This window comes from Thunnus maccoyii, chromosome 2, assembly GCF_910596095.1.
Source record: "Thunnus maccoyii chromosome 2, fThuMac1.1, whole genome shotgun sequence".
NCBI lineage: Eukaryota > Metazoa > Chordata > Actinopteri > Scombriformes > Scombridae > Thunnus > Thunnus maccoyii.
The window spans coordinates 29,191,558-29,252,505 of record NC_056534.1 but is presented as its reverse complement, the minus strand read 5'-3'; the positions used below and the strand labels follow the sequence as shown (position 1 = coordinate 29,252,505).

Sequence of the window (60,948 nt, the reverse complement as noted above, 5' to 3'; positions counted from 1 at the left end):
AATATGGGCTTCCATACTTTGGTGCATATGAGGAATAGTCCTATGCAACTTTTACGCTTAGTTTTTCATTATATGAGGTATTGAGTCATTATTATGAGATACTAAGTCATTATTTTGAGATAGTTTCTCATTATTATGAGATAGTAAGTCATTATTATGAGATACCAAGTCATTATTTTGAGATAGTAAGTCATTATTTTGAGATACTAAGTCATTATTATGAGATGTTAAGTAATTATTTTGAGATACTAAGTCATTATTATGAGATACTAAGTCATTATTATGAGATAGTTTCTCATAATAATGACTTACAGGATTTTTTTTTTCATCACAGTGGCGGAAATGGGCTTCCATAAATATGTAACTGGTTAGCAGCGATGGATTAATTAAGTAGCAACACCACACCGTAAAAGTACTTCATTACAGAGTACAAGTCGTGTAAAAGTGTCAAATTTATTGAAATATCAAAAGAAAAAGTATGAATTATGCAGTCAGTCATAGCCCCATAACAGCTATTTTATGTTATTTTAAATAATTGGATTATTTCTGATACATGAATGTAGTATTCAGATGGCATAATTTCTAAACTTGAATCTGCAAAGATGTCAGATGTAGTGGAGTTAAAAGTACTACTAGTATGCACTGAAATGAAATGTGGTGGAGTAAAAAGTACTAGTATGTACTGAAATGTGGAGTAAAAAGTACTAGTATGTACCGAAAAGAAGTGGAGTAAAAAGTACTAGTATGTAATGAAAAGTAGAAGAGTAAATAGTACTAATGCTGAAATGTAGTGGAGTAAAATGTACTAATATGTACTGAAAAGTAGTGGAGTAAAAAGTATTAGTGTGTAATGAAAAGTAGTGGAGCAAATAGTACTAGTGCTGAAATGTAGTGGGGCAAAATGTACTAGTATGTACTGAAAAGTAGTGGAGTAAAAAGTACTACTAGTATGTACTGAAAAGTAGTGGAGTAAAAAGTACTAGTATGTACTGAAATGTAGGGTAAAAGTGCAAAGTTGCATAAAAATGGAAATACACAAGAAAAACCTTACATTTTACTTCAGTAAATGTACTTATTACTTTGCACCACTGCTTGCTAATATAAAAAACTCACTATTATGTATTTGCTTTTTACAAAGACTGATGAGAAAACAAACCACAAGAAATAACCAATGAAAGACACAAAGAGACAAATCCAGCAGTGGGGACAGGAAGTAATTTCATGATAATTTTTTTGATGACCTCAAAACAACTAAGACATTCTTAGCAAAGATTGTGATTTTTCTTCTTCTTTGTGTGTGTGTGTGTGGGTATAATGTGCGTGAGAATCATAGAGGAGAAAGCACTCACTCGGATTGTTCGTTGAGGATTAAGTAATCTGTGTGGGATGGGATGGGATGGGATGAGGGACTCATTGATCGCTGCTGTGATTGGAAGTGTAATCCCATCCCTTCCTCTCTCTCTGTCTCTCTGTCACCGCCCACAGTCTGGATTATTTCAGCAGGGATGATACAGCACACAACAGAGAGGCAAGGAGACTGTCTGAAACCTTGATGAACTGATGGTAACAACAGGATAACAATGAAAGTGATGAATCGCTGTGTAGGAACATGGTGAACTGCCACTGCAAACGTCTAAACGTGTTTAATCTGGAAGCTGCAATTTGCAACTCGGAAACTTGGTCTTGACAGGTGGGTAAACTTATTCACTGGCCTATTTTTCTTGTCAGAAAAGTAGGTCCTTATACATCAAAAAATAATTGAATTAAATCAGAAGACTTAACCTTGACTCTGCCTCTCTGCATTTAGGTAGTGACACGCCAACAAATTGGGGAGAAATTAACTGTGAATGTGATGGAATAACTGTACACTGGAGGAAGCGGAGGCTCCTGCTCTGGGGAATATGGACAGCTTTAACTACACAGATGGAGGGCAGTCACTGCAGTATTTGGTTCATAATGTGGAGCCTCTGTACAAGGAGTACAAGCCTCCGCCTAGAGACCTCATCCAGCTACCTAAATCTGTAATCTACCTCCTGATGGCCGCCCTGGTCGTGGTCGCTGTGGCTTACGCTATTGTAGGTCACCTCATCAAAGACCTCATGCTGGATATAACAGGTAATCATGTCTGTTAGAGGCAGCAGTTGACTCATCTTATTTGAAGATTACTTATGTGCCAGAACTCCTTTTGACCTCTGTATAACAGTCTGTCAACTTGTGCTGAGATGGAGGTGTTAGTTTGACTGGCTGCATGTGAGAATCATTTCTACAGGTAGAGCAAATGTCTGAGACATTGATACTCACTGATTTTTGACTGAATTAAATAAATATAAGGGCTGCCTCAGTGTTATGCACTTCAACATTCAATTTTGCCATGTCAAATAGAAATGTGACACCATGTTTTGAATTTATATGTAAATGTTATGAATGATGATGTGCGTTTTGCAGAAAAGGTTTACCTGTTGCAGCACAAAGCTATGTTGTTTTTAACAATATTTCTGTGAAAATTTGAAAATTAAATAGAAAAACTAAAAAAGTAATGGTGCTGTAGTATTTCAGTGCACTAGCTGTGAGTGTGGTTTTCCACAGCAGCCACTATATGTTTTTAAAAATTGTTGGGAACTATTGTGCAGTAAATTTCTCAACCTTCTTTCTCTATCTGTCCACAGACTGTTTGCTGGGCCCAGTCGATGAGGACATGAAAAAAGAAGGCGAAGCGGAGGGACTCAGCCCGCTGCACATGCCACCTGCCCTTATCCACTCCCACCCGAATGCCTTCCATGTGTGGGACCAGGACGACGTCATCATCCCCATGACACCCACTGGTGAGGGCCCCGTGAGCAGCCCTCTGATGTCGGTCATCCCATACATACCTTCATTTTTTCCTGCCTCGCTCAACATCAACAGCCCGTCCTACAATCAGCCAATTCCGAAGGAGAGTGACGCGTAATAGAAAGGGTTTTCACATGGTGGATCTCTGTTCATACACATCACATATTTCTACTTTTCCCTCTCTTGCTTTGGTTTTCTTCTTTATTCACTCACTTGGTTTATGAATCTTACCAGCAGCAGCTCCTTGTTTGCACCTTTGAAACACCTTTTTACCTAATTTATTTGTTAAAAGTGAAAAAAAGTTAAACTATTTCTGGGAAAGATCTCATGAAAAATCAGTAATTGTAACACATCCAATAACATTGTAAGACCTGCAGAGATTTGCAGACGATGCTTGAAGACTTTTGATATTTTCCACATCAGACTGGAAACATACAAACGCTTATCAAGGCCAGTCCGGACATTTGGATTGACTTGTGCTAGCTGGACAGCTATGGACAGATGGGCAAGGATACCTGGTGCTGATCTCTTTACCGGATCAAGACGGAAACAAAACTCACATTGTCTCAGATAGAGACTGGGATGTGCAGTGTTTATTTTCCCAATGGATTTGTGCCAAGTTAGCATCGTAATCGCTCTCCTTCTCCTGTCAGACTCAGCTGTCAACATAAAATAATCCAATTTTATTAGTATATATTAGTTTATGATTGGCCATGGTGTGTCTTTAACCTCAGTGAATGACAGATCTAGTCCAAATCTTGTCTTAATGCTTCACTGATTCACTGAGTGATTCTCAAATGTATTATAAGGTATATTTTATGAATATATAGTGTTATGAATACCTGAAGAGATTTGATGAAGAGAGCACATTACAGGACGTTTGTGTTGAATTTTTGTGTTCAATAAAGGTGAAAAATGGTGTCTACCAAGATAATGTTTGCTAACACTTGTGTCTCGGTCTTATTCGAATACTAAAAATATTTCCAGTCCTTAGGCGGATCGGCCTAACATACTTGAGTTAATTCAATTAGTGGAGGGGACCGCTTTAAGGCGACTGTGATACCTTTTATGGACAGGTAGACTATACAAAGAGTTAATTCAATAACACATGGAAGCTGCAAAAATAGAGTGATTACCTCCCCCAAAATACTTTTGGTCACTTAAAAATGACGACAATAAATCAGGAAAAAAATTATTTAAGTATTTTGGCATTTATAGTGCGATAGTAATAGTGTGCGCTAAGGATGTAACTGCACAAGGTCGGCTGCTTTCTCTATTGTTGTTTGTTGCCATCAAAAAACACATGTATTGTTACACAACTAAAAACACTGATTTCAGGGTCCATTTTAAGCAGTATATTGGCTGAAATGCAGAAATCCTGGGATATTAAAAGCACATGAAGGCAGTCACATCACACACCCACACCACACACACATGTTATCCTAGGTTACTTCAGTGGACATTACATAGACTTACATTCATTTCCTGGAGATTTACCCTAATCTTAACCTTAACCTAACATTAACCACTGACCCAAAATCAGTGTTTTACCAATTGTTGGACAAGCCGTCCCCAATTAACTGGTTTTTAGTCTGAAATTTGTCCTCAAGAATAGCCTATTACAGACAACACACACACACACACACACATTTGCACAGTGTCAGCACTGTGTATTCATGTTACATGTCACTATTTGTGTTTCTCATTTTCTCCATTTCTGCACTTAAAACTAAATCGGATATTATCCCACCATTCCTGTCTCTCTCCACACAAACATCACATACCAAGTATTAACTTGATTTTTTTTTTATTTTTTATTTTTTTTTAATTTTGGGAACTCTCATTGAGTTCACATTGCTCATTCCATCTGCAAAGCAGAGTGCCTGTATTCAGTGAGGGATGGAGATTAGGGAGAGAAGATTAGATGAGCAGCTTAGCCTGTAACACAGAGTCCTTTTATTACTTTTGAGCTGTGGAATTAGATAATCGGACAGCAGCAGCCCAATCTGAGTGAACAGACTTCAGAAACCTGCATTGTTATTTTGTTTGTATGAGAGGATTGATTGGATTCAGGCTCTGGTGTGCAGAGACAGCCAACAATGAATTACCTGAAGGAGTGAGGAGCAGAAAGGAGGTGTGGGTTCAGTGATGGACGGGAAAGGGAGAACTCGATGTAGCAAAGTGGGTCTGATTTAAGTGCATTGCAGTATGATTGATTTATGTGTGAGATGTGGGTCTTGCGTGACAGTTGGCTGTTTAGATTATTGGCAGCCTGGGCAGAGGTCTGCATGATGTCGATGCTGGTGTTTTACATGGTGTGATTGACAAAGGGTGGTGGGGAGTCATTAAATTTATTGTATCTAATGGACATGAGCTGATGTTTGCAACAATATGAATGGAAAATGCACAGATGTAGAGTTGACTTTCATCTGTATTGCAGTTGTACAACAGAGTTTGACACTAGAAGGCAAATTTCACATTCATCTGCTGAAGAGTTTCTCTGTGCTCACCTTAAATCTTAGTTTAAGACGTGTATGTACAAGTTGATTTTATGACATCACAACTAGTTTTGAAGCCAGAGAAGTCTAGACATCTGGTGTCCGGCAGTTAAACTTCTGAAATGAAAAAAATATTTGTATATTCATCGAGCAGATGAAATTTAGGTAGAGTTCAATGAACATTTTCATGACCATATCAGACACAAATTATTAATCTAAGTAGAGCATTTTAAATGTCTTCAAAATATATGGAATAAACCCAGTTTTCATGGGCTTTAACACCAATAATATATTGTTGAAAAGTCTCACCCCTTCACATCTCAATGGGTTAGTCAATCGAAAGTTCCCATCTCTCCTAATTGATATCCCATTCTTGCACAGTCATTCCCATGTCTGTGTTGGTAAAACACGTGTTTCAAATAAGTAAAAATAAATCAATCAATCAATCAATCAATCAATCTTTATTTATATAGCGCCATATCACAACAGAAGTCATCTCAAGGCACTTTTCACATAGAGCAGGTCAAGACCGTACTCTTTAATTTACAGAGACCCAACAATTCCCCCATGAGCAAGCACTTGGCGACAGCGGTAAGGAAAAACTCCCCTTTAACGGGTAGAAACCTCAAGCAGACCCCGGCTCTTGGTGGGCGGCCATCTGCTTTGACCGGTTGGGTTGAGAGAGAGAAAGAGAGAGGGAAAAGGGGAGGGGGGACAGAAGAAAACAATGACAACAACAAACAACAACAAGCACAAGCAGCAACAGCCAGGGAAGGATGCCATCAGGACTGTGAAGGACCGCGAAGGTTCGGCCCGGGAGTCAGGTTTTTCTGTGAGATGAGAAAGCACAAAAAACTCCGGGGAAGAAGCAAAGTTAGTGACATGCATTGATGTTACATGAATGCATACAGATGGAGAGGAGGAGGAGGAGAGAGGAGCTCAGTGCATCATGGGAAGTCCCCCAGTAGTCTAGGCCTATAGCAGCATAACTAAGGGCTGATCCAAGGCGAGCCTGGTCGGCCCTAACTATAAGCTTTATCAAAAAGGAAAGTTTTAAGCCTACTCTTAAACATAGAGAGGGTGTCTGCACCCCGGACTGAATCCGGTAGATGGTTCCATAGAAGAGGAGCCTGATAGCTGAAGGCTCTGCCTCCCATTCTACTTTTAAAGACTGTAGGGACCACCAGTAAGCCTGCATACTGGGAGCGCAGTGTTCTAGTGGGATAATACGGTATTATGAGCTCTTCAAGATATGATGGTGCCTGACCATTAAGGGCTTTGTAAGTTAGGAGAAGGATTTTAAATTCTATTCTAGATTTTACAGGAAGCCAATGTAGTGAAGCTAAAATGGGAGAAATGTGGTCTCTTTTTCTAGTTTTAGTCAATACACGTGCAGCTGCATTCTGGACCAGCTGGAGAGTCTTTAGAGACTTGTTAGGGCAGCCTGATAATAAGGAATTGCAATAATCCAGCCTAGAAGTAACAAATGCGTGAACTAGTTTTAAATAAAAAGTTAAAATTTAAATTTTACTTTACACAAATGGCTTATCGTTTGTGACTTGAAGAAAGATCAAGGGTTTTACTAATCTTATTTTCTAAGGCAGGAGATCCTGGTGCTCTAAACTCCACAATGACTCTGTGGGAGATGCACTGGTGGCACAGGAGCTCTCTCAGTGGTGCAGAGAGGTTAGAGATTAACGTGGAGCCGATAAAGACTCAAAGAAGGTCGGGCTGCAAGAAGTGATACACTAGAAGGTTCCAGACCTAAGTGCTTTGCCATGTTATCCCACTAAAATGGTAAAAACCAAGGGGACTTTTTGGTAATTTAAATATTTGATCAGTTTTGTCTTAACCTATCATGTTTTTTTACAGATTATTTGTAGGAACATGTTAAACTGAGTAGTTGGGTTTATTTAATTTTTTTCTGGTTTATTAAATGCTCTCTTTGAGGTTATCAAAAGTCCTGCTTCCTTCCAAAAATGATGCTGAGGCATATTTTTTTGACACAGTCTGTGCTCAAATGCAGGGTTTAGAAAAGGGTCATCCTGGGGTTAAGTGTAGCGTGAAGACTGCTGCATTATGTCTATGATGGTAAATGAACAGTTGGTTTCAACATGAGTGAGGTCAAAGCAAAGCTCAGGTTGTACTTGCACGCATCCTACAGTACATAACTCCACGTGGTGCGATGGCATAATGAGCAGTATGATCTACAAATGAACACAGATGAACATAACATACAGTCTAAACTCTGCCTGTGAAATCAGCCTTTCGTTTGTGCTCACCAGAGACATTTTAGGATTAGCTGTTGTCTGGATTTTGAGGTGGAACATGTGAGTTCAGGATTACTGTGCTGCAGTTTTGGACATTTGGTGGCAGGTGGTAAAACGTAAAACATGCAGCTACAACTCTACACCTGTGACAGAGGGTGCTGAAAAACTGCTCAAAGGCCTAACATGATCACGCAAATTGCAAAATTGCACTAAATAAATGCAGCAGCTAATTTCTATTTGAATATACTGATCTGTATTGTGCGGAAGAGGACTAGAGCCACATGTGAAAAATTTATTTGAGTTCTGAGTTTAAAGTCAGAATTCTGACTTCTGACTTCTAGTATTGATATGTAAACAACCTGTGTGAATATAATCAAAAGGTCTCTGAAGTATCTGAATCACCACTGCAAACACTACAAGGAGCAAGACTCACATTATGTTGCATGCTATGTAGCAGTATCAGTGTCAGTCAACACCCTACTGTACATTGTCTTCCTTGTGAACTTGTTCTTCTTTGTAAATGTAGCTTGTTTGCATTTGGTAAAATATTGTCCTGAGATTTCCCCCTTAACATATTTAATAAGTCTTCAGATTTTTAACTGATGTTCCTTCAAGGTGGACAGAGATGATTTGGCATCGTTGAAATCTCAAGTGCTGATTGGCGAGTATCTCTTTAAGGATCACTACTCACATTTAGTAATGTAATTAAACTATTCCCTGCTTGCTGCCAACCTACTGGGACCCCTGGAGGTGAGAGATTACCACATACACGCATATAATTTCTGCAAATCCAAAAGTGCCTGATCATCAGTCTGTTTGACCTGACATGTGCGACCATCAGGTCAGGTGAGACTCTTGTGGTCTGCAGTGGGTTTACGTCAGTCAGGATTAAGTGATCCTTGGTTGTCCTTTACCCTCAGTTGACAGCTTAACCTCAGCTGATTGCGTACTGGCACTGACTCAGTTCTGTCAGTCCAGCTCTCAGTCTGACGATGCGTGACACCAGCAGACTGTAACTCATCCTGATTAGATTGGGACAACACACATCAACAGTCAGTAACTCTATAGCTGCCAGGCTGTGCTTAAGACATAAAAAACACAGAAAAAAAAAAAAATATGTCTACAGTATCGCATTATATAATACAAGAAGAAATCATTATGTGTCCTGGCCTGTGGGGGGATTTATGGGTTATTTGGATAAATAATACATATTTATTTTCTCTGCACAATCTAAAAAGGTGAAAATCTCCCAAATACCTGCTTACATAAAACAGATATTAAAGGCAGTAAATTCAGCAGGTCAGGAAGAGGAGAAAGAGAGGGAGAAAAAATAGAAACCAGCCTGTTCAGGGTCTCTGCTTCCCTCAAAGGTTAATTGTCATTGGTTGACTGAGTTTATCCTGGTCGCAGTCACTGCCAATCTGCTGTCATCCAGCCTAATCCTTTGTTGGCAGGCCAGGTGGTTCTCTGTAATGGACAAAAGAGCAGTGACTTTGGAAGTCTTGACCTCTCCTGTCCTTCAACAGCCATCCACATCAGCATTTAAATTCTGCATATCATGGGTTCCTAAGTTGACAAACATAAAACAACTGTTTGTCTGATACAGTGAGGGTTAGGTGATAGGATCAAAATTGGTCATAATATTTCTTGTATTTGAGATGTTTACAAATTTGAATATTGCAGATAATAGTAATAATTTCAGTGAATTCTAAAATACAGCTCTTATGCATACCATTATGCCTTTCTTAACTGTATTTCTCCCTGCATCAGTGCCTTAATGGATGAGAGAAACAAATATACAGCAGTAATTTTGCAAAAGGGCTATTGCTGCACTTGGTCTGGTAACCATTTTACTCATCTAAGGTAAAATGCAACGATAGCTTTTCAGCTCAGTCCTCATTTGGAAATGTTTGAGTCATGCAATTTTTTTTGATGTTCTTAACTCAAGATGACTAATGCCATGCTATCTGCTCTCTGAGGCTGTACTGTTAGCCTGCTGAGATTTGCTAGCTGAGGCTTAATGTCATTTGTTTTGCAGGTATTTAGTCATAAAGTATTGGATTGTATTGGAGGAATTTTGACCTGATGATAGCGCTAGATCAAAATTTAGGGGATTACCAAAGTGATTACAATTCATCCTGAGGGGGTCACAAAAGGGAAATATGTGTGCTAAATGTACTGCCATGCTGTTGAGACATTAAAACCATAAATGTCAACCTCATGGTGGCGCTAGACGACAAGTCAGGGGAGCAAAGTCAGTAGGATTCATTCTCTGGGTATTATGACTGTCTGTACACAATTTTATAGTTACTGGATAAGTGAAACTTTGACCTGCTCAGTACTAGAAGGTTCAGGGGAATATACAAGCCTTGGGTATGTCTACAGTTTAGATGTGCATAACTGCAAGTTATGCACATCTAATATTTAGGTGTTCATTAATAAACACTTGATTGACCAAACACACAACAGAGCAGCCATTGTTTTGTCCAGTTATATTCACAATACTGGTAGACCTATAGTACTAGTACTAATTTCTAAGCATAGACCAAGCTTACACTGTATATTCCTACCTAGTCCTTAAGTAAACAATTAGCTGGAATAAATTTCTTTGCTACGTCTTACATGTCCCCTTTGTGCTCATGGCAATATTTTTCTTTTGTAGAAATGCATACATACATTTTATGTAACATTAGGTGTCTTCTTGTTAACAAATACTTTTAAAAACAATGTTTCTCACCAAAATTCATTGTGTGTATACTTGAAACTTGACAAAATATGAATCCATTTCCTTCATAAAACATTTGTATAGCTGATTTTAGATTTTTAAAATTGTGCAATGCTTACAAGTTTGCAGTCTTTACAGCCTTTGTTGGTGCATGGCAAGATCAGCGAAATTGTGGGAAAACAGGAAGAATAAATATGCATGCACTAACAAAACTGGGACCCACTCAAGACATGCTCCATAGCGCTCTTTGTGGTCAAAAACTTCACTGGGTAGTGGGTACGTTCAAGTTCAATGACCAAAGGATCAGGTTCAGGTAGTTGGAGGTCATAACCTTTAAGAGAAGTCATTTACATTGAAACTATTTATTAGACAGGAGGAGCCAAGCAGCTGTCTCATGATCTCATGACTAGTTTGAAATAAAGACAAGCCAACAAATGAACAGGCCACAAATGTCCATGATACACTAGACCTAATCCAAGAGCGCACATTCATCATAGCATACTGTAGTCAAGTCAAATCAAGTCAATTTTATTTATATAGCACCAAAAAAACAAGATAAGTTATCTCAAGGCATTTTTCACATAGAGCAGCTCTAGACTACACTCTTTAACTTACAGAGACCCAACATTCCCCCATGAGTAAGCACTTGGCAACAGCAGCAAGGAAGAGCTCCCCTTTAACGGAAAGAGCAGAACTGGGCTCTAGGTGGGCAGCCATATGCCTTGACCAGTTGGGTTGAGAGAGAAAGAGGGAGGCAGAGAGGGGAGAGAGAGACACAGAGAAGCACAATAACAACAATGATAACAATAATAGAAACATGACTAATAATAGTAATGATAGCAGCCATGGGCGTCAAGCAGGACCACAGCAGCAGGCGGTCTGAAACCATGACCCATGGAAGCCTGCGATCCACAACCAGGCGGTCCGCGATCATGATCCATAGAAGCAAAGTTAGTAACATGCATTAATGGTACATGAATGTGTACAGATGGATAGGGGGAGGAGGAGAGAGGAGCTCAGTGCATCAGTCTAGGCCTATAGCAGCATAATTAGGGGCTGGTCCAAGGCAAGACTGGCTGGCCCTAGCTATAAGCTTTATCCAAAAGGAAAGTTTTAAGCCTACTCTTAAACGTAGAGAGGGTGTCTGCCTCTTGGGCCGAAACTGGAAGATGATTCCAGAGGAGAGGAGCCTGATAGCTGAAGGCTCTGCCTCCCATTCTACTTTTGGAGATTCTAGGAACCACAAGTAATCCGGCATTCTGGAAGCACAGTTCTCTAGTGGGGTAATACGGTACTATGACCTCTTTAAGATATGAAGGTGCCTGACCATTAAGGGCTTTGCAGGTGAAGAGCAGCATTTTAAACTCTATTCTGGATTTTACAGGAAGCCAATGCAGCAAGGTTAATATGGGAGAAATATTATCTCTTTTCTTAGTTTTTGTCAGTATACATGCAGCTGCATTTTGGACCAGCTTGAGAGTCTTTAGAGACTTGTTGGGGCAGCCTGATAATAAGGAATTGCAATAATCCAGCCTAGAAGTAGCAAATGCATGAACTAGTTTTTCTGCATCTTTTTGAGACAGGATGTGCCTGATTTTGCAATATTACGTAAGTAAAATAAGGCAGTCCTTGAAATTTGTTTTATGTGGGAGTTAAAGGACATATCCTGATCAAAGATAACTCCCAGTTTCCTTACAGTGGTGCTGGAGGCCAGGGTAATGCCATCTAGAGTAGCTATATCATTAGATAATGTGTTTCTAAGGTGTTTAGGGCCAAGCACAATAACTTCAGTGTTGTCTGAATTTAGTAGCAGAAAGTTGCAGGTCATCCAGGTCTTTATGTCCTTAAGGCATGCTTGGAGTTTAGTTAACTGATTGGTTTCATTTTGCTTCATTGATAAATATAATTGGGTATCATCTGCATAACAATGAACATTTTTGGAGTGTTTCCAAATAATATTAAAGGAATCCTAATTAAAGGTCCTAAAGGAAGCATATATAAGGTGAATAGTATTGATCTAAGCACAGAGCCTTGTGGAACTCTGTGTCTAACTTATGCGTGCATGGAGGATTCATCATTAACATGTACAAACTGAAATCCATCTGATAAAGAAGACTTAAACCAGCTTAATGAAGTTCCTTTAATGCTAATTAAATGTTCCAGTCTCTGTAATAGGATGTGATGGTCAATGGTGTCAAATGCAGCACAAGATCTAAAGAGACAAGTACAGAGAGATGTCATTTGTCTGATGCAGTTAGGAGGTCATTTGTAACTTTCACCAGTGCTGTCTTCGTGCTATGATGTGCTCTAAATCCTGACTGAAAATCAAACTGTTATCCAGAAGTGACACAACAATTGGCGACTGCTTTCGCAAGGATCTTAGAGAGAGAGGGAAGGTTAGATATAGGTCTATAATTAACTAAAACCCTTGAATCAAGAGTAGGCTTTTTGAAAAGAGGTTTAATTACAGCCACTTTAAAGAACTGTGGCACATAGCCTGTTAGATAAAGAAATTGTTGAAGTTAGTTCAGGAAGGTCAATTGGAGAAAAACAGTCTAAATATATATCAGGTTTTACAGCTGTTTCTAAGGTTCCTGTGTTTGGGGATACATTTGTGCCTGTTGAGGGCAGGAGGTGATGAATTTTGTCTTTAATAGTTAGAATTTTATCATTATGGAAGATCATGATGTTGTTACTACTGAGAGCAATAGGAATACATGGATCAATAGAGTTATGACTCTTTGTCAGCTTGGCCAAAGTGCTGAAAAGACTCTTTCAGTTTGGTGGAACGCCATATCCTTTCAAATGTTCTCAATGTTTGCTTTATTTGTGGGTTTGGGAGTTATACCATGGAACTAACCTCTTATTTTATTATCTTCTTCTTTAAAGGGGCAATGGAGTTGAGTGTTATTCGCAGTGAGCCTGATGACAAGATGATCAATTTGGGAGGGACTAAAGTAGTGAAGACATTTTTGTCTAATGGCTTGTAGTATAGTAATAGGAATTCAAAAGTTATTAAGTAATGGGGGAATTGTTGGGTTTCTGTAAATTAAAGAGTACAGTCTTGACCTGCTCTATTTGAAAAAATTGAATTGAATTAATGGTCTGATAAAATAGGATTTTGTGGAAAAACTAATATTCAATTTCGATGCCATGTCAGAACAAGGTTGAGGATGTGATTAAGACAGTGAGTGGGTTTTTTTGCTCTGAGAAGCCAAGTGAGTCTAATGAGATAAATGCAGTGCCAAGGCTATCATTGTCAACATCCACATGAACATTAAAATCACTTTAGCTGTACTAAAGGACTAAGTTTGATAAAAATTCAGAGTATGGGCCAGTAGGGTGGTATGTTTAGGTCCTGAGTTGAAAACGGCTGCAACTCCAGCTCCTCAGCTGGTGTCTTGAGGAATGTGAGTATGAGTGTTAGGAACATGTTCATTACACAGCCAGGTTTCAGCAAGACAAAATAAATTTGATTACATTGTTTATTAAGACAATGTTGACAGATCTTTATAACTCCTCTTCACTTTAGACTTAAGTGAAGTAAGTCAGGGGGCTAACAGTCTATGGGGTTTCGGTGGGAACTGCTCTAGTAGAAGTGCAGAGAAGTGTGTAGGACTGCAACACTGGGTTGGCATGGTTATGTTCCACTAAAACTAAGCTGTAGGTTCCCTTGAGTTCAGATTATCAGATTTCTCATTTCTGTGTAGACACTGCATCCTCAGACAGAGCAAAGGGCATTTTGCAGCAAACATTCTCTCTCCACATTTATAAACAAATGTGTTTCTTACACCAAGTGAAGCAAAATCAAGGTCATTTGATAAGTCTGGTGGAAACTGAAGAACCACAAGTCACAAGACTGTCAAACTCAAGCTGACAAGACACATTTACAAACACAATTTATTCTTTTCATACAATAAGTTTACATGTAAAACCACTTGATTCCCTTTTTTAAAAAAATATGCAATATCAAACATTAATGCCAAAGTTTAAAACAGGAAAACCACCATTATATAGATCACCATCTACATTGCAGACTAATAGCAAGCATCAACTTGGCTGTTCCTGTAGTTAGTCTACTCAAACTCCCTGTGGGAAAGGACCGTGCGATAAAGAGAAGTGCCTTTAGCCTGGAAGAAGGTCATGATCATCTTGCTCTTTGTGACTTCTACATGGACAAAGCCTCCCAGTGTTGAAGCCTTGCCAGTGAAGAACTTCACAGAACCCTTGGGAACGTGGTTCCAGTGACGGACATCAGGATCTAGGAAGTTTCCAGCACCGCTCACCACGTAGCCCACATCCGACTCTTCAATGTACTGTAGGGATCCAAGACAGGTTTTACATTAAAGCAAAATGGCCTTGCAGATTTATATTTAAAAAAAAAAAAAAACTTTGCAAGAGCTAACCTGCAGATTGTGGTCATGGCCGCAGAGATAGGCAGTGGCCTTGTACTTGATCAGCAGAGGATGAAGCCTCTGCAGCAGGCACTCAGTGGGCCCATGTTCAGACACAGACCACACAGGGTAGTGGCCTGCCACCAGAAGGAAGTCTGCCTTGGACCGAGCCATCCTCTCCTGCAGCCAGGTCAGCTGACGGTTGGCATCCACTGCTCGCAGGGGGCCTCTGGGCTTCTCATCCACATAGTCGTCAGAGTTGCCGCACAGCATAACGGTGTCGAGCATGATGATGGTCAGGGTCTTACCAGTGTTGGGGATGCGGAAGTTCAGCTCGTAATAGTAAGAAGGAAACTTCCTAAGATTATAACAGAGCAAGCAAACAGTCATACAGTCAGACATTGCAGAGAACATAAGGACCTCAATTTCAAAAAAGGCATCTTTAACTTGATGGCTGAACTTAAAAAAAAAAAAAAAAAAAAAAAAAAAAAAAAAAGTCCTCACCATCTGTCAGATTTTTTACTGTAATCAATCTGGGCTTTGACATTTCCTGCGTGGTCATGATTGCCAGCAAGCACGTACCAGGGGACTTTGAGAGACTTTGCCGTGTACACAGACTCAAAGGTATCCTGGTTGCAAGATTCAGAGGAGAAATCAGGGTTATCATCGCCAAAATAATGCGTCAACGCCAGGTTTTTCAGATTTGTCTTTGCACAATACATCATAAGTTTACTCCACTGACCTTAAATCTAGGAGAATCCACACTGTCAACACCTTTGTAGTAGAAGTTATCACCAAGGGCCAGAACAAAGTCAGCTCCCATCTGCTCTGCTACCTTGCTCATTTCTCGAGCAGTAGTCTTCTGCACAGCGGTGATGAAGGGGGGATAAGGCACGCCACCCCAGTCTCCTATAGCCAGGAACTTAATGGAGGTTCTGTTTGCTGTCAGGGACACAGAAGACAAACATGTTAAGAGCAAGACTAAAGAACTTGAAATAAAGTTGCTTTACAGAACAGCAGGCAACCATGTAGGTGATACTTACATCTACTTTCCCCCAGGTCTTGGAAGGCAGTAGGATAGCAGTAGGCCACAGGGATGGCAGCAATTAAGATGGATACTAGAGTGAGTGCCATCTTTAAAGACAGAAAAACAAATCTTCAGTCAACAGCAAAACTAAACACGGCTCAAATAGAGAGCGAGACGGTCCGCCATATCCAAAAATGAAAGTAAACACATGCAGAAGTAAAGAAGTCAAAAGAGGAACATGAAACAAGCGTAACAAACCACAGCTAGCACTAACCATGCATGCATGCCTATGCTTCCTCCGCCCTTCCCTCCTACCTCACCACATGATCTCTTGATTTTATGCCTAAAGGTGACTTGTGATTGGCCGCAGCCTGACGCCGACATGTCCCAGCTGCAGCTAATAGAAGCTAATCAAAGCAGCCGTGTCTGAGGCCGAGAGGGTCAGAGGCCAAGATTTCATGTCTATCAAAGCATATCGCAGCATGTGAAGACACGACTGTGCATCTCTGCTTCTTTTAAATAGGAAATGGCATTTATGAAACACACAGATCAAATGACTTTCATCGGCCTCAGCAGAAAACAAAAGCAAAGCAGTATCTTATGCCTCCCCCCTCTCCTATCAAAAAGAAAACAAATCTGGAAAAAAAGCAACTTGCATGTGTCAAGAATAGGTAGGTGCAGAGATAATAATGTCAGAGCTCAAAGATAAAAACACTCACAGCTGATAACTGGTGAGGTGTGGCTCAGGATGACCTGACGGGACACTCTCAGTGCTCTTCTTGCCCGCCTGCCTTTTATCAGCTGTCCCTGGAGGAGAGGCAGCAGGAGGAGGACCAGCCCCGGGGCCACGCCGCAGGGGCATGATCATTGCTCACACCCTGACTCAGTCTTGAGACTGGAGGGTCATCTGGGCCATGTGATCTACGATGGTTATTATAGCTGGTGTCCAGACTCCAATTTTTCCACTTCAGTGTTAATCACTGTTTTTCCTCTTCATCTTTTTTGTTCCATCTCTGCGCTTCCATCTTTTTGGATAATTTGGGAATAGGAAATGTAGCCTAAATTTAGCCTAATGATTACCTTAAAGCATGATAAATGTCCAATCATTGCCGAATTGCATAGTTTCACAGAATACAGTCTTGTATTTTGTTTTGTGTTTTTGTCTGATCAAACTTTGATTACACAGCCTTTTATATTTTCACACTTCCTCTGTCACAGGTTCAAACAGGGAAACAAGACTCGCGGACCTCTTCTCACTGCAGTGCAAACACACAGTATTGTCTATTGGACTGCTAGTAGGCCATTGTGAGCACATTACAAGCTGTGAATTTACCTTGTGCTGCCCTAAATCACTTCAACTGCCACACATGCAGCCCTGATTAAAGGGCCACTCCATCATTTTTACCACATACATTTCAGTTTACTCTCCATGTACTGCTCTGCCTGTAAATACAATTGTATAATATCCTATGTGGATCTGGATGGAGATCTCTACAGTCTGAGAAAAAAACCTTAATTATGTCATAGTGATGTCATCAGGGTTATTAGTTTTGGCTAGAGACTTTTCAACAGAAATCCTTCATTACAAACTTGGGGTGTGGATTTTAAAATATGTGGTAGTTAATTAGGCATTGAGGATCTAATGAAAGATGCCATCATGTTGTATTCTTAATTGTGGGGTCCGGTGTTTTTGGAACTTGACCCATACTAGGGACAAGTCAGGACATATTGGCTTCTGCTTCTTCTCACAAGCCCACTCACTCATAATGTTCATTCAGGAGTTTGGGACTATCGTGTAGGTGTGCTCACTTTTGTATAAAGTACATATATTCAGTATGAAATTACCAACTGCTGAAAACAGTGGCAGTATGTATGAAACAGTTGTTGTATTTTAGCATTTTTATCATAACTTTTTTTACACTTTCCATTTGTATTGCATGTTTTACTCTATTTGTGTGCTCTCCTCAATATCTCCCCAGAGAGCCCAAGTGCCTTTGCAGCAACAGTGACCTAATTTCCCTTTGGGGGTCAACGAGGCTTCACCTCATCTTCGCTAGGCACATAGCTGGATATGTAGAACACGTATGCTACATGGTGACACTACATGCACAAGAAGCTGGATGATACTGTGAAGCATCTGCATGCGGTGCAGAAACCATTCGCAGCACTTGTGGGTGTTGCAAAACAATGCAGATAACACTGATGTGACGAATATGTTTGGTATTTTTAAGGGAAGCTCAAGTTGACCCGGTATTCATAGCTTTCAAAACATAATTCATAGCCCAACTGAACTCAACATCAGAGCTCCATCCATCACAGCAGCTAAAAAGCTATAAAATCTTCCCACATTAACAACTTTGTACTTGTCTGTAAATTAGCAAACTGATGGACAGAGACTTTGCTCCAAAATAAGTCATTTATTTTACAAGAAAGTTTAGAGCATTTCATATGACACAGAAAATAATAAACCCAGTTCCAAACTACAAGCTGCTTTAAATCCAAACCGTAACATACTGATACAGCACCAGTACACTAGATTAAAAAACACAACAACTTCAGAAACAAGACATACTGATAAACCAGTTTTTTTTACATTCATGTCAAAATGGACACAAGGGATGTTTCAGTCAAAAGAAAACAGGGACTTCAATAAATGATCTGTCACCTACATTTGTTTCACCAGATGTCAAAGAACTAACACGCGAGGTGAAGAGTGACAAAACAAACAGCAAAATTCCAGTTTCAGAGACAACACAAGCTATTTTTCTTCCTTTTCAGAAGTGGTTTTCCAGGATCACCATCAGGAGTGAACGACCAGAGCTTTGAGAAGAGTCAAAAGATGGTGTAGTGAGGCGAGTTAGGCTGTACATGGTGTGATGACTAATAATTAGTGTCGCTGTATCCAGAGTATGAGCCCTGGTTCTGTCCTCCGAAGCCCTGGTACGACGTGCTGTACCCTTGCTGATTCCCCCAGGACGACTGGTTTCCCCAGCCTGTGGAGGGACATCGAAGACGAGGTGTGATTTCCTTTATTGGTCACATATCATCTTCTCTTACGACAGTTATTGAAACAAATCATAAATGTGTAAATCAACATCAAAAAGCAGTATCAGAGAGGAGAGGCAGTTTTATTTGATTAAAACAGACTTGCTACACCTTTACTCACCATAATTATTATAAACTTGGCCCCCTGTTACTGAGCTGGGGTAAGCTGTGCTGTACATGGAGTAGTCTCCTCCCTGACCGTCATTCTGACATTGGGTCAGCATCTTCTTCTTCTCATCTCCATACCCATAGCTGTAGGGACTCTCCTGATCGGCGGGAGGAGGCATCGACTGGTAGCTTCCTCCTTTTGTGGTGCTGGAGTTGGAGACAGGCGGGGAGGAGTATGTGGTGCTGCTCTCGGGGTAAAAGGTGCCATAGCCAATGTTGCTGCCTGAGCCGCTGGAGCCTGTGCCTTTGGCTATGGCGCTCGCTGCATTTGCACCGTACAGTTTATCTGAAACAGTTGAAAAGGGATCCAAATATCACTGCCATGTGAAATAATTTGCTCATCTGTTTCCAACATTGTCTCATTTTTTTTCAACAGTGAAAAAAACTAAAACAAACAAAAGACATGTTGGGTACAAACTAAAATTAACACGAGAGAATCCTGAGGGGCCATGACAGCTGTATAACTTGAGACATTCAACACACACACAGATAAAATGTTGACTTTTACTACTTATAATAGAGTGACTACAAAATTGTTATATTTTAAGGACATAAGTATACAACACTAAAGCAATCTAAAGTCAGGCTGCACACAGACGAGCAGTAGGTACTTACGATAGCCTGCGCCAGTGCTGCTCTCATAACTGTAGTTGGCTTTTAAAATAAAGGAAAGAAATGACTAGTTGATTTCCTCATATGTTATGAAGTGCATTTAAAGGATCCTATACACTCTTTGTAAGAGCAGACCAACACCTAGAGTGTTAAATTCCTTACTTTTATTATAGCTGGGTCCTGAGGGAAACTGTTTGCCTCGGCCCCTGCCTCGACCCCTGCCGGGACCCCACCCACGGGATCCAGAGTCTGAAGGAATCCCACGGATAGTACCGAACCCTGGGATGTGCTGTTGAAGCGGAAATGGTAGAAGATTTAACGTAAAGACGAAATGCTTGAAGTCCAGATGTAAGTTTGAGGAGATTATAAGCATGCAGTGTTTAATGTGTCAGAGAAAGACTTGCACCTTTTTTGTCGTGCTATATAAATACACATTTACTAAATTAGCATGTACTGTTTAGGTGTGTCACAACTTTGATATATCACAGTAGAACTGTGCATTTGATTCAACATAAATTAATTTTAATGTTGCATCATCTTGTGTGTTGATCTCAGCTCTTCTACTATTTGGTCAAAAAGTTGTTTGATCCTTTACTGGTGCTGTTACCGTCATTTTGAAACCATTGTTCATGTCTCTGATTCATGAATGGTGTGCCACAACAGTTGAGCTTAGTGTGGAGTGTGAGCAACTGAAGATTGAATTGCAAAGTGTCTTCAAAATCAAGTCAACTTGAGTGGTACAATCTTGAGGACCATTAACTAGATAGATTACCATGTCAGTGTAGGTGACCTTCTTCTTTGAAGTATTTCTGTTGGTGTTCGACACACCATTGTCGTCTGGGAACAGCTTCTCCAGAGCAGCGAGCGCAGCATAGGCCTTTGCCTCCTTCTTGTTAGATCCCCTCCCTTTGAACTTCTGTCCGTCAACCTCCACCTGAAACACAGAGAAGAGGAAAATACATCAATGTGCAGGTTCAACTGCTTAGAAAAAAAAATGTGCCTGTTGTTTTTTCATCTTTTGCTTTCCAAGCATAAAGTAAACATTAAAACTAAGATTTTTCTTCCCTTAATGAGGACAAAACAAAAACACATGTGATGCTGCTGACTCACCTCCATGACAAAGCACTTTTCATGCGAGCCGCCTGTCTCTGCAGACAGCTCATACTTCAGGCTGCGGCGTTTCTCATTCAGCTCCATCACAGGGTTCTTCCCATTTTTGGTCAAGATGGGACCCTGCCCACTCTGTTCAAAGTAAGTGGATAAACAGTGATGTTAGGTACACATGAATGCATGAAACTCTAGATATAGGAGTCACATATTCATTTTTCTCTGTCCAAGGGAGGCAAATGTTCAGAGGATGGATTTACTGAACAGAAAATTGGAAAAAAAAAAAAAGAGGCATTCAACTCAGATACATACATCTTCTGGTGCACTAGAGGCTGGGGTAGCAGCTTTTCCTGATTCCTTGCTTTCCTCAGTGTCGCCACTGGATTCTTGCTTGGATTCTGACCCTGTTGGAAGACCGAGATCCTGCAGGACCTGTGAAAGACAAAAGTCAAAACATTAAGTGATGGGATCTTAAAAAAAAACTCTTCCTTCATTCTCATGCCCAAGTGGGCTTGGTTGGGTTGAAGTTCAAGACAAGTTTACCGTCAAAAAATTTACAATGTAAGCATGACTAACTGCCTTGAATACTGTTTGCTTATAAAATTAAAGGCAATTTATGTTTATAAAAAACAAGAGTCTTGCCTTGGTGGCTACATTAAGTTTGGCAGCTCGTTTAGAGGGCCCTGTGGCTTCGTAGGTCTTTCCATTTAAGTCCACAGCCATTGTGAAGACCGGCTCGTGGACTGGACCAGTCTGAGACGTGAGCCGGTACTCTAGGCCAGGTCTGTACTGGTTCAGACGCATCACAGCATTCATACTGAAATCATCAGTCACTACAGGAAAAGGAACGGAGAAGCAGAGATAAACAGAGAGAAATATTAATGAATAAATTCATTCTTATTAATTTGGAAATTTATCCTATAATAAAAAGTGAGGTTTGGCCGTATTGTTTCCTTTCTTTACTTGTATTCCTCAAAAGTAATATATAAATAATATATGCAATCTTAAATACAACATTCACAAAAAAATGAATTTGCATTGATAAACTACAAGTTTCTGTCAGCAGAGTCAAAATATTGCTGATTAATTTTACTGCAAAACAGCACATAACTGTCACATCAACACTGACTTATGTCTATGTGTTCAAAGAATGTGTGAGCATGTCGGTGCAAAGTTTCATCCACATGGACTTGGCATCATAATTAATAATATTATTACAAGTCGCTTTGTCACGAACCTGAATTGTTTCTAAATACATTGATTTCTATGGGAAACAGCTGATACTAAGGCTGTGTGTATTTATGCAGTGTGTGAGTGTTCTTTTAGCTTAGTGTGCCTGATAAACTGGCACCTCACAATATGTGGATGCATGGTGCATCTTAAGTGTATTTGTAAAGACTGCCACATCATTCAAATGGATTAAAAATAGAAAGAGCTATGGTTTGAATTACACAGGTTAAAAGGTTAAAAGGCTCAGCCCATACCAAGGACTCTGATATTCATTACTTACATGACTTCCTCTGAAAGCGCTTCTGGAACTTGAGAAACTTCCTCTGTTTGCTGTTGAGTTGGGGCTCTTCCTCTCCTTTCTCCACCTCTGCATAAGGTCTCTTAGCTGGCAGGCTGAAGTGTCCAGCAGGTGCTATCTGGGCTACATTAAACAACAGAAAAAAACATAAGAACAGATTATCTCATGACAATGTTAAATGATACCTGAACTACACAGAAAAGGGACAGGATATAAATCATCAGGTACCTAGGATCCCTTTCCCACTGACTCCCAGTGCTTTCCGTGGCTTTATAGGCTTTAAGTCTCTCCCCAACACTTTGTGCATCTGTGCAAATGCACACAGCCTCAAGGCAAGCTAAGGAAAACATAAGAGTTAGTCACTCTTTCCAGGGTTTGATAATGTATGTGTGCTTGCATGTATTAGCAACTTCATATTACCTGAGCACTCTGCGTGATGTCCTCACGCTGCTGTACAGTTAGGTCTGCAGTGGCATCGACTGCTTCCTTCTCACATGGATCTTTAATTCCAGGGCCGTCTTAGCACAGATAAAGTTAAATATTGGTATATTAATGTTAATGCCAGTGTATTAAGACTCACACTGTTTGACAATTCAATAAAACGCTAAAAGCTCACCTTCCAAGAGGATTCCAGAGGCAACACACTCTAAAACCCTACGGAAAGACTCGCCTGCTCCCATTGGCCTCTCAGATGTACCAATGGCCTTTTCTACCAGCAGTTCAAGAGGCTATGTGCAGACAAGAGTACAGAACCAGAGTATAGACACTAATTAAAGAGAAAAAAAAACCACTTAGTTTTGACCACCGAGCTAGAAAGGAGAAGTGAAAATTCAGGCTGATTTATACACAACTACATTTTAGTGCAACAACAGTTTTCTCACCCATCCAGAGAGTGGCGTCCAGGTAGGAACACGGTTACACAAGTCCCTCATGATCCGGATCACGACAACGGCAGAATTCAGGTTGTTGACTTTGGCCTGGAGACACAAACAAAAGCTTGTTCAGTTAGAGGAGCTGCAGCCTCTGACGTCACCTTGTGCTCTCTGGGTTTCCACAAAAAGACTCCGAAAACAAAACACAGAAATGTCAGAACGACTGAGCCATCTCCAAATCAACAACTACTGAGACTAATATATGCACTTAATATATGCACTGTCAGACACTCACACACTAACTGTATGCTGCTATCGTGAAAAGTGTTTTGATCAAAGCAAAACACTTTTCACGACAGCAGAGTTGAAATTGAGACAGCTCAGTCTGACAGATGATGTTTTGATAAATGAAATCATATGTCATCAAGAGAACTGATGCGACGTTTATATGCTGGTGGATACCAATGACCGACCTGATTCTGTCATCGGTATGGATCAGCAGGTCACTTTTCATGAGTCAGTAAGTAAAAATTAAGTCTTATCTGACATTTTTAGATGATGAACTACCATCAACAACTGAGAGCACAGTTAAAAGTTTTTCTCTCTAAATGGAGAGAAAATAAAAAAGGAGACCATTCAAAGAAACAGTTGAACCTTATTGTACAAATAAGGACGTGAATGCAAACCTGGAACCACTTGGCGTGGCGGAGAGACGCCAAGGCAGTTAGACATTTCTGCCTGTCCAGAACGTCCGGCGGATCGATGACTGTTCGCGTTTCTATTGACGAGGTGGGGTAAGAAGAAAGGGTACAGTTTGACCAAGGGGTTGGGCTCTGTCTTGCAGCTCAGGGAGTAGCAGCTCCCCACAAACCAGCAGCAGCAGGGAAAGGGGGTCCCAAAATACCTCATGAGTAAATATTTGGTTTGGTAATAGTCACATATCGCAGCTCCCAGCTAAATTTTCCAGAGTGTCAAAGCAGAGTATAAAGACTCTCATAACCACACAATAGTATTTACAACATTACATAGCATGTTGTTAACTTGTGTGCCCGGTGTTCACTATTATGAATACCCCCTTCCCTCAGCCCCTCAGCTTGGGTTTGCTGCTTTCCCCCCCTCCTGAGACAGTGTGTCCAGTTGGTCAAAGGTCCAGCGTTCCTAAAAACTTGACAAACTAGAAGGCAATCAGTTGTGAATCACAAGCATTTAGAGAACCTTCACGTCTGCTCCACTCTGCAGCAAAACTGATGGGGACCCAGATTTAGAGGAGGCCTTATGAAACATTGTTAACAAAGAGAGCCATACCAGCTTTATGCAAGTTTTAGCTCATTTTCTACACTACACATACGATTTATCAGACATATCCCTGACAAGTTTGAAGTCTCTGCAGGTTGATTTTCATACCGCGCCAAAATGAACGGCTGCATGAGGAACAAGACAGAATAAAACTAACAATCAGATGCTCAGCAGTAAGTATGACTGGAGGAGGGCTATTATTATAATTACTATTATATTTAATTATGTAAAGACAAGTATCGGCACTATTCATCCATCTTTGTAAAAATAGTTAAGTTGCACATTTCACGCCAACAGAAAGTTGCCCTCACTTATGTTGTACGTAACTGTATTAACTTGCTTCAAAGAAAGTCTTAAAATAAAGTCTGTTTTCTCTTAAAGCTATACGTACCAATAAATAAAATTTCATTCGATAATACAAATAACAATGCCACCACAGCATTTAATTAAAAATTATTCATCTAAAACATAGACGACACAGTTAAATGACAGTTGCAGCCTGTCTAGAGAAAATACTCTCCTATTTGGGAAGCAGAGACACAAATCACAGTCTGCTTACAAGAAACAACTGACTGGTCAGACAATTTACCTGTGAATAGGGAGCGCTTGATTTGATGCACCAGAGCAGACTATGAATACACAAAGTGTTCAGACTGTATCTGATCAAGTCTGAATCATTATGGAAGCTAAAATCACGTTGACAGTTATTATGTGATTTTAACTGTGCAGCCCCAGAGTGCAGTGTAGTAAATGGACTAATACTGCACTGAGAGCGGTATGGTTCTGTATGTGGGGCTTGAGAAAACTCCCCCTGCTGACCTTCCAGTGAGTTCAGTGTAACTTTAGACTGCCATGTAAATACAGCTCATGCTCAGTAACACAGAAGCACTACCAACAGTCCACTAACCAACACATTCACATACAAACAATCATTTCTAATTTGATTTCATCTATCTGGGGAAATTTAAATTCTCCCAAGAGAAGCCAAAGAAATGTCCTCATTGTCGATCAGTTTTGCTGCAGCTGGCGCCAAATGTACATCTTCAGCATCAAGGACATGCAATGCGCGCTTTAACTTGTTATTCTTGAAAAGCCTTCATTTTAAAACATGAAAACAATTCAACAAGAATAAACAAAGTTGTTTTTATGACTGAGGCATTGTTATTAACAACATGTGCAGAATGTATCAGCGACTACAGAGGAAATGTAGTGTTGGCAAACGCCAGTTTGTCACAAAACGACGACAGGACTCTCAAGCGAGTGAAGAGCCAACATTCCTTGGTTGTTCACTGGCATCGGTCTGACACAGTCACTGTACAAGCTCCACTTACTCTAATGAGATGAGGATGGACAACTTGTGTGGCGTTTTAAATGTCAGTGCCCAGTTACAGTTCAGCGGAGCAGTACAGGGTCTGCACACTGAGAACACACCACCTGTGGTAGCAGATCTTTGAGGTCGGATCAACATACATACCTTCTTCTTCTGCAGCTTTACTCTCTTGTTCCGTCCTGACAAGAGGTGATGTAAGGTGGATAGTGAGAGTCAGGATCAACTCCTTGGTGCTTTTCACAATAATGGCTGCGTCCCCCGGACACTGGTTTACTGTGTATGTCCCAGCTGAGATCGCCTATTACAGAGAGGGACTAAAAGTTAGGATAGCAAAGATGATGCTTAATATCTAAAAATAAAAATTTAAAATCTGAGAAATATGTTTTTTATGCAGAATGAAGTAAAACAACTTAAGGTACTCAGTTCTACCTCTAACTGGGCAGTTAACTTTTCAGCCACTTGATTAAGCAGGGTGATAGTAGGCTTATTTGAGCAAAGCAGCACCAGTTCCAGGTCCTTGTCTCCCTTCAGCAGAAGTCCTTTGGCCACCAGGCCAACCCTCATAACCCCCCGCAGGACACGCTCTTGTGAATCACTACTGGCATGGTGAGGGGAGGAGGAAAAAAAGAATTATTTAATCATTTATATGAAAGTCTCAAAAAGACTTCAAAAGCCATTTGATCTCCTTTAAATCACTGGGACGATTGCCCATTTGAACACCTTGCTTACCTCCCAGCTTCTGTACTTTCACTGTCATCTTTTGGAGTGTCCATCTGGTCAGACACAGTCTTTAGAGCACACTCCACATGGGAAACAATCGTCTGCACCGCCTCCAGCTCCTCTGGGGAGGGATACACTTCTGAGTGTTTGGCCATCACGTGGCGGTCATATGGCCCCGTGTGCACCTTGAAGGCTGCAGGTTCCTAGTTTGGAAAGTCAGAAAGAGTATTGTTTATGTTGGAGAAAAGAACAACATAGTGTTGCTGGGAGCAAATATATCTTTGTCCATACTGTAATCATGTAACCAAATCATCTGAAATCATTTTAGAATAAATTAATTATTAGTAATCATTAAAGCATTCCATTTCGCCTTAATTACTACTTTGATGTATTCCAGTAAATTACAACATGCAAAGTAAACATAGAAATGAGAAGTTAAAACGTTAGCAGTAACACATTTAGGAAGTGTATGAAAGAAAAACAACATAAATTTGGAAAAAGAAACCAGATGCTTCTTTCGTGCAAGAGGAAAAACAATCTTTTCAAAGTACAAACGGAAATAAAATGGTGATGGAAAACACTAGATGTACATTCTTGATGTGGAGCCTTGAGGAAGTGGTTTAAATGACTCAGATTAATTTGACAAGCAGGTGAAAGAGGAACCTCATGATGCCGGTTATCCTCAATCTCCTCAATCGCAGCGATGTAGTCATGGTACTGTCTCAGCTCCTCCTCGTAGCAGAGGCAGTCATACCAGTAACGCAGCTCCTCATACCTGGAAGGAGGAAATGACAAAATGAGGACAGCTTTCTAAAAGGGCTCCATTGTTCAAGTCAAACCAGTTGCTACTAAAAAAACACAAGTGTGACGTGTTGTTTGATGAATAACAAGTTACATGACAACTCTTCATTGACAATTGGAAAAGTTACTTAGATCCAATAAGGCTTGATCTACTGTGCTTTAGCACGTAATCCTACTCTTAAAATCAGCAGGTTCTGAAAAGGAAAGTGATTTCAGCACAAAAAGTTTACAAAGTGAGGTCTCACTGTCTGTTCAAATCTGTTATTTGAATACTATGCTCATTCTCTATATAGAGAAACACCATCACAAATACTACGATGTACCATTTAGAGTCAAATGAAAAAGTCATTGTTGGAAATGTGATTAATTTAAAGAATTTAATGAATTTGTCAAACGTTTGGACACACTTTCTCATTCAATGTTTTTCTATATTTCTATTATTTTCTACATTGCATAATCTTGGCATCCTCTAAACCAGCTTCATGAGGTCATCAGCTTGAATGATTTTCCAACAGTCTTGAAGGTTTTCCCACATATGCTGAGCACTTGTTGGCTGCTTCTCCCATCACTCTGCGGTCCAAATCATCCAAAACCATCTCAATTAGTTCGGTTGATTGTGGGGTCCAGGTCATCTGATGCAGCACTCCATCACTCTGCCTCTTGGTCAAATAGCCCTTACAGAGCCTAGAGGTGTGTTTTGAGTCATTGTCCTGGTGAAAAACAAACAATGGTCCCAGTAAGTGCAAACCAGATGGGATGGTGTGTTGCTGCAGAATGATGTGGTAGCCATGCTGGTTAAGTGTGCTTTGAATTCTGTGTGTCACCAGCAAAACCTTCACACCATCACACCTCCTCCTGCATGACTCAGAAACCAAAAATCTCAAATATGGACTCATCAGACCAGACTACAGATTTCCACTGGTCTGATGTCCGTTTCTTGTGTGTCTTGGCCAAAACAATTCTTCTTCTTCTTCTTTAGTAGTGCAGCAATTCGACGATGAAGGCCCAATTCATGTAGTCTCCTCCAAACAGCTGATGTTGAGATGTGTCTGCTACTTGAACTCTGGGAAGCATTGAGGTGGGCTCTAATCTAAAGTGATGTTAATTGGTATTTTTTGAGGTTGGTAACTCTAATGAATTTCTCCTCTGCGGGTGAGGCAACTCTTGGTCTTCTTTTCCTGAGGCGGTCCACATGAGAGCCAGTTTCATCACAGTATTTGATGGTTTTCGTGACTGCACTTGAAGAAACTTAAAGTTCTTGAAATTTTCTGGACTGACTGACCTTCATGTCTTTGCTGTTAACCAACACTACAACGGCACAACACAAATGATGGTCTCAAACGCATTAAGGAGGCAGAAAATTCCACCAATTAACTTTCGACAAGGTACTCCTATTAATTGAAATACATTACGGGTGACAACCTTATGAAGCTGCTTAAGATATTGCCAATAGTGTGCACAGCTGTCATCAAGGCAAAAAGTGGCTACTTTGAGGAATCTAAACAATGTATCAAATGACAATGTGTAATGTCAATGGGGTCGCTCATAGTGATGAACCTACAGAGAATTATCAGCAACTCTACCACTTTGAGGAATCTAAAAATATATTAAATATATATTACATATTTTAATACATAATTCCATACGAGTTATTTTATAGTTTTGATGTCTTCAGTATTTTTCTATAATATAGTAAATAGTAAGTAAAGCCTTGAATGAGTGGGTGTGTCCGAACTTTTGACTGGTGCTACAAAGGAATGTAATGCACATTGAGTTTACTTGTATTGTACCATATAAATGCAACAGTGATTCGGTCTTTATCACCGTATCACTTCGTTTTTTTGTATTTCATTTAGGACTATTAGTAAACCATACATCACATGCTCCACGTGTACCTATCAAAATCATGCGGGAGGAGGCGGTGGCCCTGTTGTATCAGGCTGTCCCAATACAGCAGCTCCTCGTACGCCTGGTGCTCATCCCACATTGGCGATGTAGTGGCCGCCATGCTGACACGACCTCCGGGCCGAAGCTACCTCCTGTCTTGTCAGAAATAAAAACACTTAATGTAGTCGGCGTACAATGTAAATATTATGACTGGAATGGAGTTATCTACATGCATGCTTTTTGCTGTCAGATGACAACGAACAAGATGTAGTTACATAAATGTTTTTTTTACACACACTGTGTAACAACTGTCCAGAAACAACGAGTAATTCAATTTAATGATGTGTAACGAAGACACTGCGACAAACATCACGTTAGCTCGGTAACAGTTAACGTTAGCTAATATTTGTACCACTGCTGCACACTTGCTGTTGGTCAGCATGCTAACGTTAGGCTCATTTCTATCTTTTCAATTAAATTAAGCGATTTTGCACTACGCAACTGACTTCTGTCTAACCTGGCTGAAGTTTCGCTTGTGCACTTAGGGCTCACCTTAATCAACGAGTGAACCAGCAGGTCGACCTTTTCTCAGTTATGTTATTACCTTTTCTGTCGCTCTCTGTCGCGGCGCGATCTGAGTCAAAGTATGAGTCGCGCATGCGCGAATGTTAGTAAACGGCTGAGGTTCTGGTGGGATACGGCGACACCATTTGGACAAACTACACGCAGACCTGCAGTACGCTGTAGTAGTAATAATGGCTATTTGTTAAGTTTAGTTACCAGTGATCGGATTGCTAATGTTTATTTCAGACAGCGATGCGTGTTTGCCTGTTGTAGCATAGAATTTTTTTAATTCATACTTTTTATATCAATATATTAGTTTCTGTAGAGTGTAAACAAGGATACAAGTACCTACAAGGATAATTATAATATTATCTCAAAATATGCTCAAAATGTCCCCCCCAATATTCTTATATATAATACACACACACACACACACACACACACACACACACACACATATATATATATATATATATATATAGATAGATAGATAGATAGATAGATAGATAGATAGATAGATAGATAGATAGATAGATAGTGCCTGTACTTTTGCTTTTTACAGATATTAATGATTTATAATCATGTATAACTGCAAGGCTGATGAGCAATCAGTGAATGTGACTATTGAGCAATTATTTGCTATTTACAGCACCCAAGAATGCATAACTAAATCTTCTTTTGGCTGAAGCTAGATGACAAAGAGGCAAAATAGCACAATGAATGTTTCAGTAGGATAACTTAAAACATCTGCAATAGTACTGGTCCAGGATTACCACAACAACAATTATGAAGCATTTTTTCAGTTTTTTTGAAAAGGCTTCAAAATGCTGAGACTGCATTCACACTAGATAGGCTTTGTGTATGTCACTGAACAAACCACCAAATAGACCATCGGGATGTTTAGAGCCAAGCCAGGCTGACCAGTCCAAAACCTTAATGATTATGAATCATTAATAAAGGGTCAAATGTTTCACACTTTCTGAACAATCATCAGGTCTGCAGTTATAAATGATTATAAGTCATTAATAAAAGGTTAATGTTTCACATGTTCTAAGTCATCAGGTCTGCAGTTATAATATAAACAAAATTAATGGATGCCCTGCAGCCCTTCTTTCTTCCTGTATGTGCAAAAGCAGCAAGAATTTCATTATATGACATTCTGAGGTGAAAATAAAACTTGATTAGCTTTGTTGTTTTTATTGTAATGCATAAGTTATTACACTCTAGGAGTTAACCCTTATATACTGTTCATATTTTGATCCTTCACAGTATCCTCTCCTCCTGAACCACACATCTATCATAAATACCTGATCAGTCATTAATAAATGGGCAATTAACCCTTAATGAAGCTGTTAGAGAGCAGATAGAGTGTATTCTTTGGGTTTTACGGTATTTGCTTATGGAGAAAAAAACATTCAGGAGAACATATCAGGAGAACATATCAGCCATATATATGTATATGTATTGAATGTGAAGAATGCAGCAACAACATTTTTGATTGATTTTTGATTTTTTAAAGAAAATACAGGTAAAATTCAACCGAGAAAACTCTCTATGTACAAAAATGTGTATCAGCAACACAAACATTTAGAAAAATTACAATTTCAGGCTAAAATTGACTGTTAAATTGGGTTTAAGATGTTTTTAATGCTCTCAAATGTAAAAATGGGTCAAATTTGGCCTGAACAATATGTAAGGGTTAAGCATTTTGTGCCACTTACAAACCATCACAAATGAGCAGTTTCTCATTGTGAAAATACAATAAAATTCGGAATCTGAATATCACTGGCGGCAATTGGTAGATGGGATTTTTGGGAAGGCCCTGTGAAATAAGAAGGAAAAATTGTTGCAGCTGCAAACCATGTGAATGTAGTTGGAAATAAATTATGCAGGGGAGGAAACAGATAAAATACGACGCAGGAAATAGTTTTTCATTGAAGCACTACACCTCAAAGTTTACTCACATCAGAGTCAGACTAACCTAGACACTTTCCCTATGCAAGCAGCTCACTGAATATAGTTGGATACTAAATCAAAATCAAAATGATTTACTCAACACTCTTGAAAAGGTTATCATCTGCATGAACTTGTGGATAATCCTTCGCTCATGATTCATCATCACCGTCATTTATAGAAATCGAAGTCCAGAATGTTTGCAGGAAATCCCTGTTACAGGGCACCCGTCATCAGATTAAATTCTTATCAAACTACTCATACAGATTTTGTTGTCACTTATTGGAAATTAAAGAAGAATTTTCCTGACACAATACTCAAGTATGGAAACACATAGCAAAACTCTGAAACTCAAAGTCATGCTGCCAGTGTTTATAGGAGTCAGATTCACACTTAAAGCACTGTTTAACTAGCAGAATAATTCTATATAACATACAGTTTGCCAACTACACCACTGTATACAGTGTCATATATCTATAAATATCATACATCTCAACACAAGCCCTTTTGTTTGGAAAATCATTGTTCATGAATAAATACAAAACGTCAGATTAAAGATTATATGTCACATTGCATTGCTTTATTTACATTCTTGACATGTCCTCAGTAAATTGAGGGTACAATTCAAGTATTAACTTATAAAATCTTATATTATTTCACATGAAGCACTGTATTAACACAGCATACTTAAGCATACTTAAACGTACATAAACTCCACAGTAATTGAACGTTGACCTTCCTTAATGAAATACATTCAGCTGAATACTTAACATTACAAATACATTCTAGATATTTAAGGGTTTACTCTGGGGCTCCCTCTAATGGTTACACTGATACAGCTCAGTTTTTCCACATTCATTGAATTTAAGAGCAAGTCACTGGGCTTTTCTTTCTTTTTTTTTTTTTTTTTTACCTCTTACACTGAGAAATAAAACCAAATAATCCTAAGTCCATCTAAATGTAACACTCCTACAAACCTTGTTTTGAGTTTCTCAGGGCAGAATATGTTTAGTGCTGCGTTCACATTGCCTACATCTCTGCCCTTTACTGTTATAGGGTTTACATGGATGACTGTAGTCCACATGAGAAATATGCAGTAAGGAATGTTCACTTATTATAAGTAAACAGTAGAAAGTTTATGATACTTTGTGCAAAATCACAGCATTAGCTAGCTTCCATTTGTAAGGTAAGAAAATGAACTCAATGGTAAACGTCGATGGAGTATGAAAGAGATATTTTGATTGTGTCCATTAAACATTTCTAAAGTGGACCAGCCCAGAAATGTCAAACTGCAGGTTTAATGTGATCAACTCTGCCATCACAGCCACAAAGTTTATTCCTTCCACCTGCTTCCGTGTGGATCTCTACTTTTTTAAGGTCCTGGCACTCCGAGTCCTGCATATGTTCGGTGACCTGGTGACACAGTACAGCCTCAGTGTACTACATCAGTCTCCCTCTCAGCTCAGACTTGGCTGACATCGTTCTTCTCCGAGCTGGGAAAGGACGTGGGCTCCCAGCGGCTTAATATATTACCCCTGAGGCCCGCCTGGCACTTAGCGATGAGGTAGATTTTGCGGAGGACGGTGCGGCGCAGCAGAATGTAGACCCAGGGGTCAAGGATCTGGTTCCAAGTGGCCAGTCTGACGCCCATCACCATCAGGACTTTATAGTTGGACAGGTCCTCTCCGATAGATCCTGTGTAGGAGCGGATCACGGACATCAGGGCAAAGATCTGCAGGCATGAAACATGTGCTTGCAATTATTATATGATAAAAGAGCGATTCTGTTTAGACTTTAGACATGCCGTTATGGGATCACTGATCTCTGCTGGTCTCCCTAAATACTGCATTTATATAGCAAAGCCAGCATTACTCAAATATAATTGCCTACCAATTATAACATTAACATAGCAGTTTTTAAAGCAATGCTATTCATTTCATTTAACACAACAAATGAATGTTCTGGATAAGTACTTATTTTCTTATTCTTTGTGACAAGGATACACCAACATTGTTTTATATGATTACATTAAAATAATTGTCACATCTATATTAGCAAGTACTCACTGTCAAGTAATATCAGGGCCAGAATCATCACTAATACAAATATATAAACTAATGTACTCTGAGGAGAATACCAATGATTAAACATTTCTATTTATTATTATCAGTTAATTAATTTACCACAAGCATGTTAAAACAAAATATTGTTTTTAAAGGTAATTAACAAATGTTTATTGGGTGAATTCTCTGAACTAATGATCAACGCTTGCATGCACACAACAACTGCAGAGAGGGAAACAGTGCATGAACCCAGAGGAGTGCACATGTGCCAAGAAAGTGACATAATGGTGTCGATTCCATTGATGATAAAATTGCCATTCAGAACAAGACTGTGTGGTAGTATTGATACTTCAGATATTGACTTGAAGGAGCATACAGCAGAATCTGCCATCAATAATTGATAGAGCCTGTTTTCCAGTTGATTGAACACTAGATGCATTATTTGTGTAATTAATCAGTATTTGTTAGCATTATTACTCATCATTTATTTCTGATCTATTTGAGTGCATTGCTTTAATAATTCTTCTTTCCACCACAAAGTCAAATAGAAAGTGAAAATCCTTGAGAGGGAAAATAAAAGAGCTGAGAGGCTCTCTGGTCCTAATAAATGTGTCAACGCAGAGGCTCTTTAACACACTTCAAGTACCAGCTACTACAAACCTTGCAGTCTTATGTTTTTAAAGTAGTATTTTTAATCTGTTGATAAAGATAAAATAATACTCATTTTCACAAATGTGGGCAGTAAAAATACTTAAAGGTATTTTTACACATAATAGAGCAGAAGTTCGGGAAAGCTGGGTATCTAGCTGGGATTCTGAGAATTGCAGCACTCAAGCAAATAACAAGAGGTTGGAAAAAATCGGAGCCTTCTAAGTTAAACAAGTAGCTAGAAACAGTAGTGGACATATATAGAATGGAAAAGCTAAATTAGCTAAATTAATAAGAACGAAAAGTTGTTTGAAAAAAGATGGGCTTTCTGTAAATGGAGTAAAGGTAATAGGACCAACTATAAAGTATATAAATATTGTTGAAATATTTAAATGGAACATTCTTTGAGAAGATGATTTAAGTAATATATATTAAATTATAATAGAAAATCACAGTAGTAATAGTAGGACTACCTGTATAATGAAATATCAAAGCCTAACTTCCCTCTTTTATTTTTAAAAAATATTTATTTATTTTTATTATCTGTATTTTTATACATGTGGGTACAGGAATGTATAGATATGTGTGTATACATGAATGGGTACACTATGATTATTAACATCTATACTGGTACTTACTTTATTGTTTATGTGTGCACTGTGTTTTCTGTGTGGGTGAAGTAAGTACAAAAAGTAAGATGTTAAAATACCATGAAATGTATCAATGATATTTACTGACACAATAAAGTATTTAAAAAAAAGGTATTTTCACTTTATTTTATCTTATGTTTAGTAATATTATCAAGTGGGTTTTATTTTCCATTTTATGTACATTTACACATTTTTATGTTCATTTTATGTCTTTTCTTTATATATATACAATTATTAAATTATCATAGTTATCATATTTCTTCTTCTTCTTCTTCTTCTTCTTCTTCTTCTTCTTCTTCTTCTTATCATCATTATTATTATTATTTTAGTATAGGTGCTTGAGGGGAGCTCAGGATTGCATTGAGCCGATACCACTTTCTAAAGCTGGTATTGGTCTCTACCAACTTATGGTAGCTGGTCTATACTGATATTAAACTTTTTTACATTTTACTTATATCAACTTAATGTATAGTTCTGGTTTATTGTATGTCCTGATACTCACCAGCAGAGGGCTCCAGCAGATACACGAGGTGACCATGATCCCCACCAGCTGTACCACCATCTCTATATCATGAGACCTGGCTGAATGATGAGAGCCGGGCCTCCTCCTGAGCCGAGCGAGCACCAACGTCAGTCCGCTGATTGTGTTACACACCAGCGCCACAGCGAGGGAGGTCAGACCAAGTCCAGAGAAGAGCACCACAAATGCCACATCCACCTCCTGAGTGTCACTGAGCACTTTAATAAAACACCACGTCCCTGGGTCCTGGTAGGCGTAAGAGCCCAGCTGAAAGCACGGCAGCATGGCCACACAAAGAGCTGCCAGCCAAATGACAGAGAGGCATATTTTAGTGCGGGTTTTGGTGACCAGAGATGAGTGCAGCAGTGGCTTAGTGACACCCAGGCAGCGCTCAGCAGCCATGGCGCAGCCCATGAAGAGTGGGCACAGGCCAAAGAACACCATGCTGCCACCCAGGAACTGGCACATGCCATCAGAGGAGTTGAAGTCCTCTGGGCGCACACCTCCAGAGAGGTAGAGTCGGAGAACCAGGGCACCTGGGATCAAGTGTCCGATGAAGTCTGTGATCACCAGTGATGTAGCAAAGAGAAGGAATGTGGCTTTGGAGCGCCGGCGCTGGAGGGAGTAGGCGTTAGCCAGGATGAAGAGGGCCACAATGTTGGAGATGATGCCCAAAGTCATGGACAGTACGACCACAATGACACCGCTGGTGGTGGGCTCCACCGAGGTGAAGTTCCCCTGCTGCGAAAGCCCTCCAGCAAACAACCTGGCCTCCACCATCTCTCCGCTGTCATTAGAGAAAGTAGGGAGGAGCGGGGAGGCCGAGGAGTTGTAGTGACTCAAAGCTAACATCACTGAACTCTGAGAGTCATGAGTCCATACCTAAGAGAGGCTGCAAGAGAAAGAAGAAGCAGATGAAATGTGCAGCCTGTAGTGAGCTGTGGATCAACATTAGTAAAATACTGTTGACTTGTTGGAATCATTAAAAATCGTAAAGTTTCTATGTGTTCTATGTGCTTTCATAAGTAATGCAGATGCTTGCATGAGCATGAGGGGTCACTAAATGTCTTGATGAAAATGATGTGAATCATATATGATATTGCATTCACAAGATCACAACCCAACTGGACACTTTTGTGTTCATGTATTAAGACGGCGCTCTGCACCTCGATCACCAAAACACCAAATGAGGAAATATATTTTGGAAGAATGGAAGTTCATCCGTCCAGTAGAGTTCAGAGACTGGGAAACTGTATGACACGGTGCACTGAAGCAGCTCTGAAGGCTCGTGATGGTCTAAACACCTTAATTTACTCATTTACGTTGTTTTTTCCTTTCATTTGTCACATACGTGTATTTCGTCCTTGTGCCTTTTTAGATTAAGATTTGAAGGTTTCTAAAAGATAAGAAGCACTTACTTTCTTTTCTTAAGAAATTCTTCTTAAATGACTAAAGGTCTGACTACGCTTTTGTTACACAATTCATCTGCAAACCACAAACAACATGAAGACACATACTAAGATAACTGAGACTAACCGTTTCAGGGTTCACAGAGGACTCTGATCCCTCAGTTTTAGCTGGAGGTCAAACATATATTATAAATAGAACAGACCACCCAATTAATAGAATAATAATTTAAAACACAATAGTGCTGAGCTATGTAGTAGACATATATCTTTCATTTGAAAAATTACATTTAGTAAGCCTATTACAAATCACCATTTGCTCTTTAAATTGACATGTAAAAGAAACTCCTTGGTGAGATTGCTGATTTTTTTTTTTTTTTTTAAATACCAGCTTCTGGCCATGACAGTTTTAGATTTGAATACGATGCAGTCCAATGTGACGTTAATCAATTAGACACAGGATTTTCTGCACCTATATTACCCATGCATATACACTTTCTTACTGAACAGCTTGTCCATTGTTAAAGAATTGCACTTAGACGGTGGTTTTGCACAGATGTTTGCAGAATAGTGTGCACTTTTATAAACTGTATAAATGTTATTTAATGAGTCACTGTCAGATTTTTGTCAACAAACGTGAGCAGTCTCTTGAACATCTTTAAAAGTCTACTTTATCGTTTACTTGGATAATTAGATAAATGTAATGACTCACCACCATATAGTTCAGATATCCTTCTCAATCCAGCAGAACAACCAAAAGATATTTTTCCTTGTCAAACAGTTATCCAGAGATACTCCAATGGCAGGGTCGATGAAACTATTTCAGCAAAATCCACAAACAGATGTGAAAATGTCTTTTTTTCTTATGACCAGAAATCATGTTTCCCTTTGATAAACTCCACTGCTCCGTGTGTAGGCTAGTATTTTCCACGGCTGAATCGCTCTGGCTGTTGCATGGTGGTTTGAAGGTAGTAAAGGATCCCCACTGACAGTAAAATACCGAGTCACGTTTTTTATAGCGCGTCTCTGAGCTTCAGCCTGTGTGGGCGTCTCTGCTGCTGTGCGCCCCCTGAATCAAGTTCACGTCTCTCCTCCGTCTGCTGCTTCTGCTGCTGCTGCTGCTGCTGTTGCACTGTGCGCCTGTTTACATTCACTGTGCGCTTAGACAGCACAATACAATGCGTTACTCACTACACTTCGGTGTGTCACCTACATTTCTTTGAAATTGTCTGTTTCTATTGTTCTCATTTATCTTTAAGCAGTACATAGTGTACACCAAAGTTGCTTACATTGCTGCAGATATGACTGTCACCATTTAAACGTCACCATAGTGTTTAAAATTGGAGACTTGTCATGAAACAGTTAACTGGCTTAGTGTTTTTTTTTTTTTCTTCTTGTAACCAGTTTGTGGTAAAGACATTGTTCAGCGTTTTGTTTCAGGATTTTGTTTATGCAAACAGACTCAGTTTCATAGGCTACATTTTTTTCTTTGCAGTTTAATGCTGAACTCTGGGGTTGAAATAACCTCTGAGGTATTAGTTGTCCACAAAGATTCAGTACATGTGGTGGAGATGCTGTTCATCAGTCTGCTATTAGAGGGGTTTTCTATTTCAGTTCTCTGAATAAATGTCCTCTGTAAATGAGAGAGGTCAGATTATTATTTAGAGTTAAATAAAAGATTAGGTTAGATCACGGAAAAAGTTATTTGTTTAGCAGTTGTATTTTTGATCCAAATACTTTAATGTTATGGAGACTCACAGCAAAAGTTTGGAAAAGTCGTATCCACCCTCATGGAAGAAATCCAGATGTTCCTCAAGGACTCTGCAGCTGCATTATGGAAAACATGTCAATTTTTCTTCTCTTTGATTGACAGTCAGAGAAGGAAAACCATGAGAAGGCATAATGTATCTCTGATTTTAGTTCTTTTCCTGCATACTAGGGACAGGTGGTCATGTTTGTTTTAATTTTACAAGGACCTGGCAACCCAGCTGGACACATACTTGCATAAATTGTGGTTTGGAAAAAAGGGGGCTGTTGGTTCACAGGAAAGTGAGCTGAGGTGGGCACTGACACATAAATTACTTTTAAAAACTAGAAAATGAGGCAGCTGGAGGAGGTTCGACTGACAACAGTGTAATAAGTCTGTGAACTGCTGCCTTTTAAAGATACACTGCAGACTGTTAACCTAAGAAAATATGAAAAATCTGTTCATTTGTGAGGTGCAAGTGCATCTGTTGAAAGAGAGGTTAAGGTGTGATAAATACAAACCTATTTAACAGTAGCAGAAACACTAACTAACAGTTAAACATATTTGGTTTGGACATTATAGAAACACTTTTCTGATCTTCACTTTGATTCAACAAGAGTCTACATGCAGAGTGGCTCTGTCTCACACAGACACAGTGGTGCTTATGCTAACATCAGCATGCTAACATGCTCACAGTAACAATGCCAACTTGCTGATGTTTAATGTTTGCCAAGTTCACCGTTGTTAAGCATGTTAGCATGCTAACATTTGTTAATTAGGGAAAAATGTATGTTGTGCCTGTCTGTCCTGTTGCATTATGAGCTCACCAAGGACAATTCCTAAAGTTTGTTGTAATGGCAATAAAATTAACTGAACTTGCTTAAGACAAAGTACAGATGAGGGTCTTGGTATGGTTATTAGTTTTACAATTTGGTCATAAAAAAAGTATTTAATAAGATGGCACTAGATGAAAAGTTAAGGGATCACCAAGTTATTAAATTCATCCTTAGGGGACATGAATGTTTGTACTAAATTTCAACTATTAGCAATCCAATAGTTGTTGAGACATTTCATTGGAAAATTGTGAACCCCTTGGTGGCACTTTAGAGGAAAAGTGAGGGGATCACTAAAGTTAGTTGGATTCATCCTCTGTGCACCACGAATGTTTTCATGGATTTTATGGAAATCCTTCCTGTCAGAGAATTTTACTCAAAACCCAAACTGTTTTTACTCTTTGGTGTCCAAGGGGTTGAAGGTGCCGATCATGAACCGCAACGTCCCCGGTTTGAGTTCATTTGGGGATCTTCTGCATGTCGTTCTCCATCTCTCTCTCTTCCCTTATTTCCTGTCCACTCTAGAGAAGGCATACCCCCCCCCCAAAAAAAAATACAGTGAAAAGTCAATCTGGTGACAGAGAAAATGTCAAGGGTTGATCAAAGTTAATAGGATTCATCCGTAGGGGTCAGTTAATGTCTGTACTACATTTCATGGCAACCCATCCAATAGTTAGTCTGGAGTGAAACGGTTGACTGTGAATTTATTCACATTCAGTTCTGAGTGGACCGTCTGCCCACAGAAGGAATCCAGCATTTGACAGAATAGACAGGACATATGAGGAAGTCAATGCTGAATTAGATTGCTTCATATTTTATCAGCTTCATGTATCTTATTTATGCATGTTTCAGTTTGTGTTGGTCTTGGATCAAGGAGCCAATCACGTATGTCTGATTGTCTTCCTCTCCTGGTGCCCATTTAGACTCTTAAGTGCAACAATCAAGTGTTTGGCAGCAATATGTATTTTTCCTCCAGGTCTGAAAGGAGACCCTGTTGCCCCCATTTTACTCATCAATTGCTCTTACAAATGGTGCCATTTGGCCTCTGCAGCCCACCGGCTCTTCCAATACTAAGTCTGAGGTTTATGGGTTGTTTGAGGCTCCTTCTACACCCTTTCCCCTTCCATTGACCACAAAGTGAAAAAATCCACAGACTACAGAATGATCTTTGAAGCACTTTGAGATGGAGGAGCTCTTCAAATTTTTTGTTACTTAGATTATCTTGAGTTAGATGTCTATCTTTTATTGAAGTTGGAATGTAATTTTGAAGTTTTCTTGTTGCATGTGCACACAAGTATTTCATCTTGGCTTCAAGACGCCCCCGCGATTACTGTTCAACAGTTCCTCTCATCACCCATTTTGCCAAAACTTTCCACAGAGCACATGCCTATATGTCAGAGAGATTGAGTATTTCTTACCACTTAAGTGTATTTCAAGCATGAGTTTGGATTGGCAGTAACTGTGGTCTCTAATATTTGAAATATGTATATTAATTAACATAATGTGTATTTATTTTATTACTACAAGGAAATTCAAGCTTTAGACAGTCATTTTCACATTTACAATGTGCTAGTTTCAATCAAACAATGTGACATCATGTAAATGCATTCAGTGTGACAAAGGTAACCGCGGGGTCATGTGCTTGTGCATTCCTCACTGACATTTTAAGGAGATGCTGGTTATTATGAGTGGAAAGCCACACGCTATCTGTCTGGATGCCTCAGAAACTTCTAGCCAAAAATGAAAACAGTGGAATGTTTGCATGAGAATATTCAGCCAAGAGTGGAGGAGGCAAACATGCTGTCAAAGGCAGACACAAGTTCAGCTAATTTTCTCTGATGAAACACACTCTCTGTGTAGTGCAAATTGTTTGAAAACTGCTGTCTGAGTGACTGGCTGGAACCCAGAGGTCATTTCTAATATTTGGTTACTGTTTTGCCTACTGTATGTCTCAAAATCTGCAAAGATGGGTTGGAGTGCTCACTGCCGAGAGAAATAGCAACATCGTAATATGCTGAAATTCACAAATATTAACATATTGTCATCCATCCAGGACCATTACAAAACTGTTTCCAGCAGTGATGATATTAAGAAAGTAATCCCATGAATTATTGGTTTGTAGATACAAGAGTGAGATAAAGTATGTTGTAAGAGATTTCGAGATAAATCTTAAAGTCAGCATTTGGGGAATATGGTGCACGATTGCACAACAAAATGCAGTTCATTAAACTGTTGCTGTGCCAGAGTTATTCAGAAGAGGAAGTGCAATGCTTACTTAGTAGCAGTTAATATTTTGTACTGTTTGTAATTGTGCTGTAATATGTTTTAATTGTGACCTGCCTAAGGGACTGCAGATGAAAATTAGCTATAAGCTAACTCTGGTACAGTACATCAAATGGTAACATTTATGTTTAACACTGTACATGGTCCCAATAAATACATAAATTAAAAATGTTTTTAAAAAAAAACAAAAAAACACCCATAACACTAATGCTGGAAAAAATGTGACAAATGCAGAAAAGATTAGCCGGTCGGTTTACAGAGCCTTAATGTGTCAGTGTTTTCTACAGTAAAACAAAGACAATGATTCATGCATATAATAATAGCAAAAGTACTTTGTGTTTGTAGAGACAAATGCCGAAAGAAATGAGTCAACAGATTTCCTCAATATGAAGATGTCCTGTATCGACGCAGCTGATTATTTACTGGTGCTTCTGAGCAAACTGTTTAGACAGAAGAGCTTCAGTGGATTGACCTTTTACACAGCAAAACAGAGTTGATGTGACACCATCTGAAAGAAACCACAGGCTTGAATATGAAGTTGCAAATGGATTTATTCAACTCAAGGTCTGGGAGTACCTTACACTTATTCTGAGACTCTGTGTTGTGTTAGACCTCGCAACAGCTCTAGCCCAAATATTTTCTCTTGCAGTGCTGAAACAGCTGTTGTTGTTCATCTCTGGGCTTGATGTTGTTGTGCTTCCTCCAAACTACATGCGTTTTTGAGAAATGATTGTTCGTAAATCTAGAGCTTAGACAACTGTGGTCATAAAGTTCACATGGCTCAATATTCACAAATGTTGGCCGCATCTTTCAAAACAAAATAATGTTTTTTTTGTTTGTGTTATCAGTGCTCAGCTGTACAATGAGGCATCTGTGTTCAAATCAAGTCTCTTACTGATTCAAGATTTCAGTCAGAAGGACAATTTACCTCCTCTATTATAAATCTACAACCATGTTGGTACATGTTACAGTTTTTTGGACCAATTAAATGACCTGTCAAGGAGCTAAAACTATTGCACAGATAAGGAAATCTGTGAACACGTGTGGTCGGTAGTGTTTGTCTTCCTGAAATGCTCTTGAGCCATGATACAAGATAGTTCTGAATTCCCTACACACACGTTCTTTCTATCACCACGTCACCGGTTTGACCTTCATGACAGTAAAATGAAACAGGACAGCAAAGACAATGACTTCCTGTAAGACAACAGCATTATCTCTCTCCAGATCTGATGACAGTGTTTCTCGGTCTGTGAAACACAACTGTAACTGGATACTGGAAAAGCCAACACAATGAGTCTGGTTTGTAAAAATGTATGGCCTGCTTCAGGCCTGCGTGTTGGGTTTAAGGAAGTTGACTGGAGATAGGAGAAGGCACAGAGAACATCAGGATGGGAGAGCAAATATGTTTCATGAAATGTGTGAAGTAAAAAAAAAAAGATACAGTAATCGTGACTGAGGAGCCAGTAGTCTTTCATAACTGGGATTTACTAATTACAGACGCTGTCTTTACTTCTTGGCTGGCTTTAGACATCAATCTTCTCATGCAAATTTTTCCCATTCACTTTTCCCTTTCACAAAGCATCTTCTCAATGTCTTCCAACATCACTTACTCCTGCAATGACTTCATTTGCAATAAATTGGACAAAAGCCTTGCAGCTGCTGCTTCTTTTTTATAACTTCATGCATCAAGCACATTTGGATACCAAAGCTCCAGCAAACATCAGCCTTTGAAAATTCATAGTTAATGATAATTTATGCACAGACTTGTCTGAGCCCCTCTGAATCTAACTTTGGTATGTTCATACTGTAAATTATCCAAGATTATAGGAAGAACATTGCAACTTTTTTCCAAAAGACAGAAAAGACGTTAAAGTATTTCCTTTTTCAGTTAATCTTCTATCCAATGTCATGATGTAATTTACACAGCTTGAAAGTCCACCAAGAAATACATCTCTCAAAGGTTGTTTTGACAGTTGCTCAACCAAATGTCGAGCACAAAGGTGAAATTCTCAAAACAATCCTTACCCTTGTCCTTCTTTTATTAAAACGTACTTTTTGGTGCCATTTTGTCCTCATAAATCTTTTTTTTTTTTTTTTGGTGGAAACCAACAACGGTTTTCCATATCAGAGTTCAATGGGCTACATAAGATCAAATTCTCCCTCCACTTCCTGAGCCAAACTAAAGCCATGTTTAGTCAATATCTGTATGAATCTATAAGGGGACTCTGTGTGTGTGTCCAGCTGTGTTGGCTGATGTGCTTGGTTTACGGTATGATTTAAATGGGATGGTGATTTGCTTAAATCGAGAATTTAATTGCAAGAATGGCAATGACAGACATAAACTTTGAGTTGAAGGGTAATTTTTTGTTGTTGTGTGTGAATATTACTTAATAAATATGACTTCCACTTTTCCATTCCTACGCAGCACCAAAAATAACCAGCTCAGTATAGAGATGAGTAGAAACTTTGCAGGGAGACTCAACATATTACACATTACAGGACGCTGAACAATTCGATCCATGATAACACTGCCCACCATCCATGGGTCGTGCGCTCAGTTGTTTTGCTGATGCCTGCGGTAATAAAAGTAAAGGGCCGACCTTTGTGTAGTGATTAATGAGAGGTGCTGTCAGTGTGAATAAAAGAGGGGAAGTGGTAATTAAAGTGGGTCTGCAGCGAGGCAAGATTTAAGAACCAAAGGCTGCTAATCAAGTCAGCAGAGATGCTATTAATTGTAGATGGTGACACAAGCACCCAACCATCCATCAACACACACACACACATACAATTACTCCACCACACACTCAGTAAGTCGCACACTCATAAACCTCTTACTTGCAACCACCAGTGACTGCCTAAAATTTAAAACTATGTCAGATTCAAACTCCAGCTGACACTATTTACAGTGAAATTAGATTCATTATCCAGTGCCTGATGTATTTCTCTGATTTGTAGCATTATTCTGTCCTAATTAGTTAAATGCCAGTTTGTTTTTCATAAGCAATTTGCTGAAAAGTCGTTATTGTCAGACAGATGCTATTTTTCAATGGCGGGCTCAAAGGTGCTTTATCAACACAGAATAATCAGCTATAGAAGCATAAAGGACATAAAACACTTTCTAATGAAGACAAACTCAATCTGGATCAAAATGATGAAACCATTAGCTGACACAGAGCTTTAAAGTGGTGAGCCATTCCAGCAAATGAAACCATCAGTCTTCATTTCCCCAGTTTTTTTTTCTGGTCTCGTCTAGTCTAGTCTTGTGCCACTGAAATAACTGAGAAACATGTAATTCCTCTCCACGTTGCAATAGAAGCCGGATTGTCTCGAATTCCATACAAATGTTTTCAGATTTTATGCCCTGTCTTGCTTTAAGGCAATTCATACTCTAACACATCGTAACTTTTGTCTGTCAGAACTAAAGCGTGGAAAATATGTGACCAGACTGATAAAAGAAATCATTTTCGACCACCCTCACTTCATTTGGAGCAATGCTGCAGCCATTTCAACCACACATGTTCTCATTTTAGTTCTTGTTTCTAAATATAAATTCAGCTGTCATTCTGTGTGTGTAGCTGCTGTGATTTTGTGTGACATCAAATTGAGTTAAAGTTAACATTTACTGTACCCCGTGGAGAGTGGCAAGTTATCGATCAGAATTTAAAAGACCTCAATTACACATATATCAGTGTCACACTGATTGGATGATTTGCACTGAGATTTACAATATCTATTATTATTGCTATTTTGAAGCCATCCATCTCCCTCCATCTCATTTCTATTTCATCATGGGTCTCACAGCCATAATAAAATGCTAGCTGTAGTACGCTGCGGCTTGAGGCTGGAAATCAATGGGATTTATTTGGACTCAAGTGTTATTGTAGTAGCTCTCATCGTAGATCATGTTGTGCTTTTTTTCTGTTGGTGATGAACTCCAACGCAAACAGTGAAAAAGTATATCTAAAAATATTCCTCATATTCGATAATAAATGGTCCGGAGGGGTTTGCCTGATTGGGAAAAGATTTGTGTAAGAAGCTGGACACTTGCCTCCCATTACTTCTCCTGTATTTGTCTTCATCCAGAACAGTTAAGCACAGATGAGTGTACTGTATGACAGATTTAGTGCGGGCAACACACCGCTGTGACGCTACAGGAGGCAGTGCAGCGGAGGAGGACGGAGAGATAACTCACACTCCCTAAACTTTGAGACTTGTGCTGCTAGTCATGACGGTGAACTTGCTCAGCGTACAGTAGTTCCTCCCAAGGTACATACTGTACTGTACTGTGGTGACGTAGTGAAAGCAACATGCCAGCTCACTGCTGCTGGTGATTCTACTGATAGTTATCATGCTGTGTTTAGCTCCTGACCTTTACTACTCTACTCACAGCCTGATGGAAGGTTTTTCTCTAGGGCTCGAAAGGTGACACTAATAAATGCCAGAATTGATCCTTTAAATGGCTGCATATTTCATTTGTGAAAGTGGATCATCAGTTAAATTACCTTCTACGAAGGAAGGAAAAATGAGCTGCTGGGCCCCAATTAACCCCCCTGCCCCTCCCACTCTCTGTATACTGTGCTGAGCACTGGTTAACATTTTATTTTAAGTTTCCTTTTTAGCATTTATAAACAGTATAAAAACAGTTAATAAATGGTTTATTAACACACAATAATGTAGTTATAAGCAGATATAAGGGCATTTAAAGTGCTTATTAATGTATGTGTCAACTTGCATCTGTACCTTGTGTACAAACACTTAATGAATGATTGATTAAACAGTATAATATAGCTGTAATCACATTTAATTACATACATATGCTTAGACTAATGAACAAATCTTACAGTGCAATATAAGGCATTTATTAACAGTTTATATACATATCATGTATATAAGGCAGGTTATAAAAAATATATATGACATATTAATTATATTATAGTATGGTATTATAAATTAAAATGATATATGTTGACATCTGAAGTTTCAAAGGTGAAAGCTGATTAAACAGAATAAAAAAATCTTTCATATTTCATACAACTGTGTCAATCATCCATTACCTGCTTATACATCAGTTATGGATGCTTTACAGGAGTTATGGTTTTTGAAAATACATGAATTATTATTAAACACTTTAAAATGTCCTTCTGTTGGCTTAAAACAGCATTATAGTGTGTTAATATCTGGCCTCAACATTGCTGTGTGGTAATTTGGTCAAGTTAATTTAGGAAAATGCAAGATGGAAGCACAAAACTGAAATAATAACGATATTACAGCTATTCCAAAACTGATTTTCAGTTCATCGAATTACAACAAACCACTCAACACACTTTGCCCAGCCTGAGTAAAAATACAGACATACCTGCTCGATTCATCAAGGGATCTCAGCTACACTAGTAGATGTGCAGAACATTTTAAAGATGTCAAAACAAGTAGTAAACTTCATGTAACGCCACTAATAGAACACCAGCTTAATTATTTATGATCTTGAAGATTTAAACCTCAGTATGAGCACAAAAAAACAACATTTAGATTTGCATGGCTTAAAATTATTGTTGGTTGTAGTGCAGTTAATCTAAATCATAGAGTGTGAATGCAGGACTTCACATCATACACAGACTGAACACACCAAACTCAGTGTGAGAAAAGAAAGCAAGATAAAATCACCACTCTTACAGTGTTGTGATGGAGGATGTTCGTATTTCCCCACTACAGCTGGTGCCCCATGGATCCTGGTCATGTTCTCTGCTTCCTCACTCACTGATGATGAAACACAAACAGCTGGGCTGGGGTACGAGAAGGACTGAAACTCTCAGTCAGTGTGCTGCCCTTTTCATGAATCTGCTGAGGCTTTATGGCGGATCACTCATCACTGAGCCTCGTTCCTAAAGCATCATTACAGTCTGGACTTACACTGACGTGACGGCATCTCGGGTTCACTGAATGGAACAAAGATAACATCGTTTAAAGTGTGATTTGAGGAACACAGCTGAACTGTAACACTTCTTCTCAACACTTTCTTCATCAACACTTTATACACCGCAGACTAAAATCAACATCTTCTGAAATTCAACTGACTCAGATGTCTGTGAGGATTCTCAGTAAACCAGGTCATGGTTATCCAAGGAGGGTTCAATCGAGGGAAACTGGACTTGGTTGTAGATACTTGAAGATGTTTCATCTCTCATTAACTAATTCAGTAACTTCAGTAATTTATTTTAACTCTTGTTTTCTATTGCTGTCATTACCTTGATTGCTATTCTCTTTGGTTTCTATTACCTGACAGTTATGTAGGAATGGTGATATACGTTCAAATGACTTCCTCACTAAATGTGGTAAACTCCAATTCTTGTTGTTGTTTATTACTTATTCATTTATTGTCTCACATTGTATTTGTATATCAGTATATTAGTTGTTTTTGTATCTATCTGTATTGTAGACAACATTAAAGGGTTGTTTCCATTGTTTTGTGGAAAAAAAAAGTTTGGGGGATGGGTTTATTTCTGCTTTTTTATGGCTGTACATCATATAGTTTGGTAATGTCAGTCTAGTCATATGTGGGGGGCTATTCTACAGGGTCAAAAAATAAATAGTTAAAAAACTGAAAAATAAGATCAGTACAAGACAGGGTTTTACTGAGCTGACAGGAGACACTTAAGCTGATGATAAACTTAGATCTTTCTGGTTAGATGTTTCTATAAAAGGTTTTACAACAGGAACATTATGTCATGCAGGAACAAGGAATGATGAGACATTGCACTAATACTTAATCTGTGATTAGACTGAGGATTCTTTAAACTGTTGACTCTGAATGCTAATATACAGTACAGCTCATTGTTTTCACACAATGCATAGTCCTGTGTTAATTATGAAACACAGAAAGGCCAAATATCAGTAAAAACCTCCTTAATTTCAAGAATATAAATATTTTTTTGTTTTTGCCTGCTATTTAACATACACACTTGCATACATGGCATAAACAAACACACATACAATATATTCATTCACACAAAGATAATGACTGAGACCATGATGTGATTTTTCTGCAGTGTGCAATATTCACTTTGGTGAACCAGTTCTGTGTAGGTGGCCTGAAGCAGCATCTGCCAAATGACTACAATAAGTAATTTTTTTAGGGCTGAAGGAAACATGAAGCATGTTAATATCAAGCATGTGCAATCAGGTGTGTGAAAGTGTGTGTTTGTATGCATGACTGTTTCTGTAAATTTGTAACTGTTATATACTTGCACGTTTTAAAGTAGTTCAACATTATGGTTACATTTGCTTTCTTGCTGATATTTACCACTTACATACTTTATCTGTATGGTAAATATGAAGCTACCACTACCGGCCCTAACTGTAAGCTTTATCAAAAAAGTTTTAAGCCTATTCTTAAACGTAGAGAGGGTGTCTGCCTCCCGGACCCAAACTGGAAGACGGTTCCACAGGAGAGGAGCCTGATAGCTGAAGGCTCTGCCTCCCATTCTACTTTTGGAGACTGTAGGAACCACAAGTAATCCTGCATTCTGGGAGCGCAGTGTACCAGCGGGATAATACGGTACTATGACCTCTTTAAGACATGATGGTGCCTGACTATTAAGGGCTTTGTAGGTGAGGAGAAAGATTTTAAATTCTCTTCTAGATTTCACAGGAAGCCAATGTAGCGAAGCTAAAATGGGAGAAATATGATCTCTTTTTCTAGTTTTTGTCAGTACACATGCAGCTGTATTCTGGACCAGCTGGAGAGTTTTTAGAGATTTGTTATGGCAGTGTGATAATCAGGAATTGCAGTAATCCAGCCTATAAGTAACAAATGTGTGGACTAGTTTTTCTATATCTTTTTTAGACAGGATGTGCCTGATTTTTGCATTGTTACATAGCTGAAAAAGGCAGTCCTTGAGATTTGTTTTATGTGGGAGTTAAAGGACATATCCTGATCAAAGATAACGAATGCACTACAGTACACTGCTACCACCACCCACAACAACCTCAATAATAAACATAAAGTAGAATTATCACCTTTCTGACAATGTCAACAAAAATTGAAAATGTATTAACTTTGTGAAAGCAGAATTTATGGCAGAGCTGTTGTATTGGATTGCATTACATTGCTCAGATGTTCCTAATAAAGTGCTTGCTGAGTGTATGTTTTGTACTTCATTTAAAATCACATTCACTGCAGTATACCCATTTTATTGGTCCTCTATTTGCAGCTGAAAGTCAACAGTTGCAAACAGGCCAGACATGGAAACACTGGCACTGAAATTCAGTCAGCAGAGAAGAGAAGAGTGAATTCACTTTGTGCACTTCATTTAGTAATTTCCATTGAAACCAACTGAAAGCTTGAGTTTGAATTCTGCCTTCTTGTCTTTCTTACATTGCAAACTCAAAACAGCAAACTATCAACTCTGTGACTCAGTAACTGCAGTAAAATATGAGTGAAGAAGTATTTTATTTGAGTAGGGCGTGTTAGTACTCCACAACTACTGGTTGTATGTATGTGTGTGTTACCACTAAGTTACAGGATGTCAGTGTGCCCTGGCATCCTCACACACTAAACCTAAACCACATGTTTGGCACACAGTGCTCCTCACCACATCCAGACTCTGAGCCAGTCACTATATCCTATCCATGTATCCATGTAAGGATACTACAAGACACATTTATGCCGTTAAAAGGTTGATTTAGCTCCGCTTAATTCTATGCTGTCAGTCATAGGAAGGTGTTACTGTAATAAGCAGCACCTGAAAAAAAAATTAGAGAATTAGCCAAATACCTAGACCGCTAGGTCAGGGTTAAAACAGTATTTGAGTGGACGACTGATTTTTTTTTTTTTTTTTTTAAATACACAAAGGTGCAGCGGTTGTTAAAAGCCCAGAGCGGTGATCCAGACTTCAAAACATCTGGAATAAATAATACTTATGTGTTCCTACGAGATCTGGGCAAGATTTGAGATTTTTCACATTTCACACATACATATTGTAATAGAGGTTTTTGGTCCTTGTCCACATAATAGTTCATGCACAGAAATGTCTTAGATTTCAAAAGATCAAAAAATACCGTTGTCATTTCTTGATTCAGAAACTCTGATGAAGACAAATGATGTATCACATAACAGTATGAATGCTACATCTCCACAGGTTGGCCTCTATTTGTCATTTCAACATGGATGTGATCACCTCGGACTTATCTTGTACTCTGTGTATTGTGTATTGTTTGGCAGAATTTCAAAAGGAAATACAGAAATGTATTTTAACTCGGTTTGAGATGACCTCGCCTCGCTCCGGCTGTTTTGGCTGGAGGCTGGGACATTTCTTAAGCTATAGATTTTTTTTTAATGAAAGGTCTTTCAGGATTTTACTTCCCATTACTCATTCCCTCCTTCCAAAACCATATTTTGCTTTATTCCAAAACTCTGTCTGAAAAAAATTAATTCAAGTCATATCCATGTGTATCCTCTTATTTTTTGGGGAAATGTTTAAAGATCAAGGTCTCAGGTGGTGCTATTCAATCACACTGGCAGAATTTAATGTTATTGTTGAAGGATGGATGCTTTGCCAAAACATTTCTTCCCAACATTTTAAAAGAGTAAATCTAGCTATGCAATGTAATGACTTATCAAAGATAACCTTGTAAAAACAGAAGCAGTTTTTGAGCTCACAGTTGCAAAACCTGGTGTAAATTGTATAAAATAATATCAGGGTTGTCTTCACAAAAAATTTAAAACTGTGTCTAAAGTGAGTTGCAAATCCAAAAGAATGAGAACAAAGGAAAAAAAAGATCTGCACTGCTGACTCAGATGTTGCAGCTCAAACCAGACACAGCCAGTGGCTCCGCAGGCGCTAACTTTCTGCCAGAATATGACAATAAATTGTGCTGTTATCATCCATACTATTGAATTAGCACTTGTAATGAATCTGGCCATGCTGAAATGAATTCATACTTTAATCCAAATGGTTTTTGGAAGGACAGAATTTGCAACATTGTGCATGCCATGTTGTGAAGAAGCAGCCTAAATCAGTTGGGCTCCAACTTTTCTCTACGTGCAGAGCTCGTTTTGTTGAGTTCTCTCGGACAAGAAGCATTAATTGTCTTTAACCTCAGGGAGGCGAGTTATCCGTATGTGTGCTGTTGAATCGAAAACAGTTTGTGACCCCTGTTACCTGTGGTTCTCTGAAAAATATTGGCAAGATGAGATAAATGAGGTTCCTTCCAAACACCTCTGGCCTCTCTGGACTTGCTGAACACATGAATAGTTTCACGGTGACAGATCTGCTCCAAGGAAACACCTGGAAATATTGAGGGCCTGTTTTTACCGTCAGCTTAATTACATTAAAGCTTCATTAACTTATTTTCTTTTGACAAGCTGTAAACACAACTTTGACATATTTTCACCATATAAAGTTGATCTAGCGAACTTAGCAAACAGTTGCTCATTTACACATCCAGCAGACATGGAGCATTTATTTGGGGTTGGGTTTCTGGCCAATGTAGACACAATATTTACTCTTCTGTCAGCTCTAGTTTGGTTCAGGGATACAGTGTCTTTTTAAGGAAATGACACTGATGTGAGCCATGAAACCAAAACAAGCTGAAAGATGCTAAAACTCTTTATAGAGCTAAGAGGGCCTGCAGAGTTGATGTAGTTCCCTGTGGACTTGTGATATGAGTGACTTTCACATTACACACAGTCTTTTCATCTATATGATTGTAGCGGCTTTGAATACAATTCAAGCTCCATTGTGGAAGCTTGGAGGTGAACGTTGGTGGTGTGGTGTTAAGTAGATGGTGCCAGCTGTCAGTCTGTGATTCTCTGTGAAGTTCTTGCCAATCCAAAGTAGGTCATGCGCTGACACCTTTCAACGCAGGTGAGCCAAACCAGTCTGAGTTCCTGTTAAATGAATAAATGTGTTGGCATGGACAGTCAATAACTGGATGATTTAAGTGCTGCTGGAGCAGAGAACAGCTGAGGGCAGCCATGATTGGGGGGCCAGTGCAGTGGAGGACGTCAACATGCAACAATGGAGTGCTGACATTTTTCCAGTAGTTTTTAAAAATCTAAGTTTACAACAAAAGGCTTTGATATGGTTATGGTTGCTTGTCAGGATAGCGTTGAAATAAATACCCAAGATAAAATTCTCAAGAACTGGAGCAGGCTTTTGAACTCAGCTGTGTAATTTGCATCTGTACACCATTACAGTAACCTGACGCGCCAGATGGTTTCTTACACAAACCATCTGAGAAGTCATCCATGGAAACTGTTTGGAAAAGGGCAGGCACTTTCAAAAAATACTTGGCAGATGATTGGATGAACCATCTGTCTATCACTGTCTCTCACTGTCTTACCTTGCGAGGCAGCTGGATTCGCAATGCTGATTGGTCCGAACCATCGGTGGTTCGGACACTAGCACATAACTTGAAGCAGGACAAGGTGGATTTTCAGGTGATCTCATGATGTCGTGGTCTTGCAAAGCCAGCTGCCTTGCAAGGTACCCATTACAGCACTTCTCTGCCAGACAAAGTCTTTTTCCTTAGGTCTGTCTTGCTGCTCTGACTCACCTTTCAGTCTTTATGTTGTACACGTCCATTAACTTGAAACATGGAGTATGAAATAAAAGAAATCGGCACCCCAATCACCCACCTGGTAATCAGCTACTCAGTCTCCCTCCTGCACAACAGGAAATGACCTATGCGACTAATATTGGCTACTTTTGTATGATCTTGTGCCTCGCTGGTTTTATTAAACAATCTGGAATCTAAATGAAGCTAATATTAGGAGATGAATGAACCAACTGTTGGACTCTTACAATTACAACAAATCAGGAAATTAAGTTGGTTTCTATCCAGCAGGTACTGGATATCCAAGATATTGCAGCAGCCCTTTAAAAACCAATATATAATGAGTCTATCAGATGCAATAATTTCAATCCCATCCATTACTTTCCAATTTATGTAACTGTGTTGACAATCTTGGAGGCTGAACTATATGTTAAATACCAAAACAGATGTGTCCTTCAGCATTAATGTCCTCATTATGCAATTCAGATTTCAAATCCCTTCTGAACAGACATGAAAGTTGCAGCAGGTGCAACAGGGATGGAATGTACTGTCCTTCTCCCTTGTTCCTTCTTACTGGGAAATTTCAGTCCAGTGTAATCACAGCAGGAATATATCTCACCCGAGGCAGCAGCACTGCAGTGTATTTCTCAACCGCACTGAAGTTTTCAGTCTGGACCTTCGCTCTCCATGGCCTTCTGAAATGCTTGAACCACTGAATCACAGACCCCAGAGGGAAGAAAGAGACAGAGAGAGGAGCAGGAATGATGAAAATCAAGAAACAACGTGGAGGGTTGATCCAGTTGGTTTGAGGCTGAAGACGTTTCATGGATGTTAGTGGAGCATTTTGGCGGGTTTTTCCAACGTATTGGCTGGACATTCTATTCTGTTTCTCAACTATTCACATGAGATCTGCAGTATCACGATCGAAAATCTCGTTTTCCCTGTTTTTCTGTGTATTCTTGCTGGAACTAGTCACATCCATATATTTAGTCTTTGGGAGATGTATTATGTCCTCAAGCAGTCACTGAATTAATTTGTGGGAAATTTCACAGGGAAATTTAGAATACACTAAGAAGACTGTCTATATGCAGGCCATAAAAAGATTGGTTAAATGTTTCCAGGTCAAGAATATGGTATGAAAATCCCCCGGCGCCAATATGTTGACTGACCTCCTGCACACTGTGAGTGGAGAGGACACAGATTACTGGAGTGTTGTCATCCAGTCACAAAGGGAGTGGGTGGAGTCTGCTGGCATACTTCCAAGAGTGTCTAAAAACAGCTCTTGAGAGATTTGAAGGGTAGCAGCTAAAACTGCATTATACAAGAAGTTATAGAAGAGTGTGTGTGTGTTTGGCAGATGGTGACACTGACAGCAAATGAGACTGATTGAACCTGCTAACCTACCTTGTTTGTTTGTGAGTACAGTCAAGGTATGGTGAATCGACTTGAATCTCTTATGTTTCCTCTCCCTTTTACACAGTTAATACAAAGTCCTGCCTTGAATCCAATAAGATTGATCCGTTTTTCACCAGACGCCACCAAAGCACGTTGTAAATTACCCTTCACCAACAGGTCTGCCAATATAGCTCTGACGTCAGGAAGTAAACAAGATACATCACAAAAAGGTCATTAGTGTCTGTCTGCTACCTCAGCGGGCTTAAAAAAGGATTTGTCTTGTAGTCCATGGCAGTGAGTTATCTATGATATGAATTAGAGTGGCTCTGTGCTGGTCTATTCTTACATGTGGATTATCGATGGCACACAATTGGTTTGTTTGCCCATGTAATGAGAAATACAGTCAGCTTAATGGAAAAAAAAATCAACAAAAGTTTATTCATAAATTTAAGTGAAAAGCAACTCCCCAGGGTGCTTTAACATGTTTTCCCACTTTATCACTCTTTTATTTTTGAAGGAACTGAGGTAAACCTCCACAGAGAGCAGGGGTGGAACATGGTGAGGAAAATCGAAGAGGAGTGAACAATCCGTTATGAAACAACATGAGTCAACTGCTGTTCAGGAGCCAAACTCAGTTTGTTCCCCCAGCCGGATCAAGACGAGGCACGCAGCTACATTAGCCTGCTGAACGAGGCATCAGTATAAACACCACAGAAATAAAATCATACATCGAGCTTTTAGACATTTTGGTCGCTCCCCAATATTTTTGGTTCCATATTTGGAGCTCGTGCTGGCCTGCTGAGCATCACCACACCATGGAGGAGTCATGTGTTTATGTGACACAATGAAGAGTCACATTGACCGTTATGTACGAACTCCAAATGTATACTTTCCCTTCTCTGCTCAGCAAATGATGTGAGACATACAAAAATGTCAAACAAACCTTTTATTATTCAGGGAAGGGAAAGATAATGCTCACTTCTGCATAAGATGACTGTTATCTGATATATTATAAATAGTGCTGCATGTGTTATTAGTATATAAGATTATTAGTTTATTTGTATAGCACATTTCAACAACATGGCAATTCAAAGTTCTTTACATAGAACATAAAAGGCATCAAGACAGAGTGTAAAAGCAATACAAGGCAATATAAAAAGACATTTAAATACAGGTAAAAAGTGTTAAACTAGACACAAAAATAATGTATAATAGAATAAGACAGATAAAACAGGAATAAAAGTTGACTAAGATATTAGTCAAAAGCCTCAAATTTGGGTTAATAAAAGGCAGCAGCTAAAAGAAAAGTCTTCAGCCTTAATTTAAAAGAAATGAGAGTTGCAGCAGACCTGCAGTTTTCTGGGAGTTTGTTCCAGATATGTGGAGCATAAAAACTGAACACTGTCTCTCCATGTTTAGTTTTGACTCTGGGAACAGAAAGCAGACCTGTCCCCGAAATGTATTTTGGCCTTAAACCATTCAGTGCTTTATAAACCAACAATAGTATTTTAAAATCAATTCATTGACAGACAGGAAGCCGGAGTAAAGATCTGAGAACTGGAGTGATATGATCCATTTTCTTAGTCTTAATGAGGACTCGAGCAGCAGCAATCTGAATTAGCTGCAGCTGTCTGATCGATTTTTTAGGGAGACTTGTGAAGATACCGCTAAGATAAATACATAGACAAGTTTTTCCAAATCCTGCTGGGACATAAGCCCTTTAATTCTTGATATATTCTTCAGGTGATAGTAAGCTGACTTTGTTGTCTTACTGTGGCTGTTGAAATGCAGGTCTGAGTCCATGACTGCACCAGGATTTCTGTCTAAGTCTGTGGTTTTTATCATTATCGACTGAAGCTGGCCTTGGCTCCAAAAACAATTAGTTTAGTTTTGTTTCCTTTAATTGAAGAAAATTCTGGCACATCCAATCGTTGATTTGTTCAATGTACTTATTCAATGTGTGTATTGGATCATAGTCCCCTGGTGATATGGTTATGTAAAGAATATGGGATTACAGCCTCATATTCCCAAATGAATTAGGGAATATGTTGTATTTTGAATATTTACAAGATATAATAAGATGTTTATTTTACAAGGAAACATTCAGACCCTAATTAAATTTCAGACTGGGCCTTTACCCCAAAATATCCTGAATTTGTGTATTTCAAGGCCCACTTGTTCACTGTCTGACTCTCATTATTCATCTACCGAGTCTGGACCTTGCTGAATATCTAGCTGAATGTTTCCGCTGTATATACTCTGCTGACTCTCAAATGAACCATACTGAAGTTGTAACAATCATTTGTCTCTGTGTGTGTGCTGCCCAAGCCCAAGCCCCAGTTTCCCAGCTACCTGCTCAAGCCCCAGCCCCAGTTGCTCAGCTACCAGCCCAAGCTTCCCCAGGCCCGCATCCCCTTTCCCCAGCCTTTAAGAATAAATGCCTTGTATATACCATATCCCAGTCTCCTCACCCTTGCATGTCTGCACTTGGGTCTGTCCTCACATAACAGTACGATCTGGCCAAAGACATGAACCCAGGATTCAGCTGCTCAGCCTGCCAAGTACTTGGTAGGCTCTTGGTGTGCTGAGAGACATTCTTTTTGAGACAGAGCCAGAATTCTTTAGACTTCTCACTGCCATCTGTAAGAAGGATCCTGAGATGGCCCTGAGGATGGCTACCTCCAGGTGGAAAGTCACTTTTGGGCCTGTTCATCCCAGGTCCACCATTCCAGCCTCCTGTGTTTCCCCAGAGTTTCCCAGCTCCTCCCTGGAACAGCCAAGCAGTTAGTCAGCTAACCTGCAGCATGCTAGCCACCAGCATGATAGCCTCCAGCCTACATCTCATCCTACTCCAGTCTGCATCTCAGACTGCCCTGCCCTCCAGTCAATTAGACTCGGGTTTGTGAGCTCACTATCTGCCTGTCCTGATCCTGCATGCCCGAAAGCCCAGGAGCTGAATATGGAACAACTTAGGAGCCACCTTGATGTCCAGTGGTCATCTTGCCATTTTCACAGGGTACCGTGGAGTCTCCAAAAGGAGGCATAATTCCCATGCAGCGATCTACTGTCCCTGTGCTGCAGCTGTCTCCTGCCCCTGTGCTGCAGCAATCTGCTAAGCCTGAGCTGCAGCTGTCTCCTGTTCATGTGCTGCAGCAATCCACTGAGCCTGAGCTGCAGCTGTCACCAGATACCTTTCTGCAGCAGTTCCCTGTTCATGTGCTGCAGAGGTCCTCTGTTCCTGTGCTGCAACAGCCTCCTGTAGCTGTGCTTCAGCAGCCTCCTGTTTCCCGGGCTCCACCGGCTCACCTGCCTGTCTCCCAGCTAATACAGCCTTCTCAGCAGCCTGTTCCTCAGCTGTCAGCCATCTCCGCCGACATCCTGCCAGACCTCCAGTTGGCTGTCTCCTGCGATCCACAGCCAGAGCTCCTAGACCATCAGTCGGCCATCTTTGTCGACACCAAACCAGACCTCCAGCTGCAGCCTCCTACTCTGTACTCCAACAGTCTACCTGTCCTGCACCCTGCCCTGACTCTTAGCCATCTGGTTGAGAGGAACTCTGTCAATCTGTCCTGGTGTGTGGTCGACCTCCAAAGCAGTCTTGCTCATTTGTCCTGCCTTCTGGTGGACCTCCATAGCGGTCCCACCTACATCTCAGGGGTGCAAAGCAGTTCCGCCTATGTCACTGGCCTCCAAGTTATCCTGCAGAGTGGCTCTGCACGTCTGGTTATCTCCACCCATCTACCCTGCCTTCTGGTCACCCTCTGGAACAGCTCTGCCCATATGTCCTGCCTCCTGGTCGCCCCCAGAGCAACACCATTTATCTGCCCTGTCTTCCAGTCATGGGTTCCAGCCCCTGGGTCATCCATCTGAGGATCCTTGCTCTGCCCAGGTTCTGTCCTCAGGGCATCTGCCTGAGCTCCCCTGCCCTGCTCATCTCCAGTGTCCAAGCCATCCGTCGCCTCGGTTCTCCTTCCTGGCCAGCCCTTCCAGCCCTGCTCCATCCCATATAACAGAGGTGTTGATCAGTGAAAGAGGCAAAACCATCATGGTTCAAACAGTCACAAACTCCCAACTGCACTGTACTGTCTGACTTTCCCGGAATTGACCTGCTTTGTTGAGTTAGTGCCCTGGCTCTGCGGAGTGAAAAAGTTCAGCATCAGTTACAGGCAGCACAGCGACCACTGTAGAGTTCATAGTATAAATAGGACATCATATTGTATGTCAACCCAGATATAAATACTCATAATTAGGCCCTGCCAAGCATGAAAAACATATGGATAAACAAACTTGCTGCATTTAATTGATGACTTTATTTATTTATTTGTGTTACTTGCAGGTTTGGCATATTTTACTTTCTCAGCTTTCTACTAAAAGGGGTAAAGAGAGCCTGGTTGCACTGATAGTCAAAGGACCACATAGGTGTGTTCACTTGCTTGATTGGACCTCGTTTCAGCTCAAGCTTGATTGCGATCTCTCTCTCTAGTTGCACCTATTAACGCAGGACAACTTACACTTTTCTTTGAAATCAATTTTTAAAAAATGCTTTTCAGTGCATTATTTACTATTTTATGGTGTTTTATTTAGCTTTAATCTTTTGTGCTTTTATGTGTCTCTTTTTATGGTAAAGCACTTTGTAACTGTGTTTTTAATGAAAAGTGCTTTATAAATAAAGTATATGATCTTTTTGTATATTATTATCATTACACAATTATTGTTTATGTTGGTAGGTTGATATTGGTTACATAATTCCCTCTATATCTTGACCTAACTTCAACCTGAGCAGAGAGCCACTCAGTCAGGTTAACTGAAAACACTTGTGTGAGTGTGTAGAGCTTCGACATTTCTGTTCAAACAGCCTGTATGTATCTATACAGGCTTTTTTTTGCAGCAGACACATGTTACAGTGGGAAAAGCACAGGTTTAAATGATAAACTTAATGATGTTAATGACTTAATGATAATTAGTTGCGTCAGTTTCAGGACCCTGGTATTGTGCATGCTGGCTCACTGTCACACTGTCATGACTTACTGGGACACTCAAATAGAGCAGAGCCATCGTTAATGTCATTAGTAACAACTGTGCTTCTCTTGCTATAACAAGTGAAAATGTCTGCTATGAAAAAAGCCTGTAGTATGACTCATTAACAGTGCTGTCAGCGTTTCTGTCTTAATATGAATTCCCAAAGTATTTCACTACTTTTGCTCCTGTACACAGTGATTAAATGCATATAATGTACATCCGTAGCAGCTCATGTATTCCATAATAATCAGACACATCCTTTAACTCTAGCTAAATAGACACTTTTTGAAAATGGAAGTGAAAAATCCATCTTGCATGGCTTATTCATGCTTGCCCACTGTTTCCCACATTACAGGAGCCACACTGGTTTGGAGCACTGTGTTTGGCTGAGGTGCTCCTCTGTAATGAGCAGAGCTACAGTGTCCTGTCACAGGATCTTACCAAGTTAAAAATGGTTCATGTAAGGTTATACACTGTTGGGAGGGGAGGAAAGGTTTTCTCCTGAACACTCGGCGGTGGATGGAGTTTCAGAGTTTTTCGATTATTTGCTTTGAAATTCAAAGATCTCCCAGCTCATTCATCTGAAATGTAGTATTCTCCTTGGGTCAATTCACACCGTGTGGAGGGGGGAATGTTTCGGGGGTCTATGATTCAGGGCTGGACATGGAGCCTGGAAAATACCAGGGATTATATAGAAGATATTTATTGTGTCAAAGCTGCTGGGACCTTCTGACAGGGGGCCCAAATTTTTTGGCAACACATCTGTTTGTATGGTCAAGTTCACACCAGGGCATAAACTCAGTCCTCAGGTCAGATGGACTGGAGTTCCTATATGCAATACAGAAACTACCAAGATGCAATATTCAAAAGAGTTCCTACTTTCACCCTACTTTGGTATTCAAATGTTTTTCGCCGAGCACCTGTTTCCTGAAAGCAGCAATTTGGTACCCTGTCCATCTGTGTTAGTGCTGTGATGGACTGGCAGCCTTGCCTGGCTCTGTCCCAGGCCTCCAATTTAATGCCACAGAATGTTCTCTCACATTTGCACACTAAAATGTATAAAAATGTCAACATCAACCATGACCAGTTCAGTAGATAGGAAATATTCTGTAGGCTAGATAATTTCAGTGGCACCTTCATGTGCCTTGTGCACAAAGTTAAACTCAAAGCAAAAGAGCAACCATGGGTTGTTTAGGCAGCTAATT

At 39.6% G+C, this 60,948-nt stretch overlaps 3 protein-coding genes across 10 annotated transcripts; all 3 read right to left on the bottom strand.

Moving 5' to 3' along the window:
• Positions 1-14,204: 14,204 nt before the first annotated feature.
• On the bottom strand, positions 14,205-16,119 carry acp5a (acid phosphatase 5a, tartrate resistant). Of its 2 annotated transcripts, none has more exons than XM_042431992.1 (6): positions 16,023-16,119; positions 15,760-15,851; positions 15,459-15,658; positions 15,221-15,345; positions 14,729-15,074; positions 14,205-14,638 (listed from the first exon to the last, which is right to left on the bottom strand). In XM_042431992.1, coding segments are annotated over exons 1-6 (1,005 nt in total). In that variant the 5' UTR covers positions 16,025-16,119; the 3' UTR covers positions 14,205-14,398. The 2 variants fall into 2 exon arrangements, with proteins under 2 accessions (XP_042287926.1, XP_042287934.1); XM_042432000.1 differs by having other exon boundaries at positions 15,760-15,850; positions 16,018-16,025.
• Positions 16,120-18,145: 2,026 nt separating this feature from the next.
• On the bottom strand, positions 18,146-29,764 carry LOC121910665 (interleukin enhancer-binding factor 3-like). 6 transcript variants are annotated; one of them, XM_042431968.1, is made up of 20 exons: positions 29,714-29,764; positions 29,118-29,261; positions 27,085-27,196; positions 26,431-26,624; positions 26,131-26,299; positions 25,846-25,999; positions 23,762-23,853; positions 23,085-23,180; positions 22,820-22,931; positions 22,624-22,721; positions 22,432-22,540; positions 22,186-22,326; positions 21,318-21,508; positions 20,988-21,107; positions 20,679-20,810; positions 20,341-20,502; positions 19,731-19,857; positions 19,572-19,610; positions 18,910-19,242; positions 18,146-18,736 (listed from the first exon to the last, which is right to left on the bottom strand). In XM_042431968.1, exons 2-20 carry the CDS (start codon positions 29,228-29,230, stop codon positions 18,624-18,626), a joined length of 2,607 nt encoding a protein of 868 aa, XP_042287902.1. In that variant the 5' UTR covers positions 29,231-29,261; positions 29,714-29,764; the 3' UTR covers positions 18,146-18,623. The 6 variants fall into 6 exon arrangements, with proteins under 6 accessions (XP_042287902.1, XP_042287893.1, XP_042287884.1 ...); XM_042431959.1 differs by having other exon boundaries at positions 29,118-29,265; positions 29,714-29,760; XM_042431950.1 differs by having other exon boundaries at positions 29,118-29,265; positions 29,662-29,755.
• Positions 29,765-32,192: 2,428 nt separating this feature from the next.
• ptger1a (prostaglandin E receptor 1a (subtype EP1)) lies at positions 32,193-38,066 on the bottom strand. 2 transcript variants are annotated; one of them, XM_042389830.1, is made up of 3 exons: positions 37,629-38,066; positions 35,490-36,399; positions 32,193-33,358 (listed from the first exon to the last, which is right to left on the bottom strand). In XM_042389830.1, the coding sequence occupies exons 2-3, from the start codon at positions 36,357-36,359 to the stop codon at positions 33,089-33,091; spliced, it is 1,140 nt and encodes a 379-aa protein (XP_042245764.1). In that variant the 5' UTR covers positions 36,360-36,399; positions 37,629-38,066; the 3' UTR covers positions 32,193-33,088. The 2 variants fall into 2 exon arrangements, with proteins under 2 accessions (XP_042245764.1, XP_042245757.1); XM_042389823.1 differs by having other exon boundaries at positions 37,626-38,065.
• Between the last annotated feature and the right edge of the window lie 22,882 nt (positions 38,067-60,948).

Excerpts from the sequence above, each read along its gene's own strand:
- acp5a (XM_042431992.1), bottom strand. Across the intron at positions 15,659-15,759 it reads AGACCTGGGGGAAAGTAGAT|CAAACAGAACCTCCATTAAG; the intron begins GTAAGTATCACC and ends TGTCCCTGACAG. Across the intron at positions 15,346-15,458 it reads TGGATTCTCCTAGATTTAAG|GATACCTTTGAGTCTGTGTA; the intron begins GTCAGTGGAGTA and ends TCTTGCAACCAG.
- LOC121910665 (XM_042431968.1), bottom strand. The coding sequence starts at position 29,230 with ATGGCGGCCACTACATCGCCAATGTGGGATGAGCACCAGGCGTACGAG. Across the intron at positions 22,722-22,819 it reads CTCTGGAATCCTCTTGGAAG|ACGGCCCTGGAATTAAAGAT; the intron begins GTGAGCTTTTAG and ends ATCTGTGCTAAG. Across the intron at positions 20,503-20,678 it reads AAAAGTGCTTTGTCATGGAG|GTGGAGGTTGACGGACAGAA; the intron begins GTGAGTCAGCAG and ends TCTGTGTTTCAG.
- ptger1a (XM_042389830.1), bottom strand. The coding sequence starts at position 36,359 with ATGTTAGCTTTGAGTCACTACAACTCCTCGGCCTCCCCGCTCCTCCCT. Across the intron at positions 33,359-35,489 it reads TCTGCTGGAGCCCTCTGCTG|ATCTTTGCCCTGATGTCCGT; the intron begins GTGAGTATCAGG and ends TCATGCCTGCAG.